General features: G+C 41.9%; 1 protein-coding gene across 2 annotated transcripts; it reads right to left on the reverse strand.

Annotated features, from left to right (window-relative positions):
• Positions 1–12,385: 12,385 nt before the first annotated feature.
• LOC136866100 (uncharacterized) lies at positions 12,386–33,877 on the reverse strand. 2 transcript variants are annotated; one of them, XM_068226421.1, is made up of 4 exons: positions 33,106–33,877; positions 27,080–27,115; positions 24,831–24,957; positions 12,386–14,757 (listed from the first exon to the last, which is right to left on the reverse strand). In XM_068226421.1, the coding sequence occupies exons 1-4, from the start codon at positions 33,748–33,750 to the stop codon at positions 14,669–14,671; spliced, it is 897 nt and encodes a 298-aa protein (XP_068082522.1). In that variant the 5' UTR covers positions 33,751–33,877; the 3' UTR covers positions 12,386–14,668. The 2 variants fall into 2 exon arrangements, with proteins under 2 accessions (XP_068082522.1, XP_066998879.2); XM_067142778.2 differs by lacking the exon at positions 27,080–27,115.
• Positions 33,878–72,089: the final 38,212 nt, after the last annotated feature.

Consider the following 72,089-nt stretch of genomic DNA (forward strand, 5'->3'; position numbering starts at 1 on the left):
AAAAAGAAACTACACCATATTTGGCAAATTAACAAGGAACTAACCTATGTAAGCCATAACTATCGAAAGTTTACAAACTAGCCTATCGCTGAGAGTAGTCATTTTCATGAACTAATAAAGGACACTGAATTATCTAACTAACGTGTCACCGAATACTTATACGTGTGAAGAACAATGTGACATATTCAGATGTACCTTCGTAGTTATTATCTACTGTTCTTCTAAAGGCGATCCTTAACTTAGCACAAAAGGTAACTGTCATTATATCGTATAATAGGATCGCACCGAGAGAATCATAAATCCTCCACCACAATAACACGCAGTTACCCACATAGGGCAGATGCCGCCCACCCTCAACGGAGGGTCTGCCTTACAATGGCTGCACTCTGCTAGAAATAGCCACACGAAATTAAAAACCGAGAGAATTAACAACTCTAATGGAAGTTATATATTATTTTTGACACGTCAAGATAATTATTAAAAGAATGACGTGCATCCCTCTTGCATCCAATGAAAATGTGTTCTCCAACGTATGAAGAATCCAGGTAATGTGTTGTTATTTATTCTGGTGGTGTGTTCTTATAGAAGAATAACCGAGCACTTAACCAGCACTAGCACTTCCCAGCTGTACAGCACACGTAATCTAACCAACTTGTAGCACGCACTGTGATAGAATGAAAACAAAGTAATGTTGTACTAACAGCTTTCAGAGGAAATATTTACAAATAGTGTATACAAGTGGTGAAATGAGGCCTTATTAAAACAAACCCTAATGGTGTGTGGTACTATTAATGGAAGGTTATCGGGTGAGGTTCATCAACTGCTTAACATAACAGTTACAATAAGCTTTTTGAGTTGATCAAGTAGTTTAGTGTGGTATCACATTAAATCTTTATTTACGACCTGTTTACGTCGCATATAAATCAGAGCTCCCAGTAATCACCACGGCTTGATCGCCTTTCTTTCATTATTTCAGCCCCATCAACATCTCACGGCTTTTCTTGCCTCCCACATAATATATCCTTGGTTCGAAACCCTTTTACATTCCTGAACTTGCCTTCCCCAAAGCTTGAAGATCCTGCTCTGTATTCAACAGTGAATATAACTCTACTGTACATTCCTCGCAGCTGAACAATTCATGCTTCCTGCATAGAAAAACATCCTGATCTAATGCTGTCTCTAATCTACTCTATAAATTTCGCGACGTTGACGGCGCGCAGCCCATTTGACACAGTGACGATTCTACCCAACATCTCTATCAAAATCAACACAATAGGGAATAAAACACTCTATAAAACAAAGGAAACACACACCGATAACTAGCCCGTTTTACCCTTTGTTCCCATCACATTAAAACATATACACTTACGTCGGAGCTTGAACATGCATTGCAGCCCTGAACGTATTTAATCTTATAAAAACTGAGTAAAACAAGTGCCGAATTGGCTTACATTTAACTGATAATTACTTGACTTGAGGATCCCTAAACTAGTGTATCAAAATATTACCCTTGCATGCATATAGAGATAAGGACTCAACGTTACAGCCATCTTTCCATCAGCGACGAATCACATGACCGCTATGTTATGGATGCTTAGCCCATCGTAACAGCAGTCATCACGGGCTTGAAGGTCTTCGCCTCGAGTCCTGGTAACGCCATCGTTGTCATCTTCTTGTTCCTGGAATCATCTGGAGTGATGATACATTTGAGTACATCTGTATCACCCCTTGGCGTGATCGTACACAAGATCTCGACCTTAGTGATAGGCTACCATTTACTATAATCTACGCATAAATGTTAGTCCCGATTTATACGTCGCTAATTTATGGCAACTAGCCCGATAGAAATCAGTCTTTCTCATCGGTAATATCTGTACGGCACGCACACGTTATCATCGCGATCCACGAACGCGTTTTAAATGTTTATGGCACAGGACAGCGTTATTAGTTCTTGTGAGCTGACTCACAACGATCGACTAATAATCTCACAAAGCTCTCAAATGACTGTAGCTAGTAAGTTTGTGAAATGTCATGCCGCACTTGGCGTTTCGTAATAGTGAATAAAAATCAAGTTAGAACCAACTATAACTTATTACTGAGATTCACAAAGCGCTGAAAATTAATACGTTTCTGTAACACATAAAGATTACAAATGAGACAACTGCCACTGCGAATCGGAATCAATACGACTGACTGAATGAACACTGAGTGAATGCGAATGAGAGTGCGAATGAGTGCGCTTTCCTCTCCAAGCAAACTTTTATAGCCTTGAAAAGACGCCGCTCTTGATGTAAAGTCCCGGCTAACAGAGACTCCTTCTTTGTAACGGCCCATGCAGTGTCAACGGCCTCGCCTATGAATATGCACTTCTTTCAATTGGAGTAAATACTATTATCGACTCTTGGCATGTGATAATTCCGTTCTTAATTATGTGTCGAGTCCGATCTATGGAATTTAGCTTAGTGGCGGATATATCGACTTAAATTCAAATGTTTCCAGCCCTGGGAAAGCGAGGTTTGTCAACCTGAAACAACTGTTCTGTGGTTCCCCATGTTTAAATTACTTCTATTATGTAAAAAGTACGTGCCAATTATGAGCTTTCAGTAGGGTATGAAATGAACGCTAAAAGCGATGGCATACTGATAGAAAACGTGTGTGCATTTGTGAAGCGGAACTAGTAGTCCATCTAGTAGGCGTCGCGTTTTGTCATAGGTTAAGTGCTGTGCTGTTAATACAGCTGCATTTCGTAGGTGGGTTCGAATTCCACTTGAGCCTGTCAATTTTATTCGCTTTTTGTACTTCGAGAATCATCCACAGAACCAATTTATCCGAATGCCCTCACGTCGTGGGTTATTTATTTAAGTAATTAAATAATTATTTATTATTTATTTTGATACTGTTCTGGGCCATTTGGGCTGCTTATGCAGATGTTTTATAAGCATGGCTGGACGAGGATAGAATGGTTGGGGGTTTGTATCCGCTTGACTGAGCAACAGCCTGCTAGCACAGTAAGTATTCGAATAGATGGCCTTCTGCAGTAATGCACGTTTCAGCACGCCGTTGAACTGCCATTCAGACTCTTTGTAACATTGTAGGTGTTACAAATTCATAGGCTTCCGTAATAAGGTTTCGAAGACTTTCAGGATTTTCCGGCTGCTAAGCGTACACTACATCCTTCAAATAGCATCATAGGAAGGAGTCCAGTGGCGTCAAATCGGGCGAATTAGCAGGCCAGGTGACAGGTCTTCCCCTTCCAATCCATCGACCGGGATGTGTAAAATTCAGGTAGTTGCGAACATCTGCTGACATGTGAGGGGAAGCTCCATCGTGTTGATACCACATGGTTACACGCTCATTCAGGGGCACATCCTCTAGCAGCAATGGTAGTTGGTCTTGAAGAAACTGTAGGTACCAGGCTCCTGTCAAATGATCCTCAAATAAGTACGGTCCAGTTAGGTGATCACACAGTGTACCACACTAGATATTTACTCTCCCATCGTGCCTGAAATGCTGCCTGCCTTACCCAGTGGGGATTTTCAACACTCCAGTAGTGCATATTATAACGATTCGTAGAGCCAATATTATGAAATCGTGCCTCGTCCGATAAAATGTGAGATAAAAACGCTGGATCATTTGCCACTTGCGTCAGTATCCACGCACAGAAATCAACACGAGTTTCGAAATCTCCTCCGTGGAGTTCTTGAAGTAGTTGCAGGTGATACAGATGAAAAAACTGGAATGCAATATCCTTACAACAGACGACTGGCTGATGTTGGCATGTAGTGCTACTGCCCGGGTACTCGTGCGAGGATTCTCCCGGAAAGTGTCCAAAACCATCTCAGCAGTTTCACCGGACGTAACTGGTGTCCCTCTAACAGAACCTGTCCGGGAAAGTGACGAAGTTATACGCAAACGTCGCTTCACCCTCTTAAACGTATTTGCGTTTGGTTGTTGTCTGTGTGGAAATCTTTCCTGGTACAGGCGCTGTGCTTTCTGTGCGTTCTGTCTTGCTTTACCGTAGATGAGAAGCATGTCAACATACTCATCCGTTGAACACATAGCGAAGAAATGACTAGGACTGCTAGGCTACACCAATTGTCAGGCCACTACACTTTCAACATGCACGTTATTGGTCGAATGTGGCACGAATGGTCTCTTATTTAATCCTCAAAGTTTAAAATGTGAATAAAACATTTTTCGTTTCTGAGATTTGAACCCACCTACCAACGCAACATACGTCAACACGTCTGTGGTTAATCCACTACACCGCGGTGACTGTTGCCGCCAGGTTATTAGAAAGCTTACTTGGTGTAAAACTACGTCCCACTTCACAAAAAAGCACGTTTTCTATCAATATGCCATCGCTTTTAGTGATAATTTCATAATCAGTCGAAAGCTCATAATTGGCGCGTACATTTTACATAACTGTATGACAGTTTGTTGTATTGTGTAAATACCTGTCGCATACATGTTTTTGCAAAAGTCGTGCAGTGATGACGCAGTAAGTGCTTTAAAGGTGACTGTAGCTAGGTATACGGCAAAGGAAAATCGACCATCACCCCAGTGACGTTCGTTGGGATGCCTAAAAGCAGAAACATCATGCGCGGCTGACTCACCCAGTATATCACGAAGTTTGTATACCGTAGATCTTCGAAATATATTTGGGTATCTCTGTAGCACTTGGGTGAAATTAGTATGAGGAAGATATCTTACTTGGTGGGGCCACCCATTACGCCATTTGCGTATAATGAAAACTATTGATGACGGTTATATTGACAGCGAACGGTCTCTTAGAAAACGAAGGATGTAATTCCCCAGACAGATCTTACAATAAATCGGTGCAAGCAGCTATGTAGCAATGAAGATAATTACCAGTGATCTTGCGAACCTGAATGATTCAGTAACTACAAAGGAGTCTTTCCTAAGTACTTCATAATTTTGATGATGTAGCACTTATAGGCCACTTGTAAATCCTAGCATGCTTCAGGAAATAGTTTCTCCCTGTATATAGCTTTTAAACTTCGGAATATCAAATATTTTTAGAGGAACATTTCTGCGGGATATACCTTAACATATTTAACGTCAATGTAGATTAGGGCGAAAATTAAGAAACTTGACAAAGAAAACTTTGGGCAGCCGACAAGGGAAAGACAATCTACCATAAAGTCTCTGGAAAATCACGAAACCGTCCACGCTCAAGATCATATTGTCCCGAATGTCCTATTAAGTATCCTTGCGTGGAGTAGTGGTAGTGTGTCCCCTCTGGATCCAAAGGTCGCAGATTCGAACCTGGTAAAGATAGTTGAGTTTTCAACGATGAAAGGAAGACTATTGGGCATGTCATATCGTGTAATGTCAGTATATATAAGTTCACTGGTAATACATTCGATATCAACATTAACTGAAATGTTAACTATTGGTTACCTAATAGAGTTCTAGTATTTCTGTCATCTGCCAGAGTAAAACAACGTCGAAAGTGTTAAGCAGGCAGCCTAAACTATGTCATATCGAAATATCTGCATACGGTAGCTCAGACAGTAGTAGTAGTAGTAGTAGAAGCATCATCGTTGTGCCTGAAAAGACTGGTGTGTGATGGCGTTGTCGAGAAAATACCAACCCTCAACACACATATTATCAAGAATGAAAATTCTCTTATTTTAGTCATATTGTACTGAACCATAGATAAGAGAACCATGCCGGCCAGTGTTCGAGGCTGAAATTTTCCTGGCGAAGCGACGATATATCAAATAATCGTCATCATAATCACCATCAAAGGACTACGCTCTTTATATTTGAAACATTTCAAAAATTGATGGCCCGTTTTCGTCTTTGATCAGTATATTAAAGATTTTAAGAAAAATATGGTCTACGTATATATATGTATGTGTCCATCAGCCAATCACAACTTCTTACCGTCTAAAAAAATCGGCAACTCTTGGTCATACTTTATTCAGTTGAAAGAAGAGGGCTTTAAAAGCTTTAACACGGGCTTCATTATATTGTAGAAATATTGTTGATTGAAGGGAGAGGGCTTTAAAAGCTTTAACACGGGCTTCATTATATTGTAGAACTATTGTTGTTAGAAGGGAGAGGGCTTTAAAAGCTTTAACACGGGCTTCATTATATTGTAGAACTATTGTTGATTGAAGGGAGAGGGCTTCAAAAGCTTTAACACGGGCTTCATTATATTGTAGAAATATTGTTGGTGATGGATAGATGATCTGAGTGAGTTAACGGGAAGTAATTACAGATTTTACCCCGCAGGTGGCTGCAGAGTCTGGGTTCTCCGGTATCTCTGCAGGAGCTGGAGGTCACGGTATAGGTCTTGGAGGAGGAGGTGGCGGAGATGGTGACCGCGTCGAGTTCCAGATGCATGGGCAGCATGGACCACACTCCTACAAGTGGGGCTATGACACCGGTAAAGGGTGCGTATTCATTTTTTTAAATTTAAATTCGGCCAGCTATGGATGATGCCATTTCAATTGTTCTTTCTTTGTCCTATATTCCCGCATTCGTTTTCGGTGAGTTTCCTTTCTCTCTTCAGTCTACTTCTTGCATGTTTTCACTTTGGGCTTTTCCTGGAAACCACGGAGTCCTGAAAGTTTCTTTCGAAGACAGTCACGTTTCAGAATGTCATCACAAGTTGTCTCCACTTCTTGTAAGTCCTTTACCATCCCGATGAATCAGGCTGCTTGGTCTTCTTATCCAGAAAAAGGGCAACAATCCGACTGGACAGTGCTTATGACCTCATTTGTGTGAGGTGACGATAGAAAGCTATCCTCCTTTTCGAATAATGTACGTTATTTTTCACGTGTTAATATAGCTCATGTTTGTACCTTTTTCTGCATTCAACATTTCCTTTGACCAGAACCAAGACTTTCCTGGGATTTCTGGGATTCTAATTTATTTAACAAACCTTTACTATATATATATTTATTATTAGCAGAATACCAGTTGAATAAGTCTTCATTTATGGTCGTTTAATGTGTCCCATATGATGCCATATTAAGCTTTGACTGAATCGACTTCTAATATAAGGAAATGCATGGAAATTGCTATCCAGTAACACAATACAATCCTCCATTTCATAGTTAAACTCTCCTCACTATCTACCGTATTCCTGGAACAATAATATCAGGGGACATTTCACAATAAGTACATGTCCAGCAACACAAGTGGAGGGTTCCGCAACAGATTTCAACTAGTGGTGAGAAGGCATTTTCCAGACTTCTGTTCTGCTCTTTAATAATAATAATAATAATAATAATAATAATAATAATAATAATAATAATAATAATAATAATAATAACAGAGTGATTCTGAAGCTATGGTAGGCTAAATGATTTTGGAATGGAACGGAGAGTCAGAGCAATGCCAAAAGGATAATAGAGAACTCTTCAGACCATAAAATATGTTATGTAGTACACAGCTTACAATAAATAAAGATTCTGGATGGATTTTATTCGTTAACTGGGCCACAACTTCACATTATAAATTCTTTGAGCGATTATTATTATTATTATTATTATTATTATTATTATTATTATTATTATTATTATTATTATTATTATTAGTCCGACTCGTTGGCTGAATGGTCAGCGTACTGGCCTTCGGTTCAGAGGGTCCCGGGTTCGATTCCCGGCCGGGTCGGGGATTTTAACCTTAATTGGTTAATTCCATTGGCTCGGGGGCTGGGTGTTTGTGCTGTCCCCAACATCCCTGCAACTCACACACCACACATAACACTATCCTCCACCACAATAACACGCAGTTACCTACACACGGCAGATGCCGCCCACCCTCATCGGAGGGTCTGCCTGACAAGGGCTGCACTCGGCTAGAAATAACCACACGAAATTATTATTATTATTATTATTATTATTATTATTATTATTATTATTATTATTATTATTATTATCAATTTTATAATTACATATGCCATGCTGAGAAATTCTCGATCTGTTTATCTATTGAGACTGAAGGTGGTAGACATCAACAGTATGATGTGTTGTGTTTATGTTTCAGGCATAACCGCCAATTCAGGTATGAAGAGAGAGATACCCACGGTCATGTGAAGGGTCACTACGGTTTCTACGATAAGAGTGGAAAACTACAGGTTGTCAACTACTCAGCGGACCCTCACAATGGTTTCCACGCGGAGGGTAATTTTGGCAAGCATAGTATAGCATAAATTTTAAGATCAAAGCAGCTCCACAGCGGGGCATTTCGAACGTTTAAAACTGAGGAGATTTCGCTGTCTGATATTTCACCGACTGATCACTGAATTTCTTATGTTTTAATCCATCGTAATTTCAATATTCAGTACTAATTATTCTGATATTTTAATACACTCATATTCATGAATTAAGGATAATCGGAGCTTTTGGCTTCACACAACATGGCACTGTACTAAACTAGTGCTGATAGCACAGCACATGTTGAAAACACAAGAAACACACACTCATACCCCGTTTATTTCAGAACAGGAGCAAAGAAAGTAAAATCGCACACATAATACAGATTCTAAGTTCCTGTCCCACTGTGTTTTAGCATGTACACAGGTTGCAATATGGTATGTGATGACAATACTTATTGGCACATGCATTACGGCGGATTGGCATCAGATTGTCGAGCAGCTGTTGGGGTATGGCCTCCCATTCTTGCAACAGTGCCCATCGGAGCTCTGGAAGAGTCCTTGGAGGTGGAAAACGTGCACCGACACGTCGACCAAGAGCCTCCCAGGTGTGCTCGATGGAATATAGGGACCGTGCGTATAGCGAGTGCTGCCATCTGGTGGCTTAATCTGAAGTAACTGGTAGGAGCGCTAGGAGCATTTTTCACCATCGAGTTAAGTCTTACTAGCTGTAAGTCTTTGACTTTTCGCATTGCTTACTGAGGTAGCCTACGTTTTGATTAGGTTCTTTCAGCATATTCTCTAAACATGAACGAAACTCATAGAACCAGTAAACGCAGTAAATGTCACATGAACTGTTCCGTGTACGGTTGTAATTACACCTACTAAAACAGCCCACCAGGAACGAATTATGTTTCGTTTTCCAGCCGCAGCTGCCCGTAAGATCAGGAGGGAAGCATGGATAACATCTTTAAAACGTTCAACACTTGATGGAAAACCGTGGGTTCCTGCCAGGAATTCAGATTGAAAGTTCTTCTTCCACCATATATATGTGATGGCTATCATTAAGCTCTCTTCCTTTCCTCAAAGTAGATTTCCTAAAATACTTAGAACTCCACATAATTTTCTGAAAACCTACAAGAATAACAGCATTCGACATAGCTGATTAATTCAAATTATACGTATTCACAACATATTTCAATAAGTAAACAACAACAGCTGATGTTATTCTGGTGTTTCTCCTACCGATGAATAATCGTCTCTTCCGCTAGGGGCGCTGCGGTCGAAAATTTGTTGTTACGCGCGGTCCCTATAGGTCGGAAGAAGAGGCAAGTATCTGGTACCTATTTTACCCCAGATGATTATATGACAAAACTCACTGTTGGAATTATACCTGGACTCGTCAGTGAAGAGAACCTGGGACCACTGTTCCACTGTATACTGTATTCTCTATATCAGGCGTTACTTGCTCCTCTTAGGGCACTAGTCAGTGGAAGGCTTCCGGGCGAATAATCCATGCCTGTTGAGTCGTTAGTACACAGTGTGTGTGGAAACAACTGTTCCAGTGGAGCGGCAAGGTCCTGAGCAAGGCCTTCTCTGTCTGCGTCTTCGGGCACTTATGGTGATATATCAGTTCCCTCTTGCTGTTGTTCACTGTGGACGTCCGATGCTGTAGCGCCGGGATGCGTTTCCTGTCTGATGGAATCGTCGTTCTAAATTTGAGATGACACATGAAGCTCCTGTGACATGTCTTCCTGTGTTTGTCCAGCCTCTAGACGCCCTATTTATTATCCTGCCCTTCATTAAATCATCAATACGTGTTTACTGAACCATTTACGACCTACAAGCACCAGTAGAACGCCCGAAAACAACCGCACACTTCCTCTTGGCACCGAACTCTTGGACAATGGATTCGCACCTGTGAGTCATTGGTGTGCTTACAGCGCCAATACGCCCCTGATCGAGGTCACAGTCACCGCAAATTGCTTTGTATGGCATCCGGGCGTGATTATAAGCCGCAACATGAACGCCAAAGTTTTGTTTGTGCACGGCTCAGCATTATCCTTAATTTACGAGCACAAGTGTATTTGTGGTTAGAAATACATTAGAGTTACAAAAACATTTTTATAATTCGTACCCAGAGAATTGTAACTCTGAAGTGAGCAGTACTCTGTGGGCTAATGAATTATAAGATAGGCCTATGTCAGGGGTATGGGGGGGGGGTCTTTTAGCAAGGTCGGCCCACTTCATCATCCTTTTGGATAAACGTTCAAAATCATCTTCGCATAAATTTAAAAACCATCGTTTATCATCCAGAGATGATTCCTTTAATGTTATATGTATAGAAGGGACTCGCTTCGAAAAGGAGGAATATCGTTTTGGTGGTTATATTTTCTTGATTAATAACGGGTAATCATATCCCTAAAACGAAGCTCTTACTACACATTACTTTCTCGCAACCACTATATTTTCCATCTGCGAACACTTCTGAGAAGTAAAGAGTGATTTGGTTTTATTCTGATTAACGCTCAGTTTAACAGCGTCCATAATACTGAAACACAATTATAAATGAAGAAGCTTGTGTCTCGCTGTTGGAATAATGAAGGAAGAAATTAATGCCATTGCCAATTTATAGTTTTTTTGTTACAATGAAAACTGTCAATTGTATATAGCATATCATAAGGGTGCTATATGATGTACTTTAGCGATACATTTAAATTTCTTTTATTTTTTTAACTAAATTTAAAATGTTGCGAAGTCTTTTTTCGTATTTCTAGAAAACTCAGGCTCATAATATTTCTATTACTCGTCAACAAAAAGTAATCAACGAGAACTAGAAATTTTATTTATCAGATCTCTCATTACTTGACTGGTAAACTAAGTTTTAAGTGGCAGGTATGTTCATTTTCTCGAATTTTCAGGTCGATTGAATACTTGTAAGTAGAGTAAACTCGTATCCTCATATTCCTTGAGGTGGCGCAGCTCTTTTCAAGCACACCCCCAATGGAAACTGCTGCGTGTGCCACTTTAATCACATGCCAGCCTTCCTGCCATTTTTAAATTTCTGGAAGAACCAGGAATCGAACCCGAGCCTCGGAGGACTAACCGTTACGCTAAGGAGGTGGAGTAAATCCTGTAGGTAGGGGTAATCAGGAGCCTAATCCTTGCGAGCCTCATAAGTTCGTTTCATCTACCGTACCAAGCTATTACAGAGAGAATAGTGCATCGTGAGGTAAAAATCTTCAATCTTAGTTTTGAAATGTAGCAGATGTAGAATTTAAAACTGAATTACGGACGCCAATAAACATATTATTTTTGTAAGTTACTCGGGAGTTGTGTCAGAGTATAAGAAATCTAGCATTTGTAGTATACGAGGATTCTTCCTATCTGAAAATCTTATTTCGATAAGAATAGGTAGGCTATAGTATATGGTTGTTTCTTCGTTTGTATTGTTAAAACAAGAAAAGTGTACCTCGAGGTACGCAAGGCTGCTTAAGTGAAAGTTCACAACTTATAAGAAAGGACTGTTAAGTAATGTAAATTCTTTCTTGTGTAGAGGAACAATAGCTGGTCACTTTCTTTCAGCGAGGACATCTCGCACCAACAATAATAGCACATGGCTACTTTCTTCTCTCGCTGACACAGTCTGGAACCACTGGGTGGCCTTTGTTGCGTGAACCTCTATTTTCTTTTCACTTTGTTTTTCCACCGAAGAGAAGGCTACTTCCGCACAAAAAAGCCAAGAGGAAGCAGCAATTTCTGAACTTTACGATATTGTCTGAGTTAGTGTTTTGCTTAGTACAGGGGTAGCATAGTTTCCGGAATACAGAGCACTTGAAACGCTGTTTGGTCGTGCTATTTCTGACCACTTCCGTTTGACGAGAAGAGATTGTAACAGCATTATATTGGTATCCTGTTGATGACACCACTTTAGATTGTACTATCCCACGATTATGCTTCGTTATTTATATTCCTTAAGTCATTTAAAGTGTTTGATTAAAGGTACCCGTACTAGACAAATAATTTTCTTATTCGAAACGGGGTGGTGACTACTGATACGCACTATTTGCAATACATATTTAAAAATCGTTGCGTAGTTCACATATGCGTCAATATTACTCACGATGAGTTTCTTTCTTTCTTTCTTTCTTTCTTTCTTTCTTTCTTTCTTTCTTTCTATCTATCTATCTATCTATCTATCTATCTATCTATCTATATATCTATCTATCTATCTATCTATCCCCCCTCCTCCCCTCTCTCCATCACGACAGACTTCAAAATTTCCTCTTTTCATATTGCCACAGGTCCTTCTGTTCGTATGTCTTTCATCGTGGCCTTCAGCTCCATCCAAGGTCTACAAATTGTTCTTAGACAGAAAATATAGTCCGAAATTCTCAAGCAGTTGGCGAAAATGTTATCTTCTACGCTGTAAACGTCTTAGATTATTGCTCATCTACTTCGCTCTGCATAATCTAAACTTCGCGGGTCGACGATAATTCTGTTGTAGGCCTACATTCATATACATTAAATGGAATGTTCCAAAATACTTGCCATACCTAGATAAGTTATAAAATACTTCGTTAATAATCTTGTCTCCTTAATTCAACGAATCTCTCAGAAACTGGTGCTTTGGTGTAAGATATAGTGCTGTACGTTAAGCAAACAACTGAAACATAACTTTAGTGTTCGGGGCGTAGAGTATACAGAGTAGTATGCAGCGTGGGCGCCATAGGTCAAGTACTCCTTGTTTAAGCAATTCATTCTCTCAGATTGCTTCATACCGACCCAAACATCCTTGGCTGAAAGAAGTCCTCCTCTATCCGTAGGTCATCTTGTGTGAACTCTCAGTGGTGTTAAACAAATGATTCGTCAAATCACTACTGCAAATAGCATCGGAAGCTGCACAATATTTACAGACGGAGAAAGTTGGCGACATCCAACAGTCCAATGTCCTGATTACTAGGCGACCATTAACACGTTGGTGAACGGTTAAAATAATGTTCATTCGCCTCGAACTTTCTCCAACCCCTCATGCCTGTACTGCGATTAAAGTAGAACAAGCAGCTTGCCTTAAATATCTATTATTCAGACTTATCGTAGATTATTTCCCATTCGCTTTGCTATATTAAAATTGCACGGCTGAAATTAGTATGCTTCCTAGGACAGCTTCCTCCCACATTTAAGCCTGACTCTCTGTACGCACACTCGCTTTCTCGTAGTACATTGTACTGTTACATTTCCGAATAAATCCTTTTCGCTGTCCGGCTCCATGGCTAAATTGTTAGCGTGCTGCTCTTTGGTCACAAAGATCTTGGGTTCGATTCCTGGTGGGCTCGGGAATTTTAACCATCATTGGTTAATTTCGCTGGCACGAGGCCTGGGTGTATGTGTTGTCTTCTTCATCATTTCATCCTCATCACGATGCGCAGGTCGCCTACGGGAGTCAATTCAAAAGACCTGCACCTGGCGAGCCGAACATGTCCTCGGACACACCCGGCATTGAAAGCCACATGCCATTTCATTTTCTCCTTTTCGCTAAAGTTAGATTAACAGCAAATTATTGAAAACGTATTCAATATATACTTATCCTAAAGTTTAATTAATCTGTTTATCAAATCTTTCGTCATTATCAACCAGTCTGTTGTATAAATTAACGTAATAACTGCTCTTCAAATAAAATACAGCTTGCTATCTCTTCTCAAGTAGTTTGACACTGGTATATTTAAATAAGTGGGAAAATAATTGCACGTTTCCTAAAAGAAAATTAGTCTGCTCGAACTAATACAGGAACTTTTCCTCTAGTACAAATAGGCCCTATCATCCATGTGAATAACATTGCAGATTGGGACGTTAATCATTGGAATATAATCTATTATTTCCTAGCAATTTCCTTAGCTAAGGATAGAGCTAACATGTTCTTTAGTCACCCGCACATAGGGTCTACTTCCTTTTTCCGAAGATTTGTGAGATGATTCTGTTTCTTTGAAAAATAACCGAGTCAGTATGGTGGAGTAAGCAAATCACCGTGTAGTACGAGTTTCTTGGTACAAAAGTAGCGAGTTCACCATTAACCAGTCGCAGATAGAACACGGGAAAAGAATACTGTACACCCCGCTGATGGGCTTCTTACAGAGCATTTGAGTACTAATTTATTATGTGTATAATATATTCTGCTTTGTATCTGTATTTATGATTTTATACATTCAAATAAAACTATTCTACAGTTCAAAAATACATCTCGAGAGTAGAATTGTAAGATAACACTTTTGTATTCCACATGTTCATACTCTTCCGATGATGAATTCTAAATGGATCCTTTAAAACTGTCAAGCAGTTTATTTCTCTTACTTTTATATATTAGTATTTCATAGATGTTGATTTCATATTTTTATATTTATATAAATGTATCTAGTCTATGGCTTGTTGTGTTGTTAAGTTTGTAGACTTTTGTACGATTCATATGCATTTATAATATTTTCCAATAAACACAGTATTATAATAATGAAGTCTTAGAAGTCCCTTCTTCCCTACTGCTCATGTCTCCTGCATTCCTAGAGTTGTGAAGTCCAGTTGAATACAGGTAGCAAGTTTCACAGCAAATTCACAGTTGTCTTCTTCCACTCCTGAAATGAATCAGAACAGTTGGTGAGTTTAACTCTTTCTTAGGGTTATCATTAATTTTTAAATTCATTTAGCTTTAATTTCATACCCTGAAGGGGTACGGCGGGTTTCTAGAGGGTTACGTCCTATTTCAGGTCAAGGAGATGTGTAGAGGTGATATGAAGAGCGGAGAAGGGTGAAGTGGAGAGTGGTGGTGGTGATTATTGTTTTAAGAGGAAGTACAACTAGGCAACCATCCTCTATATAACACTAATCAGAGAGAAAAATGGAAGGGGCCCGACACTTCGAAAAATGAAGGTATCGGCCAAAGAAAGACAAGGGCCACGAAGGGCGTGAAAATGAAAGACTCCCTAGCCCTCGCAAACCTAATAGCGTCGGGGTCGGAAAAGAACAAGAGTTGACCAAGGGGGGTCGGATAGGATAGATGAAAGTGAGGAGCCTGGCACAAGTAAGTGGAAACAATGTCAGGACTCAGCTGAGGGCCCCCGTGGTGAAGTGGAGAGCCCGTAGCCTATAAAAGGAACTGTACAGGCATTCATTTTAGTGAGGAGAATAGAAAACCGCGGAAAACCATTCTGAAGTCAGCCGAAGGCGAAATCAGCCCAAAGCAGAACTATAAGGCCATGGTAAAGCCTACTTTGCTCGGGCCATCATTACTGGCGACTACTATACAGAGTGTTCGGAAATACGTGAACCGGATATATGAACGTCAGAGGGTTGGTCATAATGATAAATAATTTGAAAAAAATAATATCGATATCTCGCGCCACTGCCATTTTATGAGCTGCTGAAGTTACCCAATCAGATCGCTTCGCAGGCGAACTCGAATGGGCTTTACGAGGAGGTGTTGCAAAATCTGCAGGTGGCTTAAGACCAGAGTCATGCCGGTGTCACCTTGCTATGGCGCGCTCCAGTCATTTCGGAGGTCCGTGTTCAACTTTCTGCCATGGTGATTTTCTTTTTCTTCGATTGGTGCTTTTAAACCGGTCTTAAACCACATGCAGGCTTAGCAACATCGCTTCACAAAGCCTACCTGAATTCTCCCGCGAAGCGATATGATTGGGTAACTTCAGCAGCTGATAAAATGGCGACGGCGCGAGATATCGACATTTTTTTTTAAATGTATCAGTATGACCAACCCTCCAACGCTAATATATTCGGTTCACGTTGTTTCCGAACACCTTGCAGACGTCCAAGATCTGAGAATACATTTTTATGTAAAGTGTTATGAATAGCTTTCTACTCACTGGGATTCTCCCTTTCCAATAATTCTCCTCTATCCTGTCCTCTCTGATGAATACTAGGGCTTAAATTACATCAAATATTTATATATTTCTGATCTTTCGCTCACGTGCGCGTGAGTGTGTGCGTAATGGCCAATAGAAAGCATATGGAGAATCATGAGGACATAGCGCGCTGTCTTTTGAGACATAAGAAATGCATGATTAGTTCATGTGTGTTATGAGTGCCACGTAAACAGCCTGTTCGCAACAAGCCGCTACTCCATACCGACAGTGACGTTGTCACATTTATATTCTCCTCCAATCGCCGATATTGTCATTACGTAACTTTTATTTGTTTTGCGTCGTACCAACACGGACAGGCTTCATGGCGGCAATGGGATAGGACAGGGCTAGGACTGGGAAGAAAATAACTGTACCCTTAATTGAGTTATAGCCCCGGCATTAACTGGTTTGGAAATGGGAAACTACAGAAACTCATCTTCACAGCTGCTGATAGTGGAGTTCGAACCTATAATCTCCAAATGCAAGGTAAGTGTCGCGTAACGAACTCCCTCGGTGTCTTTAAGTAACGTAGAAATCAGTAAGCCGGGCTGAGTGGCTCAGACGGTTGAGGCGCTGGCCTTCTGACCCCAACTTGGCAGGTTCGATCCTGTCACAGTTCGGGGGTATTTGAAGGTACTCAGATATGACAGCCTCGTGTCGGTAGATTAGCTGAGATGTAAAAGAACTCCTGCGGGACAAAATTCCGGCACCTCGGCGTCTCCGAAAACCGTAAAAAGTAGTTAGTGGGACGTAAAGCAGTAACATTATCTATATATTAAAAAGTTTACTAAAACAGCTTTGGCAAATCCGTTCGTACGTTCTACTGGACCGATTTGCTTCCTTCCTGTTTTATTCTCTCCGGGATTACCCACCGGTAAATCACGAGATATTGACAGGTCTCTAAGTTTAGCCAACTTTGAGTAAACATAAAATCAAATCATTAAATGATCACTCCAATAGTTGCAGGCGAAGGCTTACCCTAACCCGCAATACATTCTGTACTTAGCAGGTTGCTAAGCGACTAATACTTCCATTAATATTCTGATATATGTGATAGTAATGTCATTGCAAGCAGCCATGTTTGATTACTGCCTGTCAATTATTAATTTGAAACAATTAAGTTTATTCAAGTGGTCAACATATTCAATACAATACATTCGCGAGAATGCTTATAACTTAAGCATGGCACCCCCGGAGGTCCGGGTTCGATTCCCGGCTCTGCCACGAAATTTGAAAAGTGGTACGAGGCTGGAACGGGGTCCACTCAGTCTCAGGAGGTCAACTGAGTAGAGGTGGGTTCGATTCCCACCTCAACCATCCTCGAAGTGGTTTTCCGTGGTTTAGCACTTCTCCTCCAGGCAAATGCCGGGATGGTACCTAACTTAAGGCCACGGCCGCTTCCTTTCCTCTTCCTTGCCTGTCCCATCCAATCTTCCCATCCCTCCACAAGGCCCCTGTTCAGCATAGCAGGTGAGGCCGCCTGGGCGAGGTACTGGTCATCCTCCCCAGTTGTATCCTCGACCCAGAGTCTGAAGCTCCAGGACACTGCCCTTGAGGCGGTAGAGGTGGGATCCCTCGCTGAGTCCGAGGGAAAAACCGACCCTGGAGGGTAAGCAGATTACGAACGAACTATTTTCCATATGTTAATGTTATAAAATGATTTCTTTTGCTTATTGAGTTGTATGTACGTATATATGAAGTTTAAATATATCACGGTATTGGTCTGTAGGTGTAAGTGATTGTACTTTTTTCTTTTTGGCCATTGATGTTATTCTTGTTCTGTTTTCATTACGGTTTTATACGTGTATACATTCACGGAATCTCTTTTGTTAATTTTGCATTATTGTTGACTTTCTTTCCAGAATAAATTATGATTTATTAAAATTTATCACTGTATTGCCTACCTTTACCCCATTGAAATTTAAAAGTCTTTGATATATAGAACAAAAACTACCCTTATTCAGAATGTGTGTATATATCGGGTGGTCCACCAGGCCCTTGCGATCCAGTTTTATGCATCCTTTCACATCGGTCCCTCTCCCCAAACCAGGGTTATATAACGAGATGTGTGTTTACGGGCTAGAAGACAGCAGGAATCGTAAGCGCCACTATTAATTCATTATGGGTACCTCGAATGAACATGTAATACGAGTACAGATACACAGAACACGTACTTCAAAACAGGAAGTGGGCGCACAGACCGGGAGCACAGTACTGTATAGGCTGGGAAGTGAGCGCCTTAGGTCAAGTGCCGCAGTAGCTCACATGGCAAGTGGGCGAGGAGATATACAATATGATAGTGGACAGTTCTCAAGGTAGGAGGTTCGAATCCGAGGTTGGATTTTTTTAACAGCCAGTTGCCTGGGATGTGGTAAGTTTGCATACTTGATAGTTTCCAAGGACTGATCTGTTTATTTGACTCTGTAAAAGATCGTATGGTTCGCCTCTGTGGTGTAGTGGTTAGCGTGATTAGCTGCCATCCCCGGAGTTTCGGGTTCGATTCCCGGCTCTGCCACGAAATTTCAAAAGTGGTTCGAGGGCTGGAACGGAATCCACTCAGCCTCGGGAGGTCAACTGAGTAGAGGTGGGGTCGATTCCCACCTCAGCCATCCTGGAAGTGGTTTTCCGTGGTTTCCCACTTCTCCTCCAGGAAAAGGCCGGGATAGTACCTAACTTAAGGCCACGGACGCTTCCTTCCCTCTTCCTTGTCTATACCTTCCAATCTCCCCCCCCCCGCAAGGCCCCTGTTCAGCATAGCAGGCGAGGCCGCCTGGACGAGGTACTGGTCATCCTCCCCAGTTGTATCGTGACAGAACCGGGAATAGAACCCGGACCTCTGGGGTGGCAGCTAATCACACTAACCACTACACCACAGAGGCGACCTATTGTCAATATGATCAATGAAAGTAACACATTTCAACTAGCCCATACCAGAAGACATGGTGCATTCTAAACACTAGATCACCGAGCTCGATAACTGCAGTCGCGTAAGTGCGGCCAGTATCCAGTATTCGGGAGATAGTAGGTTCGAACCCCACTGTCGACAGCCCTGAAAATGGTTTTCCGTGGTTTCCCATTTTCACACCTGACAAATGCTGGGGCTGTACCTTAATTAAGGCCACGGTCGCTTCCTTCCCACTCCTAGCCCTTTCCTGTCCCATCGTCGCCATAAGACCTATCTGTGTCGGTGCGATGTAAAGCAAAAAAAAAAAAACACTAGATCTCGGCAACAAAGGCGTTATTCAGAATATTTCATATTTCGATGTTTTAAGTGAATAATAGCCGTGTCATGACAACTTCGCGAAGAAAAACAGAAATGTTTTGAGGCAAATTCAACTGAGTCATGTCTGTATATGGGCTTAATTTCTTAAATCATAGTGCAGCGACTTCCTATTCATCACGAAGTTTTCAGAGGAGGCGAATTTTCACGCGAAATGTGATGTCAATAAATAAAATCGGCACTACTATTTTAGGTGAAGCCCTATTCTTACGATCCCTCCATACAGTAGGGATCTGACGGTATAGTAATGTGGCGTGGAATCTAGAACCATCGTAGCACTGGCCCGTCATTTTTCGAAGGAAATATTGACAGCGAAAAGTATCTGGAAATGCTGGGTGACTGGCTGATGCCGACATTGTACTGTATATTATCAGAGAACGACCTGCTTGATTCGTGCAAGACGGTGCCCGACCGCACTACGCCAGGGATGTGTGAGACTGACCGAATGACACGTTTGCTGAAACACTGGATTCGTCGCAGACGACCGGTTGAATGGGTCTCACGATCACCGTCTTTGAATCGATGGGCTTTTCATTCTGGCGGTATCCAAAGTCTGGAGTAAACAGTGTGAAGATTTGCGATTCGGCCTGCTTACACACCAGGATTGAGGACGAATGCCATGCCATAAACCAGGATTATGGCCCCCCGTGAGCTTAACAACTTGAAATTCCGCTTACAGACCTGCCTGGAATGGGACAGAGCATACAATATATTGAACACGTTATGTGATATCGCCTGTGGCGTGGGATTTTCCGGAAACATCGAACAAATCTGTGAGGAGGGAATATGTCCAGAAGACGTCAGAACCTGCTGTCTTCATGTTCCCTTCTGCAAGATCTTGGTCCATTTACTTTCACGGCTACCACAGAGGTTGGTTGTGTTCCTTTAAGGACTAGATTTAAAAAGTACCATCGATGAATATCGTATCCATTTGATATATTCTGAATTTCGCTAAGTTTTAAAACCCACAATGTGATTCTCTCTATCGTTCACAAACATAAAATATCAACAATGTTCGCAACTATTTCGAGTGATTTGAGCGCATCATGAAATTCCTATGAACTGCTAGGATTTTAATCAGAGCAGTACCATATGAAAATGAAATGTCGTATGGCTTTTAGTGCCGGGATATCCCAGGACGGGTTCGGCTCGCCAGGTGCAGGTCTTTCTATTTGACACCCGTGGGTGACCTGCGCGTCGTGATGAGGATGAAATGATGATGAAGACAACACATACACCCAGCCCCCGTGCCATTGGAATTAACCAATTAAGGTTAAAATCCCCGAGCCGGCCGGGAATCGAACCAGTACGCTGACCGTTCAGCCAACGAGTCGGACAGTACCATATGATGTCAATGTAGGTACGCCTCCTTGCATCAGCAATACTAATGGGCCACTCACACGAATCCTCGATGGCTTTTCTTTCGACATAGTTACATAACTTCTGTCTGTTAAGGGGAGACGTTGGTAGAAAGCAGGAAATAATCAGAATTTCTGTTATTGGTTTTCTTGAAGTTATATATCAAGGAAAATATAATCCCTACGTTTGGTATTGAAGTTCGAACTGAAAATGGCATTTAGATATTAAAGAATCACGCACTGTAGTATGTCACGCCAATTATTTAGCCTTCGTTGTAATGAAAGATGTCTTTTTACGAAGTAATGTGATGAATGGGAATAATTTTATGCATGCAAATATTCAAAAGAAATTATCGAAAAGATACCAGAAAGTTCAAACAATTACAGGAAATCAACAACAACAAATTTAGAAAAGAGTTACTGCACTTTGATGTCTCAGTACTTTTATAGATTATCAACATATTTGAAATTTTAAATTTGTTGTCATAACTTATTCAAAATGTGTACCGAAAGACAGTGGCGTATAAAAAAAGTTTATACAGTCGAACTTCGATATCTCTAACCTCCATTAATCGAATTTTCAGTATCGATTTCACGAATCAAACATTTCCTCCCTTGAAGCAAAAAATACTCTTACTCGAATTTTGTGCAACATTAACTGTGAAATACGGTATTGGTGGTTTGTAGGAACAGATAAGACGTAAAGAAAGGCTTACAGTGATGCTGGGAGCTAATATGACGGGAAACGAAAAACTAAAACTTCTAATGATCGGAAAATCGACGAAGCCTCGTTGTTTCTCGGGTGTGAATTAATTACCGGCCACGTACGAAAGCAACCCCCAAAGTCGCAGATGAAAAGCTTCATTTACGAATTGACGGGAAGTTTCAACGTGAAGGGAGGGAAGGTTAACAGTAACAAACAGAAGAGACTAAAGGATTTGTTTCCAACGGTGTTAACCGAGGTATGTTTCTTGTTCCATTACTGTATGTATTGTACCCTGTCTTTAAAAAAAGTTACTATAAGGGTTATAATTAAGGTGATGCCGTAAAATAGAGTTCGTCTGTATATTTTTAAATAGGTACTGTTAAAAATAATGTATTCATTACAAGCCTGTAGATACATATGATTCAATTATGAGCTGCTCATGCTCAAAAACGGTATTCTCTATATTTCGAAGTTTCGATAACTCGAAATAAAATTTGGCTCCCAATGTGATTCGAGATATCGAGGGTCCCTGTAAATCATTAACTTAAAATAAAATTACCGCCGGGGCTCTTAAACATTCACAGCAACTTTTAGGTCATATTTTAAATTAGTGTCCCAAGTTTCATTTGGATTTGATGCAAATTGTGGAAGATATGTGCAATCAAACATATGACTGTAAATCTGTTTGCGTCTCCCCTTAAACCAGGGTCTCTCAAACGCTCAAAATCTCACGCGTGCATATCAAGGCGCAGAGACTCCGTGCACTGTGCATCGTTCCGAATTCGGCTGAACTCGGCTTGACTCGGATGGTGTAGTGAGCTGAGAGCGACGAAGCGTTCGGTGATAGACGGCTTGTTTATCAGTGAAATTGATAAGCGCAAGACAACAATATAATAATAATGGAGCAACCTCTTTCAAAGAAAGCAAAGACTTCCGAAAGTCAATTTCAATCGAACTGGGAACTTTCGTATTTCTTTGTCAGTCGTGACGATAAAGCCAAATGCTTAATCCGTGGGAAAATAATTATGTGATAAGTTAATCAAAAAATATTTTCCAATACAAAGGCTTAGCTCAAATTCTACGAGAATTTGTCGAAGGAAGATTTTCCTAAGCTGCATCGAGAAGCAGCTAACATTATTTCTATATTTGGTTCCACATGCATATGTGAAAGGTATTTTTTCCTGCTTTGACTTGTACGAAAACTAAATTGCGTGCGAGTAGGCCTATTTCTGATTGTAATTTAAAGAAGGCTCTCAAATTGCTGTCAGCCAGTCCGTTGTTCCAGGCATAACTGGTATCATTGCAAAGATAAAAGAAAAGAAGAGCTAGAGAAGATAAATTGTCTGCTCAAACCAAATTGAGAGAAGAGTGTTTTAACACCGGTAACGTTGTCCCATACAACAGTGTCCCCGCTCACCGCACATAAACATTTCGCAGTGAGTGGAGGATCAGCGGAGAAGGTGGAGAAGGCGAAGACAGGCCGAACGTGTGAGACAGGTGTAAGGGAAGTGGAGTGGGAGTTTGCACTCTGGTCAACCTAGTGAAGTCGTCTCCTGCACCTTGCGCCCGTGCACTGCACGGCGCATGCTCCCTGAGAGGCCCTGCCTTAAACTTACGTTTGCTGTTTTTTCTCGTGATTGTGTTTTATGAAATTCTCCGTCACATCTTTCCTTTTCCCCGCTTTAAATTCCGTCCGCTAAACGTTTCTGGAATTTGGATGTGACGCCTGATATTACGTAAAGATAAATACCACATTCACCGAGTATTATATTTTTAATCACCACAGTGTTCGTTTTTCTGCTAATACCACACGCTTACTAACTCGGAATAATTAATGTATTGTAATGTGGTGCGACTCAAGCAGGTCAACAAACTTCACCGGAGAGGGAGGGGGACGTTTATGTATCCTCCAACATATAGACAAGTTCCTCATATAGGTGAACGCATACAGCTTGTCTCCCTTACCACCTCCCAGAGAGACCGAATTCGTTAGAAGTCCCACCAGCAGAACAACTGTCTCCATCCTACGCATGCTGTGAAAATGATTCCAGGACGTGACTAGAGAAGTTATCTTTGTAAATTAGAATACTGGATTGTAAGCTCATGACCATTTATTCAGATCGAACCCAGTGGAAAACTCATGTGAATAACAAACTAAATGAACATTTCAACAATATATATGAAAAATGGTGAACATATACACGTATTTTATGGATATGTTAACCCAAAAGAATAAATAAAACGCAAAACGACACGCAGCTTAAATACCGGCGTATTTTTCACATTTATTCTGGGTAGCTTCGAGACGTCTGGCATCATGCTTTTGTCTTTCCTAGAGAGGTTTTCAATATTTGGAGTCAGGTTCTGTAGGCTGATCGCTTGAGGACAGCTTTTGAAGTGAACGTCTGATATGGAAGAATATACTTCAGTCCGGAAGATAGCCGTTCACATAGGTACGTGATTCTAAAGATTTTGGCAACCAGTCTGTGTAAGCACGAAAACCCTTCTCTAGAAAAGTTTTGGTAGAATTTGATGAGATTTTTGTAAGAGATGGTATTTTTTCATGGATTGACCGGCCACTTTGTAGAGTTGCGGACCTTTGCACTCGGTCGGCGGAGATGGAGGGCCTGCGAATGTTGTGAGAAAGGCCATATTTAGCCGCAGAGGCAAACGCACAGTGAGAAGGACATGGCCCTATGCTTGCCCTATACAGAGTGAGGGCCACGTTACCCAGTATCAGCCAGTTTTGCAGGCATACTTTAAATAGCACTGCCGCATCATATTCTTCTTGGAAACTTGGAAACAAACAATGTTTTAAACTTAGATTCTTCTACACAATATGCAAACTACAATATACACCAATATACCCCTGCACTCTGCCACATTATTTCCATCTGACTGGCTCTTACGCCATAACTGCAGCCTCTGCTGGCTGTTGATTGATCAGGAATAATTTGGTTTATAACCAAACCCTTCCAGAACATGCCTGGAATGAGACTGAAAACACTCACTATGACTACTAACCACCGACAGTATTTCAAACCCTGATAATCCGACAACGGAAGGTTTGGGTAACATGCTTATTCGACATATTCTCATGTAGATAGTGCGATTCTAAAAGGAAAACAGATTGGAATGGTTTTTTTTTCTTTCTTGTGCTATATATTTTAAGAAATTGCAGTGTCGGAAATTTGTGCCACAGGAGCTCTTAAACGTGATGGAAGCTAATACAGAGTTATTGCATTAAAACGCCCTTAAATACCACCAACTTCAGTAGGGATTGAACCCTCTATCTTGGAGGCAGATGAAAAACTAATACCTGAATGTGCCACTGGGGAAAGAAAGAAAGAAAAAATATGAATTAGAGTGATGATATTATGATACAGATATGTGAAACGAAATTCATGAACATCCAATCAAGTCAACGGTAATTAATATACTGTACCGGACATGAGTTGCTGGAAGCAAGCCTTGATCATGTCAGCTGCTGCTGTCCGTTCTTGCTGACCATTGACGAAACCCTGCAGCATCCTTTGTGTTCTCTGCTCGTCAGGAAATCCTTTCTCGTTCACCTGTTGAATGAAGAAAGGAATGGAATTCTGCCTAAAATCGTTACAAAACTTTAATTTTAAATAGAGCTGTGTGCGAAGAATGATGATGAGACTGAGGAAATAATACCAAATGGTTATGGCTGTGAACATAAGAGAATCAAATATCCTCGAAATATGATTAGAACCATCTTAATAGAAATATACTGTATCTTACGTTCTCCGATCTATGAATAAAAAATGATACCGTTTTAGAGAAAAATATCCCTCCTTGAAAGTGTGTGACGATGGCATTCAGAACAACTGGAACCACCGGACAAATGCACCTTTGGATGCCTTCTTTTTCTTTGTGTCTACTAAACATACTGTCGCGCCAACTGCAGCTATGCCGGAAATATGGTCAGTTTAACGATAAACTGTACAATGGACTAGTTCGCATTCAGTTGCATGCCATCGTTCTCCAATACTTTCCTTCACCACTTTTTATTAATATGACAAGCAAATATACCCGTGCTTCGCTACGGTATTCTACATTGTATACGGATATCGAAGTAGTGAATAAGATTTTTTTATTGCATGTCTCTTAGCGTTATCCGAGAAACAGCCTAAGAAGGTCCACATACGTTGTTTCCAATGTAAAGTGCGAGTTGCGAAGTTGTGATGATAACGGCAGGTCCAATTGCCTACTGCCATTCACAATCGAGTTGGGAATTTTCATAACAAGCCCCATTGCCTACTTCGCGGTCACAATCGATTTGGGCAGTTTTCGTACAATGGCAGGACCCATTTCCTACTTCCAGGCAGATTACAGTTGAGAATTTTTTATTATAATGGCAGACACCTTCCCTACCGCCAGTCAAAATTGACTTGTGCTGATCATTATAATGAAAGGCCCCTTTTTCTAATGCTAGTCAGCGTACTGCCAGTCACACCGAGTTGGTGAGTTACCATTATAATAGCTGGCCACTATGCCTAACGTTAGTCATTTTATATGGTAAATTTTTTTATAATGATGGGCATCCTTGCCTACGGCCAAACACAATCGGGTAAAGGAATTTTGAAAAAATGCATGCTCCCTTGCCTTCTGCCAGTCAAATCGAGAAGGAAATTATTCATTACAATGGTACACAGGATTTGGAGAAAGCCCTCATTCCTCATGCTAGTCAAAGTCGATGTAGGGCGTACTGATTACAATAGCAGACGCCCTGCTGCGGAGAGTCACTATCAATTTGTAAAATATTAATTACAATGGCAGACACACCCTTTCTAGATCGCTACAAATTGAGTTCAGTGAATAAATACAGATTGGCATACGAAGGTATATGCATTTTTACAATATTGCAGACCATCATTTACAGATTAACTACGGCCACTATGCCTAACGTTAGTCATATTTTATATGGTAAATTTGTTTATAATGATGTATACGATTAAATAATATGGCTGTACGCTTGCATTCGAGAGATAGGGTGTTCGAACCCCACTGTCGGCAGCCCTGAAGATGGTTTTCTGTGGCGCCTCATGACGTCAGCCAGCGAGTAGAAATTGGAGGCCCGATTCCGCAGCTGCCGTTGTTACAGCTACACGAATATCACGATGTAGTCAACTGGAGTGGTAGGGAGAGATGATGCTAGGGTGTACAGAAATAGGGAAACTTTCAAATATGCCCGTTCTCAGGGTGGAGAGTTAGTTCGAAATCAGAACTACGTTAATAGGACTAAACCAAACCCTATCATGACTACACAGTGCACACTGAATCTGAGGACTTCCAACGAATAGGTACTTCTTTAGTATCCACCTGAGCACGCTTAACTAATATGTCAGTGGTACTCAATAGTTTCCAAGCGTCAGAGTATACAATATCGGGATAAAGAGTGCCATGAAGTTTAGTCGATCATCACCTAACTGTGTATATTTACATAGTTTGCTGATGATTTGACTTGATGATGATTTGAAATTTTTCTCCAGGCTGTCGTTTCCCTGTTGGCGAGTGAATAAGTTCACTTGGCTACTAATAAAATAATACCTCAGGTTCACATTCCGAGTGAAATAAACACCATCATAAATATCTATAAGAAGATAATTATAGTAACTTATTCGTAAGTTTGTAAAACGTGATGTGCTTAGTATCTGGTAGCAAACTTACCATTTCCATGTGCGTGAAGATGCAGTGCACGGTACACTGTAACAAGATAAACGTAAAATAAGTTGATATCATGTTGTACAAGAGGAGGAAGCAAACAAAGAAGTGCACATGATTGAGTTCCTGCAAAATAAATACGACAACATTACGTTACCACCTCAGAGAGGCAGCCCCAACAACCGTTAATACGCCCACAAGGGGCAGCCCCAACCGCCGTTAATACAACCACAAGGAGCAGCCCCAACCGCCGTGAATACGCCCACAAGGGGCAGCCCCAACCGCCGTTAATACGCCCACAAGGGGCAGCCCCAACCGCCGTTAATACGCCCACAAGGGGCAGCCCCAACCACCGTTAATACATCCACAAGGGGCAGCCCCAACCGCCGTTAATACGCCCACAAGGGGCAGCCCCAACCGCCGTTAATACGCCCACAAGGGGCAGCCCCAACCGCCGTTAATACGCCCAAAATGGGCAGCCCCAACCGCCGTTAATACGCCCACAAGGGGCAGCCCCAACCGCCGTTAATACGCCCACAAGGGGCAGCCCCAACTGCCGTTAATACGCCCACAAGGGGCAGCCCCAACCGCCGTTAATACACCCACAAGGGGCAGCCCCAACCGTCGTTAATACATCCACAAAGGGCAGCCCCAACCGCCGTTAATACATCCACAAAGGGTAGCCCCAACCGCCGTTAATACGCCCACAAGGGGCAGCCCCAACCGCCGTTAATACGCCCACAAGGGGCAGCCCCAACCGCCATTAATACGCCCACAAGGGGCAGGCCCAACCGCCGTTAATACGCCCACAAGCGGCAGCCCCAACCGCCGTTAATACGCCCACAAGGGGCAGCCCCAACCGTCGTTAATACATCCACAAAGGGCAGCTCCAACCGCCGTTAATACATCCACAAAGGGCAGCCCCAACCGCCGTTAATACGCCCACAAGGGGCAGCCCCAACCGCCGTTAATACGCCCACAAGGGGCAGCCCCAACCGCCGTGAATACACCCACAAGGGGCAACACCAACCGTCGTTAATACATCCACAAAGGGCAGTCCCAACCGCCGTTAATACATCCACAAAGAGCAGCCCCAACCGCCGTTAATACGCCCACAAGGGGCAGCCCCAACCGCCGTTAATACGCCCACAAGGGGCAGAACCAACCGCCGTTAATACGCCCACAAGGGGCAGCCCCAACCGCCGTTAATACGCCCACAAGGGGCAGCCCCAACCGCCGTTAATACATCCACAAAGGGCAGCCCCAACCGCCGTTAATACATCCACAAAGGGCAGCCCCAACCGCCGTTAATACATCCACAAGGGGCAGCCCCAACTTTCGTTAATACATCCACAAGGGGCAGCCCCAACCGCCGTTAATACATCCACAAGGGGCAGCCCCAACCGCCGTTAATACATCCACAAGGGGCAGCCCCAACCGTCGTTAATACATCCACAAAGGGAAGCCCCAACCGCCGTTAACACATCCACAAGGGGCAGCCCCAACCGCCGTTAATACATCCACAAGCGGCAGCCCCAACCGCCGTTAATACATCCACAAGGGGCAGCCCCAAACCGTCGTTAATACATCCACAAGGGGCAGCCCCAACCGCCGTTAATACATCCACAAGGGGCAGCCTCAACCGCCGTTAATACATCCACAAGAGGCAGCCCCAACCGCCGTTAATACATCCAAAAAGGGCAGCCCCAACCGCCGTTAATACATCCACAAGGGGCAGCCCCAACCGTCGTTAATACATCCACAAGGGGCAGCCCCAACCGTCGTTAATACATCCACAAGGGGCAGCCCCAACCGTCGTTAATACATCCACAAAGGGCAGCCCCAACCGTCGTTAATACATCCACAAGGGGCAGCCCCAACCGTCGTTAATACATCCACAAGGGGCAGCCCCAACCGCCGTTAATACATCCACAAGGGGCAGCCCCAACCGCCGTTAATACATCCACAAGGGGCAGCCCCAACCGTCGTTAATAAACCCACAAGGGGCAGCCCCAACCGTCGTTAATACATCCTCAAGGGGCAGCCCCAACCGTCGTTAATAAACCCACAAGGGGCAGCCCCAACCGTCGTTAATACATCCACAAGGGGCAGCCCCAACCGCCGTTGACACATCCACAAGGGGCAGCCCCAACCGTCGTTAATAAACCCACAAAGGGCAGCTCCAACCGTCGTTAATACATCCACAAGGGGCAGCCCCAACCGTCGTAAATACATCCACAAGGGGCAGCCCCAACCGTCGTTAATAAACCCACAAGGGGCAGCTCCAACCGTCGTAAATACATCCACCAGGGGCAGCCCCAACCGCCGTTAATACATCCATAAGGGCCAGCCTTGTACGCTCCAGTGTACATGAAAACTGCCTGTCGTACCCAATGGAGATTATCCACACTCCAGTAGTGCATACTATTTCGATTAACGGTTCCATTGTTGTGGAACCGTACTTCGTCCGTAAATATGGTCGCTAAAAGGGCAGGATCAGTGTCCACATGCTGTAGGATCAATTGCTTGTACGAGATGGTATCGCTTTATTAACGATTACACTGTATATTCTAGCACGGGAATTACATATTACTGGATCATGACTGCAATATATCAAGTTGACAGATCACTGGAGGCTGGATGAAATTTCTTAAAACTTAAGAACTCAGCCGAATTTCTTGTAGATGCATACTCTCCGGAATTTTGTCAAGTTCTAGCTCTTAATCAATCACCACTGACCTGGATTACCTAATATTTGATTTTAAAGAAATTGTAAATCTATCTTACATCTCCTTTAGTAAATTATTTTAATCTCTACTTCTTCTTTCTATAAATGATCATTTGCTGGGGCTGGGAAGAAACCCGGGACCTTCTGAGCCGAAGGCCTTAACGCTGACCATTCAGCCAAGGAGTTGGATTCAAAAGAGAAACGTTTTTTTCTATTGTAAATATGTTTGGAAGCAGCTTACCGTTAAAACTGGCAACATAGCACACTGTCCTCTCGTGCTTGTCCTGGTGAGGTCATATTTCCGAGTGTTGCCCGAATTGATGCTCCCGTTGGGTTGGTGGAAGTACGTTCACAAAATATGGACTGCACCCCCACCATCATATGGCGTTGTCAAATTTTGACGCCCCTCAGGAACCCAAACCATCCATTTCCGAACGTAGGTTCCCTCTTGAAATATGATGTTTGCCGTCTAGCTCTACATAATAAGCGTTCTCGATGTTGTTTTTATTCACCATATCTATAAACTGTATATAACATATTAAACAGTATTTGATAAATTTAATATATCTAACATTCTGTTATGGTGTCCACCATTTTCTGTAAGTCCTTGTGGGGAGAAGCGAGACAGATTGGTCCCGCCTAAGCCCTCGACGTCACTACGTACTGTAGGTACTGGCTCCGCCCCGCATGCGGCCAACCAGTCAGGACGAAGAGAGGAGTGCAAGGCCAGTCCCTCTCTGACATCTCTGGAAGTCTCTGACCACTACTATAAACATCGATTGGATAGAAGATCGGGAATGTTCCACGCGAATCCGCCTTATGGGTCGTTCTCGGATCATAAGGCCTCCCTACACCTGGTGGTCCACCCGCCCCTTGCTATCTGGTTGTATGCAACCCGCCGCGCGTTCACTACAATTCTGAAATACATCGGTCCTTCTCCTTAAACCGGATTAATGTAACGAGATGTGTGGTTACGGGCTAGAAAATAGTAGGAATCGTTAATTCATTATGGGTACACCGAATGAACTCGTAACACGAGCACAGATACGAAGAACACGTCCCTTATAACAGGAGAGGTGCACATACAGGCAGGAACAGGTATTGTATAGGCTGAGTACTATGCGCTGCATGTCAAGCCTAGCAACAGCTCACTTGGCAGGACAGCGGTCGAAGATATAATAGTGGACAGTGCTCGAGAGTACAGGGGATTTTTTTATCGCCACTTGCCTGGGTCGTGGCAAGGCTGCATACTTAATAGTTTCCACAGATTGATTTGTTTATTCGTAGAGGCGCGCGGCTGTAAGCTTGCATCCGGGAGATAGTGGGTTCGAATCCCACTGTCGGCAGCCCTGAAGATGGTTTTCCGTGGTTTCCCATTCTCGCACCAGGCAAATGCTGGGGCTGTACCTTAATTAAGGGCACGGCCGCTTCCTTCTAACTCCTAGGCCTATCCTATCCCATCGTCACCATAAGACCTATATGTGTCAGTGCGACGTAAAGCCCCTAGAAAAAAAAAGATTTGTTTATTTGGCTCTGAGTAGGGCCGTTGGTATCGTGGTATGTTATGCAGCTGGGTTGGAAGAGGCTAGGAAACAAGGGACAGGATTTCAGTTACTTACATCGTTTAACGCAGCGCCTACTCGAATTGACGACCTCCGTGGTCGATACAGAGCTGCGCGCGATGTTGTAAGACCATCTGGCACGTTGCAACATCTCTGGCTTAACAGATCGGCTTGCCTCGCTGATGAGCTGTCTAAGGTGAAGAGGATTGGCCGGCTCCTGTGCATATACCAGTTGTTTTACATGATCCCACAGCAAAAATCTAGGGATATAAGATCGGGTGATCTCCCGATCCAGGTCCTTCCTATCCATTCATCAGAATGCATTGTATGAATATGGTTTCGGACGACAACCGCAGCGTGCGGTGAAGCTCACATTGACACCACACACTGAAGCAGTCAAGGAGTGGTACATGTTCCAACAACGGTGGTATTTCATCTTGGAGAAACCACATACTGTATAGCGTTCTCCTGTCAGGTGACCCTCAAAGAAATGGATACTAATGAGGTGATCACGCACGACGCCACACTGTAGGCTACCTGAAAACTGCCTGTCGTACCCAATGGAGATTATCCACACTCCAGTAGTGCATACTATTTCGATTAACGGTTCCATTGTTGTGGAACCGTGCTTCGTCCGTAAATATGGTCGCTAAAAGGGCAGGATCACTGTCCACATGCTGTAAGATCCATTGACAGAACGCCACCCGAGCTTCGAAATTATGACCATGGAGCTCCTGGTGTAAGTGCGGATGGTACGGGTGAAACTGGTGGGTATGCAATATTCGCATAACAAACGCCCCGTGCAATGGCCCGTGTGCTATTTTGGGGGTTATGCTGGATAGCGTCCAACACAACCACTTGATTGTGAGCAGGCATCATGGAATGATCTCGAAGAGGCCGTGTCCTTCCCAGGAACGCAGTATCCCGTAGACGTCTTTCCACAGTCAGAAAAGTCACATCTGTCGGTTGTCGTCTATCCGGTAGCGTTCTTGATAAAGGTCTTGTGCCTGGTATGCATGCATTCTGTCTAGCTTCTCCATAGATGAGTAACATATCCACGTGCTCGTCGCTGGAATACATCACGAGGCAGTGAATAAGCTTTGTGTTGTGACTTTCCTCGAAGGAAGAGAGTTCGCGGAGCTACATGCCTACCTGTCACTGCATGTTGTTATCGTTCCAACGCGGCAATGATAATCCACTTTGTGCTACTGAATACAGGGGCTGCCTAGCCGACACCGTAAAGGTGTACTAGGTCCATTTGGAAGGACGTGGATTCGATTCCATGCAACGAAGTCGAAAAGATAGAAGTGAGACTTTCACTTCTAGGGCCCGGGGGGGGGGGGTTCACTAAGCCTACTTTAACAATAAGTACCATGAGGCAAATGAGGCTATCCATAGAGCTAACCACCTAAATTCACTTTGTGCCCTCTCTAGAGATATATTCACTGTTGCGTGTTTCTTGAGTGTTTAATAGTGTATCATACTGTATTAAGACAAACACAAAATCCCAATCTACGTGCCGGGGGAATTAACCACGCTCTGTTGGGAATCGAACCCGAGACATTCTGAACCGGAGGCCACTACGCATACCATTGTTGAGCCAAGCAGCCGCACTCTCTCACGTCCACGTTTTATACATTTTATTGAATTTAGAAGTGAAATGCTAAGTACTACTTTTGTTAAACTACACCGATATATTACAAGCAGTGTTAATAGAACAATTTAGTGCTGTACATTCTTACCGCTGGCAGTGTGTCGCTCATAATGTTGTATGTCTCCCTGGCGATGCGCCTTGGTGGTAGATCTTGTAGAAACTGGTCTCTCAAGCCTTGGATCTGACTGGTGCTGCTCACGGTGGCATAGTTTCTTCTGTAGGATTTGCTGTTGCGGGCGTTGCTGGCTTGGTCATTTGAGCCCGCTTGCTGGCGTTCATCATCCGAGTTCTTTCGATGTGATCTGTGGTACGGATCAGGGCGGTACCCAAATATTTGCTCTTTCATATTTCCGCCTTCTCTCCTCGTATGTCTCAATCGAGTTGCATCCTCAAACAACCCACGAGAAGATTCTCTGTCATGAGATCGCTCAATACTCAATACGGCTCCTGTGGAATTTTTGAAATTGCCACTAAATTCTTGGGTTAAATCATAGCTACCTGAATCGTCTTGGAAAGGAATTTCCTGATTTGTAGTTGACCTTGAGCCTAAGGAGCGTTTGAAATCTCTATGGCTTTTATTATACGTACTTCGTTCTTTGGAATCAGACTGTGAAGTATCCTGCTTGATCTGGGTGGAATTCGTAAATGCCTTCGTCTTGCTATTTTCGAAGTCCTTGTCAGAACCACGGTCATGGTGAGTAAAATTTTTGTAGAGGTAAATAGATGCATTCATCGGAGTATTAGTAAAGGAACTAAAAGTGCGGTTATCTCGGAAATACCTCCCAGAGGAGTTTCTTTTATCATCTCTCGTTGAAGTATTATCATAGCTCAAACCAAGGAAGTGATATTTGTTTGGTTTTGAGCCTTCCCTCTCACTTCTAGAATAATAGTTTTCATCTTCACCATCGGGCCGATTTCTGTGCCTATAGGCTAAGTCTCTTCTTGGTTCAGAGCATTGTTCCAAGGATTTCATCAGTCTATTTCTCAATACAGCATTGGAGGGCCATATCTTCAGTTCAGGAGCCTGTTAAAAGAAACAGTTGTCAATTATTCATCAAAATTAGCAGTGCTTAATTTCCGGGGGAGCTAAAGGGAGCGGCGCTCCCTCACTTCCTGAAATAATAAGAAATATAATATATTCCATTGGATTAATTTATTACACAAAATACATGTATTATAACAGCCATGAATTAAGACATGACTGTATATAATACGTCGGTATTTACGTACAACTGTTGGAAATGCTATCTGTAAACATAATAAAGTCCCTTCAGCCAATGTCTGGCTTACGCTATTGCGCTTGGCTTCAGTCACTCAATGTTCTCCTTTTGCCGATTGTTGCTCTTTTATTTTTTCTGTGTAAATTGAGGAAGTTTTGTAAGAATGAATAAAAAATGACATATTCATTCAGTAAAAATGCGTTATAGCTAAAAGGTTGACAGTATCTGACGATCTACAATCGCATTGTGTCTAAATATAATGATAGTTATATGGACCGAAAGGCGTTAAGCTGCTAGTTCCGTTTATCTCTGTGTTAAAAACGAACATTCAGCTTTATATTCATGTTGTTCTGTATCACACAAAGTTTTCTGATACAAATCGGAAGTTGATCGTAAGAAAAAGGGATCTAGGTTGTAACACAGTCATGGTTGTTGGTCTTCTAGGTGTAGAAAATTCGCACAATATGAAAATTTCAGAAGAACGGGTGGACTTCCAAGTTATATCGTACGGAAATTCGAAAGAGAAATAGTGGAAATCATTGCGTAAAGAATATACCAGCATAGAAACAATTTTGCTCATAAAGCAACGGAAAATATTTTACGTGAATCTGAAAAGAACTCGTTACAAAAAGTGACTGCCAAATCTACTGCTTAAAACAAAGAAAGTACAAAGAAAGTTTTTAGAACCGCACGCAAAATAGCAAAGAAGAATCAATCTTGCTCCGATTTTGAGTCAAAAAATGACCTTCAGGAAGTGAATAGACTGGACATGGGACCAGTATTGCATTTGACTATGGCATGTTCAAATATTATTCTTCATGTAGCAAGAGAGAGACGAAGAAAATAATCAAGATAATCTTGGAATTAGATTCCAAATTGTTAATTATCATAGATGAATCTCCATCGATCAGTAGAATTTCCACTTTGATCCTCTATTTAACGCTGAGTATAGAAGAATGTAGTATGCAAGAACCTGCGATTTTATTTCTTGATTTAATCAGCTTGGCTGATGTGAATGCGAAGCGACTATCTGAAAACAAACGGTGTTACATGTGGGTTTCTGAAAAACAATCTTATTTCAGTTGGATGCGATGGAGCTGCTGCTTTATTTGGGGCAAAGTTTGGCGTGTAGAAACTCATGAGAATTTTTCCAATGTTTTATTTCGAAACTATGCAAATCACAGGCTTTAACTTTCAGTGGGAGGTGCTGCAGATGAAGTGGCGGAAGTTTACCGCTCCAAGATTCACGGACAAACTGTATGTTCTTCATCATTCTTTCCCAAAACTGTCTGGAAATTTTCGAGCTTGTGCTAATATACTGGATATGCAGCCGATAAGGAAAGGAAGAATACAAAGCACACGTAGAGTTGTTTCTAGTTATTGCATTGTTTCAGCAGTGAAGCATTAGTCCATCTTTTTGAAAATGCTTCGGATGATACATTCCACAGGGAGACCAAAAAGAAGATGATTTTACGTAGTTTCACATTTTCACACCAGATCGATGTTGGGGATGTACCTTAATTAAGGTTACGGCCTACCTTCCCAGTCCTAGCCTTTTCCCATCTTTGCGTCCTCGAAAACATTCGATATGTTAGTGCGACGTTAAACCACTAGCAAAAAAAAATACCACAGCATCGCGATAAAGTCTGTGGACATTTTAAAGAGATTTCACTGTACAGGGGTGATTCTACGAGAGTGAACAGTGCCCCTATAACAGTTCTATGAAATCCTACACAAATCAATTGAAAAAATATTAAACAGTGCTAGTTATCAAGAACTTATTAATACATCCGCTAAATACCCTCATATCCATATGAAGAGGTCTGCAAATATTTTTTACAATCCAGTTTATGTGATTACACTGATGAGGATTTTCCCTTATATTAACAATTAGGTGCTTACATTAATTCCCATGAGGAAGTCCCACCCAATCAACGCAGTAATTAAAACTGAGAAGACTTTTCCTCTTTGTAAAACTCACAACCTGACTTTTCAACTCATTTTCCATCATACCATTTGTAACGGTTCAAATCCCTTTACAAGATGATAGCTGTATTTTTATTATTTTATTATTTTATCTGTATTATTATCATTATCATTATTATTATGTCCGTATTATTATTATTTTATCTGTGAGATTACTATTATTTTGTTATAATTATTATTCAATTCGATTATGCATTGCTTGTTGCTTGCGTATTTGTAATTGAGTGTATGCATATATACGTATATGTAGACTAGCAAATGTACCCGTGCTTCGCTACGGTATTCTACAGTGTATACAGATATCGAAGTAAATTACTGTACATGTAGTGATAAGATTTCTTTAAAAATTGCATGTCTCTTAGCGTTATCCAGAAACAGCAGGGGGAGGTTCCCATACATTGTTTGCAATGTAAAGTGCGAGTTGCGGAGTTGTGATGATAACGGTAGGCTCACTTGCCTACTGCCAATAACAATCGAGTAAGTAAATTTTCATTATAATGAGAGGCCCCATTACCTACTGCGCGGTTACAATCGATTTGGTGAGTTTTCGTTACAATGGCAGGCGCCCTTTCCTACTTCCAGACAGATTACACTGGAGAAGTTTCTACTATAATAGCAGGCACCTTCCCTACTGCCAGTCAAAATTGAATTGCGCTTGTTATCATTATAATGACAGACCCCTTCTCTTAATGACAGTCACACCGAGTTGGTGAGTTTCCATTATAATAGCAAGGCCACTACTGTATGCCTAATGCCAGTCACATTTTAGATGGGTAAATTTGTTTATAATGGCGAGCACACTTGCCTACTCCCAAACACAATCGGTTAGGGGATTTTGGAACATCACAGCATGCTCCCTTGACTTCTGCCAGTCAAATCATGAAGGGTATTAGTAATGAAAATGGTAGTCCCTCCTTACTAATGCTAGTTACAAGGGAGTTGGAGAAGGATCCCATTTCTAGTGCCAGTCAAAGTCGATGTGGAGAGTAATAATTACACTAGCAGACGCCCTCCTGCTGAGAGTCACTATCGATGTGAAATATTGATTGTAATGGCAAACACACCCTTTCTACATAGCTACAAATCGACTTCAATGAATATATATAGATCGACATACGAAGTATATGCATGTTTACAATATTGCAAACCTTCATTACAGATTAACTGCTGCTAAACGATACATCATATCGACAAACGGATTGTGCCATAAGATGCCTCATTTAGAGGTCTAAATGGCTAGTCTTAAGATATTTTCTCCTGTATAATCCATTGATGGGTAAAATTGAGTTAGAAACGTTGAATAGGGTGAAAGTTTGGTATGGTTGTCTCACAGTGCATTACTTTTGTGTATGAATCTGACAGGTACAAACATAGAATTTGACTCACGTATGGATACTGGGTGGGCCAATATTCGTGTAGAATTAGATGATTCTATCTTTCATATAAGTGATTCGAACTACGAATTATACGTGCAAAAAGAGCAAAATGCAGCTATAATAGAGAAATTGAGACAAATGTAACATATGAGGAATAGAGATACGACGAAACGTCATAGGACCAAAGATGTAGATCACTCCAAATTGAACTGAGATTGGGCCACCCGTTTTCTGATACGACTGACCGTTTAGCCGCAAAATACCCCGAAACGAAGGTGTGCACCGTCATTAAAATTGCCTCCATATTTCGTTATTCTTCGGGAATAAAAAATGAAATATTTAAAGGTCTTGGAAGTTTTCCGTCGGTCACAGGCTAAATCGTATACTTTTGTATAATTTCAATTTTCTGGTTCGTCTGGCAGATTGTGCCGCAATCTTGATTTTGAGTGAGTGGGGGGGGGGGGGGTTAAAATCAGGACTTTCAGGAAACTATAGCTAAAAAAATATGCAGATGGTCATTATTACACCTTAAACGGATAGCTGTACGAAAACTTCGCCATAATAGTCAATGCACAGATACACGCTCATTACGATTTTATTTATATAGATAGATAAGGAATCTGCTCCACGTAAAACAACTTTTGGGCTATGTCCGCAGGACTTAGGCTGCAAAACCGACCGTTCGTGATATCTCCCTTATTATTCCTCCTGTCGAAAAAATGCACATGAGAAAAATGGATTTCCATCAAGATTGGTCGATTTCCAGTCAGGCTGGTCTTGTATATATTGTGGGAGAGTAAAATCACTGTTTCGGTTCCCTATAAACCCCAAGTCCATTCCGGGAATTTGACATGGTATGGATATAAAAACTTGCCTTTGGACAGGGGGATGCTAAATATGAAGTGTGGTTGAAATATCTCCAGTAGTTTTCAAGTTATAAGATATAGGCTTTGCACGCACCCGCTCTTGAGTTAAGTCCGGTGGAACTTGTACCGAAAAATGGTCCGTTAATGACATCTCGTATCGAAATGATGCACATGAGAAAAAAAGGTTTAGAAATTGGTTTATATTAAAGCAGGTAGATTTCTATTAAGTTTGGTTGTGTTTATTTTATGGGAGTGATAAATCACGGTTTCGGTTTCGTATTAACCCCCAGTCAATTCAGGGCTTTAGAAACAACATTGGCCCTAAAACTTACCCAAGGACAGGTGGATTCTAAATATGAAGTTTGGTAGAAATATATCCAGTAGTTTTCAAGTTATAGACAATCAGGCAAACTGCCAAAGAAAGAGACAAACAGACACCAAAGCTAAAAATTATGCGGATGGCCATTATTAAAAGTGAAACGGATAACTGTACGGAAATTTTGCCAAAATAGTCAATGTACGGACACTCGTTCGTTACGATTTTATTTATATAGATGACAGGCATACTTTCTCTTATTGCCAGTCACAACGCACTTTCGCAGGTTTCATTATAATGGCCGGCCCACTTGTTATCGGTAGCCACAGCCCTCTTTCCTATATTCAGTCATAGTGTAGTTGGCGAGTTTTAATTATAAGGGTAGTCCCGCTTGCCTACTGCAAGTCGGAATCGAGTTGAGGAGTTTTAATTATAAAGGCAGTTCCCCTTGCCTAATAGGAGTCACAATCGAGTTGAGGAGTTTTAATGATAGTGGCAGTCCCCCTTGCCTACTACCAGTCACAATCAAAATGGGTAGTTTTCATCCTCATTGCCGGTAGAATTTATCAGTCCCAGTCACAGTCGAGTTCGCAGTTGACATTATAACGGCGGATCTCCTTTCCTATTTCCAGTCATAGTCGAATTGGGGAGTTTTTTTATAATAGCAGGCCCCCTTACCTACTGAAATTCACAATCGAGTTGAGGAGTTTTAATTATAAAGGCAGTTCCCCTTGCCTACTGCGAGTCACAATCGAGTTGAGGAGTTTTAATGATAGTGGCAGTCCCCCTTGCCTACTACCAGTCACAATCAAAATGGGTAGTTTTCATCATCATTGCTGGTAGAGTTTATCAGTCCCAGTCACAGTCGAGTTCGCAGTTGATATTATAACGGCGGATATCCTTTCCTATTTCCAGTCACAGTCGAATTCGGAAGGTTTTTTTATAATAGCAGGCCCCCTTACCAACTGCAATTCACAATCGAGTTAGGGAGTTTTCATTTTAAAGGCAGGCCCACTTGCCTACGGCGATTCGCAGTCAATTTGGAGAATTCCCATTTTAACTTTAAGTCTTCTTCCATATACCCAATCAGTGTCGATTCTGCCAGTTTTCATTACGATGGCATGTCCCCATTTCTACTTGCAGATAATCAATAGTGTGCGAGGAAAAATTAAGTAACGCTGATGACCTTCCCATAATTCGGAGTCTATTCAGTTTATGGGATCAATTTCATATAATATTTCATCAGTACACGTACTGAAGCGAAGGAAGAACAGAGTCATTGAAGAACTTCTTGATAAACAATATTTCGTGTTTTATTTTTTGGTGCACATATAAACAGGGACTTGCTGCTGCTGACTCGGGAACATGCGACGTACAGTTGCCCGTGGGAGAAGCAGAGCGATCTGAGGTCAAGTCCAGCAATACTCAACGTCTGGCCTTGGGATTTATTAATAGTCATCGCAAAGCAGAGGCTGACTGGAAACTGCAGACGCTTGAACTGAAACGGGTAGTTGGTTGGGATTAATGGTATCCGCGGGATGAGAACTGACTGTCCTTCACCGCATCCAGTCATGATAGTTGCCTCTATCACGTGTTTGTGGAGGGCATTCACCTGAAGCCTTGTCCCATTGCACAAATTAGGTGGGCTGAGATTGCGCATGAGTATGATTGGTGCGCCGATCTTTGAGGTAATTTTGTGCGATGGAAGCCCCGGAGCCGTTACAGAATTCAGGAACTCAGGAGGATAGTGAACTGCGTCGTCAGAGTTGATTACTTGATCGACAGACGTATAAACTGTCTCTTCACCGTGGAACATTGTGAGGATAGTCGAATTAATGTACGCCGCTTCTTCATTAGTTGGAGTTAAGATTGCTCTGCAGCAGAGCCATGAGGTGGGTTTGCTCCTAATATTTTCTATGTCCGGGTACACCGACGAAATGAGAGCTTCAACGTTAGTACCAATATACTATTCATCAGAAAGAGTAATGATCCCGTTACTATCTCCGAGTGAGCCGTTTCCAATCGACAACAAACTTTCAGTAAAGGTATGTATGTTTTCATCACCTCCTAGATGTACCCTCATATTCTGTGTCAGGGACAGTTTTTTTGATATTTGGCCAAAGTGATGATCTTCTTAGTGAAGCGTTCACTTCATCTGCTCTGCTCCCTCTTGGAACAACCGGTAACGTTTGACGAAAATCCCCAGAAAAGAGGATAGGGACACCTCCAAAGAAGTTATCACTGTTTCGGATGTCCCGCAGCGTTCGGTCAACTGCTTCAATCGCCTTTCTGTGAGCCATAGTGCATTCATCCCAAATTATAAGACTGCAGTCTTGCAGAACCTTGGACATATTACTTTGTTTTGTGATATTACATATTGGTGACTCTGTGCAGTCTAGATGTATAGGCACTTTAAACATCCAGTGAGCAGTTTTACCACCGGGTAAAAGAGTGGCTGCGATCCCCGAAGAGGCTACTGCTACAGCAATCTTACTATCCTCTCTGATCTTAGACAACAGTAAGTTAATCAGGAATGTTTTTCCAGTTCTTCCCGGAGCGTCTAAGAAACACATTCTACTTTCCTCATTTCTAACACAGTTTAATACTTCTCTATATACTACAGTCTGCTCATCTGTAAGTTTTGGTTCATTTAGTAGAACAGAAGACCTTAACGCTTCTTTATCGTAATTTGTTTCTCTGAGATAGTCAGCATTTAACGTTTGTAAGATCTGAGGGGAAGGAAGGCCGTAAATGTTCAAAGGTTGACCGCCAATCGATAGAACGTATTCCTCAAGGTCTTGAAGACATCTGTCTTCCACATGGGCGATCATTTTATCAGCAGTACTGTCGTTACAGTGAGAAAGTTGTCGTAAGAAATCTTCTGCTAGGCTCTCCTTATATTTATTCCACAGATTCAACGGATCAGAGAGACTGCAAAATACTAACAATATACCAAAAAGCCGGCGAAGTTTTTCTGGGCTTTGTGAAACGATCGCTTCCCTCAGTGTTTCTTTCCATTGAGAGTCATCCAGGAGTAGCCCACGGGCTTTGCTGCACTCCGATATGTCGGATGAAGTATGCCATTGACGGTGCGAAGGTCAGTGAAGGAGGTTGGTCCCCTGACAGTGAACAGGAGCATGCGTAAATAGAAGCACTCGGAATTATTAGGACGGACTGCATACACTCGGCTAATTACGTGCTGCTTTCTAACGGCCTGAAATGCCACCACAGGTACTCCTTTCTTTCTTCTTACAAAGGTACCCTGCTGTTTGTTATACGTGTAGTAAGAGGGAACGTCTTTATACAACAGTGTCTTAGCAAAATCATCTGTCTGACATAAATTGAAGAATGCCATTAAGGTGGTGTTACGTGGATTTTCTACTATGTCTTTAGCCGTTTCTGCAGTAAACACAATTCTTTGAAAATTTTCTAGATGAACATCTAAATGCATTACTGGGGGATACCTTTCATGGATAGGAAATGAAAGAATTCGCCAAACTGCTTCTGAACTGGATATGTACCTTCCGCTCTGATACTGGCACACTTCATCATTTTTGTCTTGCAAACCTAAGACTGCTTGATCGCTTCCTTTGTTGATGCACTTACAGATGTATTTTATGGACTTAACACTGTTGCAGTATTCAACATTGATGTGTGTTTTGAATACCCTAGACAAAACAGGAGAGTATGGCACTATCCATCTATTATCCACTTCCATATTCTGTCCATTTAGCACAAGGCGTGCGGTGAAGCCACCCTTAGAAGGATTCCTGCGCTTGTAAGATGGATACCCATCGCTCCCTGTGACAGTTTCATTGACGAATTCTCGTGGGTATCGTTTTGAGCATCGTCCACCTTTCATACATGGTGAGCCTACGTTGAAAGATCCGCATGGCCCATGGACCATGTGACATTTGACTATGTTAAAAAGCTCTGGATCGTTATCTGGATCTGGAAGTTCAGCGCTAATGACCTTATCAATATCGACAGATCGTATCTTGTCCTCAAGCCATAATAATAAGTGGGCGTGAGGCAAGCCACGCTTTTGCCATTCAACAGAGTACATAAAACAAAGAGCTGGCCCAAATATTGTTCTTTGGTTAGTAAGTCCATGAGGCATATAATTTCATGTGAAATACACGTGTAATAATGTCGTGACGATCATTCGCTGACTGACCATTGTATACGGCATTGCCAATTTCTTCCCATTTTGGATTGGTTGTAATTGTAATGAATAGATCTGGGCACGAGTATTTTCGCACGTAACAGAATGCATCCTGAGATCGCTCGTGTATATATCGGGGTCCTCCAGTGAAAGTGGACGGTAAAATGACTAACCGTCCCAAATCTGCTATGTTACCCTCGTCCTGCCTCAGGGCGTCCTTAAGGTGGATGTAGCTCTCTGCCCTTAGTTAACTTTGGTGTGTTCTGATATAGACTAACCTTTCAGTCTCTATCTTTGCATACATGTCTACCCAGAACTGATTGGACAGCTGACGGTAACAAATTAAGTAGTTTATCTCTCTTCGTCTTATCATAATACGATAAGAATAAAACTGGAGAGAAGATATTTTCTTGAGAGGGGTCTTTAGTTCTCCGGTTCGTGGGTCTACGTGGTGCAGTAAGAAGTGGTAGCCATCATCTCCACGAGGGAACATCAGGGGATATTGGAGAGCGTCGTATATTCGGTGGGTTTCAGATATTCGTCTCAGGCCCTGGTCTCTTGTCCGAAGTACGATGTCTCGCTTATCACATTCCTGCCCAACCAATAAGACAGCTATCTCGTTTGTTGTTGGCTGATTATAACAGCCTCTGTGCTCACCAGCAGGAACTCGGTCGGCGTGGATCACAATCTTGTGGGTGTCACCGTCCGGCATTGTCTCTAGAGTTGTCTTCAGTTCCTTGACATACGGGTTCACATCATGTAACATGCTCTGCAAATCATTAACTAAATGGCTTTTAAAATTCGGTATTATTGCTGTTCTTTGATCTACCTGTGCCTTGTGGTCTGCAATGAAATAAATTTGAAGATATTTAGAATTTTCATTGTTTGCAGGGAGTAGTGAAAACACAAACAATGAAGTAGTGAACCTAGTGTCCTTGAATTCTGAATGTTGGCATATAATTTTCCCTTCCACTACTTTTGCAGCTCCGAAGCTTGTCATTTGGAATGCGCTGTTGTAGGCTCGCACAAACTGAAGAAAGTGGCGAGAGTCAGTATGTGTCCCATTTAGCAGGGAAATAAGAAGTTGCGGTAGAGGAGTTAGAGGATTTAATTTAATTTTTCCGGAAGAGCAGCACATTCCTTCTGACTCTTGCTTCCATTTGAGAGCAGTACAGAAAGGACGCACTTTACTCAAAGTTCCTATATGGGCTCTTGAATGGTAGTCGATAAGAGGGTTATAAGCATATGCACTTCGCTGCTTTTCTTGCCAAGGAATCATATTAGGACACCTCCCGGTCTAGCTCGAGCGGTCGAGGAGAGAGGTTGCGTAGTGAAGTGCGTGCTGTAAACATGGTCGCCATTGAACAGTACCGGGCCGCTATTGGGAAATGGCAGGCAAGGCAGAAGAAGGAGACCAGGAGTGGATTGGTGCTAAGTACGGACGGATTGAAAATGAGTGAAGCGGTGCTGGTGGTGACAGTGATAGCAGTGCTACTGGTTATTGGGGGGGGGGGGGGTGGAAGTAAACCCAGGCCCAAATACCAGTGGAAAATATAGTACGGAGGATTTGGCCGCACTCAGGGTGGTTGTAAGTGAAGTTATGCAGGAAAAGTGTCAATGGGATAAGGTGCAGGAAATAAAGGACATGATGGAGGAGCAGAGAAAGGAGATAGGGAACATGAAGAAATGGCTTGAAACGAAGACAGAGGAATCGAGCAGGAGAGTGGTCAATAATGAGAAAGAAATCGAGTTATTGAGAGGGGAAGTGAAACATCTGAAAGAGGAGGTGATGAAGATGAAGAAAGAAGCGGAGGGGTACAGGCAGGAGAGATTGAAAAAAGCCATATTTATATATGGAGTTGAGGAAGGGGCGAGAGAGAGCAAGATTGAGCTGATATATAAGGTGGTGGAAGTTATACGTGATGCAATGAAGATTAACTTTAGTGAGTTAGACATAGATGATGTAGAGAGAGTTGGTAAAATCAAAGGCCGGAGGCCAATTAGGGTTAAATTGTTCTCAACCTTAATGGCAGAATCTGTGTTAAGTAACAGCAAGAATTTACAAGGACTGAAAATAGGGGTGAAAGGAGACATAGGAAGAGAAGGAAGTGAAAATATGAAGATCTTGAATAGGCACCTTTGGAGAGCGAGGAACCAGGGGCTAAAGGCCCGAATAAGAGGTCTGAGGTTGGAGGTGACAAACGGGCGATGGGTTAGAGTACATTCAGTGACGAAGCTAAAGGAAATGGACGAAAACGAGAGGGTTGAGGGTGGTGAGAGGACAAGGCAAGATGGGAAGAAGAAAGAAGAAAAGAAGAGGAGGAGGGACGTGGCAGGAGAGCAGAGCATCTCGGAAGAAAATGGGCAGTGCAGCCGGGAGACAGAAGATCAAGATAGTGAAGTGGACGGTGAGAGTGAGCAGCAAGTAACTGGGAGAGTAGAGTGTAGAGGTGCAGTGAGCAAGAAAGGACAAAGGAAGGTGGATTCAGAAGTCCAAAATAGTGAGGGGGTGAGTGGGGGTGAGCAGCAAGAAGGGGTGAGAGCAGGGTGCAGTGGTGTAGTGAACAAGAAAGGTCAAGAGGAGACAGATCGACAAGAAGGTAAAAAAATTATGAGTAAAGTCAGAAGTAAGAGCTTAAAAGACATATGGGGAAAAGTACGTAAAGGGATGGAGGATACAGAGGGAGAGAGGTCGATAAATACTAGAAGTAAGAATAGAGGGGGGGACCTAGAAGGGAGGGAGGGAAAGCTATAACTATATTGGAAGATAGGATGTGTGAATATTGAGGGATTAAGGAACAAATTAGGAAACAAGAAAGTTCGGGAAGAAATTGAAAGTTTTGATGTTGTGGCACTCTTGGAGACGTGGTTGGAAACAGGGAGGGAGATTTCATGGAAGGGGTTTGAGATAAAATATAAATATAGAAGAAAAGAGAGGAATAAGGGACGAGCACCAGGAGGGATGATAGTTCTAATTAGGGAAGAAATTAGTGAAAGAGTAGAGGATATAGAGACCGATATGATGGAAACCATATGGCTGAGATTGAATTTGGGAGGGAGTGAGGGAAGGAGGAAGAAAATAAATCTAGCTTTTGTTTACTGCCACCCTAGTAATTCAGCATATGCAAATACATATTTTTTTGAAGAGTTATTGGTGGATATTGGTAGGATAAGGGGAATGTATCCAGGTGAGGAGGATATGTTGTTATTTGGGGATTGGAACGCGAGAATAGGAGAACAGAGCCCAGTTTATAGTAGGGAGGATGGAATGTGTTTGTTGGAAAGTAGAAGGAGTGAGGACAAAATTACAAATAGTTATGGAGAGAAGCTCCTAGAGATGTGTGCTGTGGGAAATTTGTATATTCTGAATGGGTGGATAGAGGGTGACAGGACGGGGAAATTGACATATGTTACGGAGAAAGGGGGTAGTGTGATAGATATGGTTTTAAGTTCGGAAGGGATGATTGAGGAAGTTGTAAGTATGGAAATAGGAGAATGGATTGAATCACACCATTTCCCGGTGAGGGTTATGCTGAAAAGGGAGGAAGAGAAGTGTACAATGAAGGAAGATGAGACAAATGACAAACGAGGGAGTGGTTATAATAAGTATAAATGGACAGAGAAGGTGGGCCGGGATTGGAATAGGGTAGTAAAGGAGGAGCTACATCTTCTGAAATATGGGTGGGAAGGGGCGTTAGAAGAGAATAATACTGATAAAGCCTTGGAATTGTTGCTACATCCAATAAAGATGATAGCGCAGAAGGTGAAAGCTAGAAAAGGAAATAAGAAAGAGGGAGAAGAATGGTTTAATAGGGAGTGTGAAGGATTGCGGAGGAAGGTGATGGACGCGTTAGGAGAATATAGAAGGAAAGGTGGGAGCCAAGAAAGGGAGTTTTTCTGTAGATTGAGGAAGGAGTATAAAAAGAAAATCTCTGAGACAAAAAAGACGTGGTTAGAGGAACAAATGGAAGCCATAAATAATGACTGTAAGACAAACAATTTTGAGAGAGTTTGGGATAAGATTAATAGAATTATTAAGGGTGGAAGGAATATAGAGAGAATGAGTATTGAGGAAGTGCAATGGGTCAGGCACTTTGATGAATTACTAGGAAAAAAGGGGGGTGATAGATGGAGAGGTTCGGGAGAAGTAGTAATTTGGAGGAATAGGGGAGTGGCAATTTATGACCTGGATAAAGAAATCACAAGAGAGGAAATCCGGAGAGTGATAAGCAGAGCCAGAGCGAAGTCGGCCGGGGGGTGTAATGGTATAAATAACAAGTTTTGGAAGGAAATTAGTAAAAATGAGATAATGATAGAGGGCATGGTTAAACTATTCAATAGGATATTTGAGGGAGGAAATTACCCTAAGGAATGGGAAACAGGAATTATATGCCCTATATACAAGGGGAAGGGTAGTAGGAACAATGTGAACAGTTATAGAGGTATATCTCTGTTGGATTCTTTGAGTAAAATATATACTGGGGTGCTAGCGAACAGAATAAGCGGGTGGGCGGAAGAAAATGAAATTTTGACAGATTACCAAGGTGGATTTAGGAAAAAGAAAAGAACAGTGGATAATATAATGATAGTAAAGACTATTTTAGAAAAGTATAAGAATATGGCTAGAAGCACGGTTTATGTAGCAGCAATAGATTTTGAGAAAGCTTTTGACAAGGTGAATAGAGAGGCCCTACTAGAGAAATTAGGTAGGTTAGGGATTTCGGAGAAGATGTTGAGGGCAGTGGAAGGAATATATAGGGACGTTAGGTTTTGTGTAAAATTGGGAGAAGGGAGATTGAGTGGACCATTAGAGTCCAAGGTGGGTTTAAAACAAGGATGCAAGTTATCGCCAATACTGTTTATTTTATTTATTAACGATATTTTAGAGGGGTTTGGGGCAGAAAATTGGGCTGTACCAGTAATTAATGGTATGGAAGTACCAGGACTGATATTTGCGGATGATGTGTTATTGATGACGCTTACTTCAGGGGCGATGAATAGGGCCTTAGAGTCAGTGACACTATTTGCGAGGAAATGGGGATTGAAAATTAATGGAAATAAGTCTAAAATATTGGTAGTACAGGTGGACAAAAGAAGAAAGATAGAAGGAAATTGGGTAATTCAGGGAGAAAGATTGGAACAGGTAAGGAAGTTGGAATATCTAGGAGTTATTTTTAATGATAAAGGAACTTGGAGTGACCAGATCAAAAGAGTGAAATATAGAGGATTGGCAGCCTTAGCCTCAGTCAGAAATTTGCTACTCAAGTACCCGGGGATCAGTTATAAAACACTGAGACTCGTGTTCAGGTCGGTAATCGTTGGGAGGGTATTATACGGAGCAGAAGTTTGGGGGCTGGATGAGAAAAGAGAGGAACTAAGAAGGATTGTTAGTAGTTTTGCTAAGTTAGTGATGGGCTTACCGAGGTGTACAGCAAATGTAGGGGCGGAATTAATGTGTGGGGAGGATTTGGAATCAGAGGGTGTGAAAAGAATAGTTAGATACTGGATGAATTTAAAAAGACAGGAAGGTGGGAGAGTTTTACAGGCAGCATATGTACAGCAATTTAAGAGCATGTATAAGGGTGGATGGTTAGAAAAAATAAAGGGATATTTGGAGAGGATAGGATTAGGACACCTGTGGGGGGAGGTTTGGTCAAGGACAGAAGTGAGAGGGATGAATATACTGGAAAGGAGAATTAGAGATATCCATAGGCAGAAATTATTGGGGGAAAGCAGACTAAGAAATTCGCTGACTGTTTTGACGAAAATAGAGGAGATAGCAGGGTTGAATATTAGATACGTCGATAGGTCAAAACGATATGGGATGATGTGGTGGCTTTTAGGTTTACCAAGGAATACAGGCTGGTTACAGGGGAGGGATAAGACAAGGTGTGTACTTTGTGGAGATGTAAATGATGAGTTTCACTTGCTAAGAGACTGTGAGGTAACGAGGGGGTTAAGACATGGATTATTGAGTGCCGAGCATCGGGAAATATTGGGGAGAGGGGATGAGAACGCAATACTGAGATGGATTATTAAACAATGGGAAAAAGGGGGTGAATTGAACAGGTATTTTTGTGCGACAAAAAAGGCCTGCGAGAGTAAAATGAAGGAGAGTGAGTTAGAGGGTGGGCAGGGGAATAGGGGGGTGGAATAGTTATCTGTATAAGGGAAGGGGATAGTATGTTAAAATTCTAATGGATTAGGGAATATAGGGACTGAGTACTTAGTTAGGTGGAGTTGGGTAAGAGGACAGGATTGCATGGTCTGTTTGTTTTAAAGTTAGCTGGAATGCAAGTGCTGAAATGCTGAGTGTTGTTGTTTGATTATGGATCAGGTGTAGGTCAGTAACAAGAATGTGACGCAAGTACAGAGCATAATAAGGACACTGGATGAACACTGAGTGAGTGAACTGCTTCAGCTAATGACTGCTAATTATTCTTATTATTATTATCATCCTTATTATTATTATTATTACTATTATTATTATTATCCATTTTATTATTATTATTATTATTATTTATTATTCATTTTATCATTATTATTATTATTATTATTATTATTATTATTATTATTATTATTATTATTATTATTATTATTATTATTATTATTATTATTATTGCATGTGAACATGTATAGGGGCGAAGTCGCCTGTTATGTTCAATAAAATGTATGTATGTATGTATATTAGGACACCTAGATTCAACTGACGTTGAATATAATTCTGTAACATCAGCATGTCTCACTCTATCTTCATCTAACCGTCTGCGATATTCATCGGTGGTCTCTGATGTGCGTCTTTCTGCTGCACGTTGTCTTTTCTCCTTCTGGTGAGTATTTTGCATTTCATTTAACGACGCGTAGCTACTTCTTCGTTGTGTTAATGCCTGAGAATATTCCTCCGCAGTTAGGTTTTCGCGTATGAGGGAATGGTGCTCTCTGTTGTGTTCCATTCGAGCCCTCCGCTGATCCTCTGATTCTGTTTGTCTTACACGCACCTGTCTAAATCTTTGCGAGCTGAGTCTGGCCTCGCGCTCAGAAGCAGTCTCCGAATCACGGTCAGTGGTCTTCCTCAGTCTGTCTGCATTGAGTCTGGCCTCGCGCTCGCGCTCAGAAGCAGTCTAAGGTACGATTTGGAACATCACCGCCGTGGCCACGCACTGCCGCTGCCAGAGGCGGCCCGACACTGGCGGCGCCGCCTGAGCAGTTGTGGTGTATTCGTTCCTCTCTTCCTCGGTAGCGCAGTTGGTGTGATTCACCCGTTCAGTACACAAATCATGTTCGAAATGCAAACAAAAAGAAGACTATTGCAGGAAGAAGAAGACGATGACAACTTGATGCTTCTAGCTTTATTGCTCCGCAAAAGGAAAAGAAAAGTGACGAACGATATCTACAAAAACCGAGAGGATGAAGGGTGCTTTAAAATATTGATTGAAAGACATCTAAAAAGAGATGAAGATCTGTTTAGACAATACTGCAGACTCAACTACGACCAATTCGAGATGGTATTGACGTTAGTTGCTGAGGATTTGAAGCCTTGTACACAGCGGAAGTGCATCAATGCCCAACAAAAACTTTTCCTAACCCTGCGGTAAGTAATAGTTATTCCGTTCAGGAAAACAGTTGAAAATAAGTGTGAATGTCTCTAAAGTTGTAATAATCAAGTAAGAATGAAATTCACATTTTATTGCATTTGTTTCTGTAACTACATTCCATTTTATATCACATGTATCCACATTGATTTAATAACCAAAAGAGTGTACAATTTCAATGATTAGGTATTTCGAAATAGTAAACAAGAGATAAAATTTTTACGACATTTCATCACTAAGTGTATAACTCCAATAGCTGTTATTAATATGCACATTTGGAGCCTGAGAATCTTTGTCCGTAATAGCATGAAGATGTACAGGCACAGATTCATGGTAGGTATTGTTGCCGTGTGACGATGTTGTGCTCTGAGGAGAGGAGAGTTGCATAAAATCCTCGGAGACTGATGTTCACTGAGAGTTTATTCCGGCGTGCTGAAGTTCAAACTTCGTTAGAATATTAAATATTTCAGTTTTTGCCTGTATTATCGATGTTGGAGAAAGAGTACTTAACACTGCTTTAACATGTTCCCCGAAACTTTCTATCGGAGAGCTGTATCTTGTGGAATTCAAGTTCTCCATTTCTTTCTGCCGCTGCTCCTCCCTTCTTTTCATGAGATTGATGAGTTCACTGTGTTGACCATCGTCACTGTTTGTTTTCCTTTTGAGATATCTGCGTATATTTGTTATTTCACTGGAAATGCTCGGTATAGGTTGGTCTTCAGTACTCGGTGTTTGGGTGTCTGAAATACACTGCGTGGGTATTTCTGAACCGAGGGATGGTGTCACATCATTACTGCTCTCTTGTGATGGCTCATGTATGTTAGAAATGCTTATTCGCTCTCTTTGTACCGCATTTAAAAATATCAGTCGGTCGCAAAGATGCCATTTTGGTACTTTGCTAGCTGCTGAGCCCGTTACCTTCTTTTCTTTATTTTTACATCTGAAATAAGAGTCCCTCAGAGACTTCCAACGTTTCTTGCATTCATCATCTAAAATTAAAAGAAAAAATTAATGGATCTGATTTCAATGTAATTATGTACTCCTAAATTATACATAAGTTACTGTACACACAGTAAATTCATTGAATTTGTTTTAGGTTTATGGCAACGGGAGAGTCCTTCAAATCACTGGCATTTACATATCGCATTTCACCATCCTATGTCAGCGTCATCGTGAAGCAAACATGACCGATAATGAGTACAAAACTCATTCCAATGTTCATGCCTAATCTGACAGTGAGAGACTTCAAACGTATAGCAGACGATTTCTGGTATCAGTGGGACTTTCCAAATTGCATAGCCGCAATTGATGGTAAGCATGTTCGTATTAAGTGTCCCAATAACAGCCAGTCGCTATTCTTCAATTATAAACAATATTTTTCCATTGTTCTTCTGGCTCTTGTAAGTGCAGATTACAAATTTATAGCAGTGGATATAGGTTCCTATGGAAGAGAAGGCGACAGTGGCATTTTCAAGAAATCTGCCATGGGAAAGAAGATTGCGGCCAGGCAGTTCAATATCCCTGAAGAAAGTGCCTTACCAGGTAGTGATGCAATAGCCCCATGTGTTGTTGTAGGCGAGGAAGCCTTCGCTTTAGATACATTTATGATGAAACCTTATTCCAGAGAGGACGCCAAACGGTGTTTAAAGAAGGCAGTTTTCAATTATCGCTTAAGTCGAGCAAGGAGGGTATCTGAAAACGCATTTGCAATCCTTTCCCAAGTTTTTAGTGTATTTTACACACCCATTTCCTGCTCGCTCCAAACATGTGATTATCTCATATCAGTCGCATGCTGTTTGCACAATTTATTACGGGAAGGGTACCTAGAAAAACTATGTAAACCGCATTACGTCATATCTGATACAGCTAACCTCCCATCAGATAATATGATACATTTTCATCGAAGGGGTGGATATGCAAACGCTAGTGGCTTCGAAGTGAGAAACAAATTCAAGAGCTATTTCTCAAGTCCACTTGGGCAAGTACCTTGGCAACATGACATCGTTAACAGAACTGGCAACTAGTAAGTTTCTGCCAATGATTGTGTTCAAAGTATGCTTTGTTCCCAGTGTACGAAACGGAATGTGCCAATGAGTGTGTACAATAGTAACATATGTATATGTATAATGGAATAAATGTTCAACTTACCGGGTTTGTTTGATTTGTCTCCAATCTCCTTCCAAATATTGTCTCGCAGTACTGCGTCTTTATAACCTGCCACCTTTGCATCGTACAGAAGTGGATATCTTGATACAAGCTCCACGAGTTTTTCGTCATCTGACGGTGAAAAAGACATTATGAATGCTTGTTCGGCGGCGCGCGACCGAGCTGCCAGACTGCTACTGGCGCGGCTGGGCAGCCCCGCTCCAAACGCGGCGCAGCGGCGGAGGAGTTCCAAATGCATCCCGGAAGGATACATGTGAAGCGGTAGTGAACTTCCGCCGCCATGGCAGCGGCAGCGCGCGGCCACGGCGGCGAGGTTCCAAATCGTACCTTTAGACGCCCTGGATGTGGCCTGGCGTGCTCTCTGTGAGCTAAGCCTGGCCTCGAGCTCAGAAGCAGTCTCGGAATAACGGTCAGTGGTCTTCCTCAGTCTGTCTGCATTGAGTCTGGCCTCGCGGTGTGAAGCAGTCTGGGAAGCCCTCAGTATTTTCACTTTTTTAGCTTTTGATAAGGACCGTCCAATGTTAATTCGCTTCCTAGCAGGCATGGTGAAAAGAACAGTCACAAAAGTGTCAAAACCCAATCAGTAACTCTGTAATGGGCAGCAAAGTGGATGTGGTGGTGATTGTTTTTTGGTGGTGGCGGTGGTGCTGGTGATTATTGTTTTAAGAGGAAGTACAACAGGGGAACTATCCTCTATTAACACTAATCAGAAAAAACTGAAAGAGATCCGATACTTCGAAGAATAAAGTTATTAGCAAAATAAGGGCAAGGGCTCGAAAATAACAAAAGCAGAAACCCCTCCCCGAGCAGAAACTGGAAAGGCAGGGTAATAGTCAACGAAAGAGAGGTGGTTGTGATTATTGTTTCGAGAGGAAGTAAATATACGCAACAATCTTCTGTTAACACTAATCAGAACGAAATAATTAGAGATGCGATACCTTCGAAGAATGAAGATATCGGAAAAGGAAGGGAAAGTTCAGGTTGAAAATAGCAATCAGCAACAAAATGGAAATGGCCGTATTGGCGATTGTTTGAAAAGGAAAGACAACTCCTCAACAATCCTGCCTTATCACTAATCAGAACGGAATTGAAAGAGATCCGATACTTCGAAGAATGAAGATATCGGCAAAAGGAAATGAAAGGCCGCAAAATGCTTCGAAATAACAACCACAAACCCCGCCCAGAAAAGAATTTCAGACACAAGGGTTCCTAATGAAATTTCAGTAGCCGAAAATTTCGAAAGTGAAAATAAATTAACGTCCCGTCGCAACGCTTCTGAAACAGGAAACAATATTTCAGATAGGCTATTTATAAACGCAACTACGCACATGTACACTCACATAGATATGTTACCAATCTCGATTAGAAAGTAACAATGTAATACAGAGAAGAGCTAAGCACCACCAGGGTGAATTCCATTAAGCAGTCAAGTTCCTTTTGCTCGGAGCAACGCTTAACGACATGGATGATATAGACAGCTAAAACATACTCGTTACAGCGCCCCTCGCTGAAGCTCACCGAAGTAACTGTTGCCTGTAACTGTCATGGCGGCAGACACTTCATAGGTTTGACATTTGTATCGTAATATTACGCTGTATTGTTGGTTCCATGAGACGATATGACTATTTTTCTTTGGCAAAATGGTTCATTTATTTAGAGAAAGATACCTCTGGCTTTTAACAGCATACCTTAAGTTTAATTCTCCTATCATTTATTAAATTTGTGATTGCTTCAAAAGGAAAGACAACTCCTCAACAATCCTGCCTTATCACTAATCAGAACGAAATTGAAAGAGATCCGATACTTCGAAAAATGAAGATATCGGCAAAAGAAAGGGAAAGGCCGCAAAATGCTTCGAAATAACAACCTCAAACCCTAAGTCGTCTTCTTATTTGTTTACCTAAGAGTCCCTGCGCCTAAATTCCTCCTCTGTTTCCGCTTTCTTATATCCGTAACTCGTACCGTCACAATTTATGAAATTTGTTTCTTGCTGAAGTTCGTAAGGTGGTATGATTTTGTTGCTTATGGCTGTAATTTTTAATAGTGGGTATGAAACAGGAAAAACATAACCCCATTTGTTGGGACTCAAGTCTCCTCGCCCTTGCTCTCGCTTGGTAAACTCTTGCTGTCATCCGACTCCAGTGTTATGTTTGTGATATCTAGGGAATTGGCTCAGTTTTAAGATTGAAACCGCCTGTGGGTGGGGGTGGGGGGTGGGGTGGTAGAATACATTCACATTATCCCCTGCGTGTCGTAAGAGATGACTGAAATTCCCCCAGGGGCCCTTAACTTAGCAGGGTGGGGTCACGACGACGAACCCATAGATGAGTCTCGTAATTGCTTGCACTTACCTGTGCCACGCTCCTCACTTTTTCTATCCTATCCGACCTTCCCTGGTCAATTCTTGTTCTTTGCAGACCCCGACGGCATTAGAGCATTCGAGGCCTCATTTGCACGCCCTTCGTGGTCCTTGTCTTCTTTGTCCGATAACTTAATTTCGGAAGTGTCGGATTCCTTCAATTTTTGCCACTGATTAGTGTTAATATAGGATGGTTGCCCAGTTGTACATCCTCTTGAAACAAAGAGCAGCACCAGCACCACTCTCTTCTCTCATGCGACTTCAGTGTTCTTATGTTTGCGAGATCTGGGGAGTTGGCCCAGTTTTACGATCTATGCCGTTCCTGAGGCCAACCGAATGTGGAGGAATGTATTCAACAATTACGTCTTTCTGCGGGCAATCAATCAATCAATCAATCAATCAATCAATTAATCAATCAATCAATCAATCAATCAATCAATCAATCAATCAATCAATCAATCATTCATTCATTCATTCAATCAATCAATCAATCAGTCAATCAATCAATAAATCAATCAATTTATCAATTATTTGCATTTAGGTCTGTCGTTCACGTGGCACATTCCCCATCAGTTGTTTACCTAGGTTCAACTTAGACCTTTTCAAAGAAGTTGGGAATTTATGGAACGTTTTCGTTGATAATTTATTCCAATACTCTACTCATGTCAGTGAACATTTGTTCCAATGTGTCCTCCTGAATTCCAACTTCATGTTCGTATATTATGACGTTTTCCAGTTTTAAAAGGTATGCTCAAACTCTGGCATCCCACGTTTCCCTCCACTGAGAGCTCGAAACATACGACATAGCCGAGCATTTAGTCTCCTTACTCCCAAGTCTTCCCAGCCCATAGTTTGAACTATTTTCGTAACAATACTCCTTTGTCGGAAATAACCCAGAACGAATCTTGCTGCTTTCCTTTGCTTGTTTCGCAGTTTTCATATCAAGTAGTTCTGGTGTGAGTCGCATTCATTGGAGTCATACTCTAATAATTGTGCTCTTAGGAGACATTTACGCGCCCTCTCATTTATATCCTTACTACAATCCCTAAATACTCCAATAACCATGTAAAAAGATCTGTCCAGGTTTCGGGATTAGCACTCACATACATACGGAGCAATTAAGGAAGAAAGTAATACAGTTAAGAATGTGGAAATTAATAGAAAATAGGATTATAACTGAGGACAGTCGGGTAGGACAAATATATAAATATATGAATACCAAGTGGATGCTCTGGAAAATGAAATGTCCCTCAATAAATTGTGACGGTACGAGTTACGGATATAAGAAAGCGGTAACAGAGGAGAAGGGGGCTGGACTTTAAAAAATTCAAGACTATTACTTTTCAACTCAGCGACCCCGAAAACTATGAATTCGACACTATTCTCGATTATTATTGTAACTACCCCACCCCCCTGACCCTCTCCTTTAAGGGCGCTAGGGATGGCTTACCCCCCACAGTGATCGTCTCCCGATAGTAAGTAATACGTGTACCAAGTTTGGTTGAAATTGCTCCAGTGGTTTAGGAGGAGATGTGTCATTTACACACACACACACACACACACACACACACACACACACACACACACACACACACTCTTCTATTTCTATATATAGTAAGATTTTTACACTCGTACTTCACCCCATTTCCATCCCCGCCCAAAGGAGTCCTATGAGTGCCTTACACAACAGTATATTTTTTCCAGATATTAAGTCTTATTTGTACCAATTTTGGTTGGCAGCTATGCCCAAACGTACATGCATAATCTCACTGCTCTAGAATCCTGGAGCTGACGTTGCCATGGTTACGGCAGTTCATTTCTTTATCTGATTCCTAGAGCAGGGGTAGCGTGGTGCCAATATCTCCGTAACGGTTGGTTTTAGGGCCTTAAAACATGGTTTTCGGGCCCACAGGGCTTACCGAGTTTTGTTCTTTGCGTCACGAGGATTAAATTGAGCTTTGTCTCGTCCTTATACGACAAATTCGATATTTTGCCTATAATAGTATAAGAGAAAATGGAGGAAAACCGTTTTTTCTATAAAGCCCCGTCTTTTCAAAGATTTTAAAATGATATGCATATCGAAACCTTCCCCGGGGTCAGTATACTGTAAATATGAAGTTTGGTTGAGATCTATCCAGCCGTTTCGACGTGATGGTGGAACAGACAAACAGACACGAACAACTTTATTTATAAGAAGATTAACATTAAATACCTGTACTGTGAGAGTTTCGATGTATCAGATGTGGATGTGACGTTGTTATATTTTGCACTACTGGCGATTCTGCCAAGTCATTGTTACGTCATGGCTACGTCATCGTGAGCTTTTAGCAATTCGCTCAGAGACTTAGCCGCCCCAGGGGATTTCACCATTGCATGCAACGGTTTGAGGCGTTGTGGGAGTATGTCATTGTTATTTCTGGAGATTACATAGTTGTGTCAACCAACGTCTATAAAAGGTGGTTGCATATTGTAGCGTCAGTCATTAGTTAAACGGAAGCTGAACAGTGAAGAAGTCTACTAGATGAAGAGGCCTCAGTCGGTCAGTCAACGAGTGTGAACGAGAGATGGAGAAGACTCAGTGAGCCATTAATCATTGGTCATTGAGAGAGTGAGGCCAAATTAGTTGGTCACTTAGTTGAAGACACGGACGCAAGGGCTTACCGTGGAGTCAGAGAGGGCAACCCTGGACCTGCCAAGAGGTAATACCATATTGACATACAAAGAAGTCAGATGATATGGAGAAGAAGCAGTCACAAGGATGTATCACCAAGTTAGGCGTGACACATCTACAGTAAACACCAGATCAAAGGAATACGTCGTAATTACACTCAAAGTGTTGAAGGTACAGTCAAGTGAATCAGTGAGGGAAATATTTCGTATAAATTGTTAAATGTCCGGTCAAGAAGAATTCAAATTCATGCCTAGTTTCTTTCAGTTGCAATGTCATAATTTCATATTCTTATCTGTTTTATCGACGTGTTATCAATTTTAGCTTCCTCTCATTATCTTCACCTTTTTTTCGCAAGTTGTTTTACGTCGCACCGAGACAGGTGGGTTTTATGGCGACTATGCGATAGGATAGGGCTGGGAGTGAGAAGGAACCGGCCGTGGCCTTGATTAAGGCCTGGTGTGAAAATAGGAAACCACGGAAAACCATCTTCAGGGCTGCCGACAGTGGGGTTCGAATTCACTATCTCCCGAATTTATTGTTCATAATGTAATAATTTGGTAAGAACAAATATAAATATTCGAGTGACTAACATCCTTTGTATATGGTTGCTACCTCATAAATCCTAGCATATGTGGTATCAATCACATGCGTCATAATGAACACAATAACTAAAAACCATCCCTGCGGCACAGGTCGCTACCCTTCAGCAAAGATGCACAGTAGCAGCGTTTCCCGATTACTCCTACAGGAACAGTTTGCGGTAAAGATTGGTCTCTCGTGACTTCGCTTCGGCGCTATACAGTTTCCACGTGCCTTCGCTTTTAATCTGTACACCAGAGATTCGTGCCCTGATAACGCACCGTGTCCGCCTTAGATTCGATAAGGTGTGTCGTCCCGGGAAGACCGCTGTGTTGTCATCTGTGCGATGTGCTAGTTTACTTCCTCCCACATATTAGGTCCAGTGCAAGTTTGCAACTCTCGATATCAAGTGTGTATGACGGGACATATTTGCAATAAAGTAAGTGACAACATGTATGTATGCAGTTTCAGCTCGCTCAGGTACACAAAACGTGTGATTATAAAAGTATACATTATATACGGTTTGAGTCACGCAGCTGTCAGCTTGCATTCGGGATATATACACGTATATATATTCGGCAGCTCTGAAGATGGTGTTCCGTGGTTTCCCATTTTCACATTTTCACACCAGGCGGATGCTGGGACTGTACCTTAATTAAGGACACTGCCGCTTCCTCCCCACTCTTAGCCCTTTCCTATCCCATCGCCGCCATAAGAACTATCTGTGCCTATGCGACGTAAAGCAGATTTAAAAATAAAAAGAATAAAATACAAAAATCATTAGCCTATATAATACTCAGAGTACAAACAATTCGCTCTGAAGTAGTTCAAATGGAGCAGAAATGATCCCGTTTTCATGCTTAAATGTAAACACTGGAAATAATGGCATTGGTTTGTATGGAGTACGCTATTTGTTTATTTGCCGAATGAATATTTCCAGATCGCTGCGTTACGTACACTAAACTATTCTGAAAAAACTGCGAAGAAACAGCAAAAACATATCCCATCACAGTCGGATGAAGTAAAATAGGCGAGCGTACTTAAGAGGTCGGTTGTCAAGGGTACAGCACCAGTGCTGTCATTTGGATGCCATTGTCATATTCCAGCGAGCCTTCCTCTTCGTCTGGCACAGACGACCCGTCGTATGTTCCGCCGAAATTGACCCAACTCGATCCTCATGCAAGTAATGAATTCGTCCACATGCCTGTATAACGAATTTCGCGATCAGGTATTTCAGTGCTGGAGCAAACGCGTTCAAGTGCTTCCTGCAGCAACGCGTTGTTGCTGGCACGAACAATCGCCGTTCTATAAATACCTGGAATGGTTGTCAGAATGTTCTCAATAAACCGCGAAAGGAAAATTTAGTGGCTTCATTCTTTCAGAAGAGCACCTTAAAACCTTCACTGGTCAGACTTGGGAAAATATTTTCTCCGCTATTTGTTGGTGTAGATGCGGAACTTGTCTTGCCGAAGTGCCATCTAGGGACTGTTAGTTCTATATTCCTATTCAAACTGCGCACTGGAAATTCCAATGTCATTAATTCACTCATATTTGTACTAGAGCGAGGCCAACAAGTCTCGGAAATGTCGGCGTCATTTTTGAACGCATTTGAAAAAGATGTTCTACCCTCCAATTTCGGAGTACGGCACGTTCTCGAGAAGACCTAATTACAAACGAAACTTACATTATGGAGGGAATGTTGTTTAGCACAAATAATAACCGTTTGACGTTGATCTTTGATGACACTTACGTTGGATTCATAGATTTATTTTCGTTAAATACGGAACATTCCTAATTTTTAACATAGGCGTGAAAAGACAAAACATCTTACTGTCATCTTAAGATTTTAATATTTTAGTTATAATATAGACCACAGCAATCAAATGATGAAAAGTTAATCACTTAAAAATCACTTACAATTATTGTTCTTCCTTATTTCCACATTTTTCTGATTAAAAAGTAAACGCGTGTCTCCATCCTGACGTGGTGCATCTCTTTTAAGGCACACCTTCATTGGGTGTATCCTGAATGTACCATTTTTATAACATACCGGCACTCCTGCTAATTTTAAATTTTTGGCAGTAAGTTACTGGGAATCGAACCTGGGATACACAACCTACACGTCCTTTTTGGAAGAACAGTTTCACTATTAGCATTGATTTCACTCTGTTTAGTGAAAGTCCGTTTTTTTTCGTCAGCAGTGGCGTTCTTCAGGAAAGGAAACTGTTCGCACAAATCTTCAGTGAATACGCACTTTATTTTAGGCATTTTGAAAAAAAAATGCACATTAACTATATTCCCATGATGTTATGTGACCTGTGACTACCATCTCATTACACCACAAAACAACGCTAACGTTTGCATGTCTGCACTACGAATCTCGAACAGAAAAGTAAAATGTCTCGACACTCGACGTAGTGTTGGTAACCTCGATACATTCTGCCAACCTCTGAATATAAACAGAGTTTACAAATGGAGGATTTATTATGTTCAAAACGGTGTCTATAATATACAGTAATAACGATTATTTCACATTCATGGTGGACAAAATTGAAAAAAATCCACTTGCTTAACAAATTGCGAGACATTTTGGCGTCGCGACGAAGTTTTTTGGGACAAGGGGATAGAGTTTCGAAAAAAAAAAGGATAACCCGTATTTCCCCAGACGTATACGAAACTTACACTTACGTTCGACATGAGAAAAGCTTTTAATTTTACTCAGGCCAGAAGAAGGAACCTTTGTGCAAACCTTTTTACGGTTTGTACCACGACGAGTCATGCAGTAAATGTGCTCTTATAATGGCGCGAGGTCTTTCGAGTTGACGCCGTATAGGCGACCTGCACGTCTGTGAGGATGGGGTTCTACCTAGGATGAGTTCTAACATTGCAGACGGCACAAAAACCCAGTCCTCGAGCCAGAGGAATTAGTTAATAAAGTTAAAATTCCCGACCTTGCCGGGAATCGATCCCTGGACCCCTAAGGGTAAGAATTATTCAGCATTTAAAAAAACACGTTTTCCTTTGCGAAAATCAAATGATCACAAATATATCTCCCGGTCATGGCCATCCATCAACAGCTGGTAGTTTTGCTAATTTCATATGACAACCAGCCAGAAGACATGGCCTGCCGGTTGCTAGGTAACACTGTCTGACCATCCATCACCGCCTGCACGCTCACTTCCGTCACATTTTGTCGCGTCACGTTACACACATTTTCGGATGACCCCCAGCCCTAAGACATATTTTTGTCAAGAAGTTCTACAAAAAAATGTCTGCGGCAGCATATATCTAACGTTAACAAATAGACCACTCCACGGTTTCCCATTTTCCCACCAGGCAAATGCTGGGGCTGTACCCTAAGTGAGGTGACAGTCGCTTCCTTCTCACTCCTCTACCTTTCCTATCCCATAAGACTTGGTACTGCTAGGGTTAAAAACTACGACAAAAAATATTCCCTTTCTTCTTTATTTCGTTATGTTTTTATCTCTCTTTTTTCACTCTTTCTTCTGTGTCGGTGCGACGTAAAGCAAATTGTAAAAGCTCACAGTCCAAAAGGGGGGAGGGTCACGGAAAATGTCTCAATTTAACCCTCGTGAAAATGAAGTTTTAGGTATTTCGAACGAGCAATACTTGGTAGAAAACATAAACTAATTTCTTATTAGGCGCTTTTTCAACAATAATGAATGAGCACAAACAAAAGCTTACATAAATCCACATAAAAGGTGTGTTTTAATAATGAAAAATAAGAGATTTCACATTTTTGTATATGCGAATTAAATGGACGGAAGCTAGAGGAATACAAATTGTGTCTCTAAAATCTTAAGGTAAAAAATATAATCGCCCAGTTTTTTCGTAGAATGATACCAAACTGAGCTTTAAAGAAAGCAAATTGCTTCAAATGTGGCACTTATTGTTAGTATAATACGTAATAAAATAGAAGCTGAAATTCTTAGATCTTTACTGTAGTACAAAATTTAAATCTTTGGGGAATTTTTAATTCACATTCACAAAGAAAGTGTTCGTAGGAACAGTCGATCGTTTGATGAAAATATTCGCCACAGTTTCGAGGTTCGGTTTATCTTTTGTTTCTTGATTATGGAGATGCATAACTTCATAGTCGTTCAATTTTACTTGCATCAGGGCACTGCACAGGTAAGTTTTAAATCTCTTCCAGAAGGGAAAAGGACGTTCTGATGTACTGTACATGTAAAAATGGGTATAGTTAAAGCGATCTTTAACAAACTTAACTACTTCTGGAATCAATTACCCATTCTGAAGGTTTGGATGAATTGCATCTAATTAATAATAGAAGATATCCATATAACTCACTTATGATTGAGAATAAAATAAATACAAGTTTCTTAGTAGGCTCCTCAGCCCCAACCCCCACCCTTTGGTAATGTAGGGACAAAAATACCTTGGTACTGCTAGGATTAAGAAATATGACAAACAATCTCCCCTTTCTTCTTTATTTCGTTATGTTGTTATCTCTCTTTTTTCATTCTTTCTTCTCTCTGTTTGTAGGTGCGGCTGGACGCCCCCACACAAATTTTGCGGGGTGCTCGAGCACGCAGCACCCACGGAGTCGGCGCCCCTGGTTACAGTAACGATTTAAGTGAAGTAAGTCGAAGAAAAACTGGCCGCTTGTGTGGCTTTCTAGCTTACGTTGGCTAAACTATGAGCATGACGAATATAAGAACAAGTGTGAGGACTCCTCGAGTTGTAGCGCGCCCCGGCAGGCAGCACTAGAGTGGGCAAACTCCACAGAACCCATCAGGAGTCTTAGGAATGGTGCCAGAGGAAACGTATTACTCCGTAACTGATAAGTATATCCATTGTTTAAAAAAACAATGAGAAATTACAATTATAAAATACCACGGCAGGGTACAATGGGAAAAAGTCATTCACGAAAAAAGAGCTACGGCCTTCATCACACGTTGTAAACATACAGATAAATAACGCATAACTCTCAGAATATTAAAACAAACACCCATGAACTGGCCCATTCGCTGCTGCACTCCCGTCTTCAAACTTCTTTCTTCTATTCCTGATGGTGTCTAGGTTCTTTATCCTTTTGGAAGTTTCACGGGACTTAATCTCACTTGAAAGGTATTTCGGCAAATTAGGGAAAATGTGAAGCACTGCTCCTGGACGTAATTTCCATCTCACACGAGAGATATCCATTTTTTCACCTTTCATTATAAAATTATCTGATTTCACTATCAAATTATCACAGAAACGAATATGACAAATTCTGCTATTATGCGTTAACTCAGCATCCTTCCAATCCATAGCCCTGGTCCATTTTTCAAATTGTGGTGAAAACAATCATAATCATCAACTTCTCCACCATACTCTGACTTACAGCCAGGCACAAAACAGTGCGGCATGCTGAACTATTAAATTAATCAAGCGGCATAAGATACACACAATGAACTAAGTTTAGGAACTGAAAGCAAAGAAAAATCAACTTATTCACTGAAATATCTCGCACAGTAACGTCTCCCGCCTTTTCTATACCCGGCTTGCTGAAACTACTGGAGCACGTATTGGATTTAATCGCTTGCTGTGCTGGCAGTGGCGGGACCACAAACTTCCATGCTATAATGGCTGAGTCCTCGCATTTGATCTTATATTCGTCATGCTATGAGGGTAAGAATTGTTCAGCATAAAAAGTTCTACAAAAAATGTCCGCGACAGCATATATCTAACAAGTAGCCCACTATAGGCGTTTTTATGTTACAGTAACGATTTAAGTGAAACAAGTCGAAAAAACAACGGTCGTCCGTGTTGGGCATTCCAGAGAATCCCAACGACTCGGGGCCTGTGTATGGATGAGTGTGTGTGCCGCCTTCAGCATTAGAATTCATCACAGGTAGGGCCCCTCATCACAGCCGTGCAGGTCGCCTATACGACGTCAACTTGAAAGACCTGCACCTGACCAGACCTTTTCGGAGGCTACACGCCATTATTATTATTATTATTATTATTATTATTATTATTATTATTATTATTATTATTATTATAGCGCGTACAAGACTAGTCAGCACCTCGCAACACATGGCATTACCTAGAAGTTCACTGCTAGGGAGGATGGCACTACGAAAGGTTGCTTGAGAAAGGTTAAGCCCAGTTAACAGACGAAAGGGTGAACACTGTCCTTATTATGATCGAAGCAACCCTAAACTCAAGGCCTAAACGCAGTTTGCGGAAGAATTAGGAATCGAGCCTTTGACATTTGTCCATTTCCTCTGCGGCGAAAGATTGACAACCATCGCAAATGGGCGCGAGTTTAACAAGGGAACTATCGATACTGTCATATCGAAACCGACAATAAAATTTCGCAGGGAGGATAAGGGGACCTTAAGAAAGCAATGTATAAAAAATCAGCTGCCATTTCGAGCTGCTAGGTCCTCAAATCGATACGAAAATGTGTAATCAGATGGCACGCGTTAGCATATATTTAGACGTGGGCAGCCCTGGTCGGTTCGCCCGGAAGGACGTGGGTTCGAATCCCCGTTAGGAAGTCGTAAAATTTAGGAAACGAGATTTCCACTTCCGGAGGTGCATATGGCTCTGAGGTTCACTCAGCCTACACCAAAAATGAGTACCAGGTTAATTCCTGGGGGCAAAGGCGGCCTGACATAGAGCTAACCCCTGTACCCCATCACGTGCCAAGGTTAACAATGGTGGAAGCCTTTACCTTCCACTCCTCCAAGGGCCTTCATGGCCTGTATGGAGGTGACTTTGCTTTGCTTTTTGGGCAGCCCTGGTGACCAGCTGAAGCGAGCGCGTTACCTTGAACTTTCTGTGCGAGGCAGTTAACACATATTTCTTTTAGAGAACTTTCATGAATTCGGTTAATGTTCTACAGTATGCATTACGTTATTTCCGTGAAAAAGGTTTCTCTTATTCCCATGAAATAACTTCGGAAGAAAGGGAGATGGGTCAACAAGTGATCGAACTAATTGACAATCATCCCATCTCAAAATCGTGTCTGGAGAGAAACAGTGGCAGCTGAAGTAATAGTGGAAGCAGCGACACCTCATGTGCATTACTGAAAGAGAAGGTACAAGAGGTGTTGCGGATTCGAGTTTGAGCCCCGAGCCCCGTCAGTCAGTGAAGTGACACCGCAGTCATCAGACAAAGTACCAGTTCAAACTACGCTTCCAGTCCATAGAAGAAAGTGAAACATGCAATAGATCTTGCATAGAAGAAGAAAGTTGTACATTAAGGCGAGGCACGCACTTGCGATTTCTGGTCGCGGCGACAGAAAAAATCGCTGTCGCAGTATTTTATTCTTATGCGCGCACTGCGACTGATAAATTCTTTGCAGTTGCACGATGGATAATGTACTAATTTGTCGAATTTTGCTTACCAAAAATTTTGCTAAATCAGAAATTAATTAAATAACTGTTGAATTTTCATCCTGAAATTTTGCTCAAATGGGGGCGATGGCCTTCTTCAGAACATTTAGGAGTTTTCTTTTGGAGAATATGTTTTTCAAATAATATTAAAGCATGACTGTTGATCTCTTCAATTATTTTAGTATGTTACCGGTATGTTGCACGTAATTAGTTTCATTAATTTGTCATTGTAGCAGTCGTAGTAATTTCTTGGAGTACCCCCAAGATCACAATTATTATTGTTGGATACTTTTATTGCTTTTAATATTTAATACGCTAATAATTAACTCATCCATTGTCGTAATTTTGTTTTATTTCGTTGTACCAAAAAAATGTATGTGGGAACCGGTACTTATAACAAATAAAATAACTTTATCATAATATACTTTGACTGGGAAGGTCATTACGCCCATTATCTTTGAAACACTTCAAGAATCTAGCATTACACAACTGCGACCACCATGGTAAATGTAAATTCATTAAACTGAACTGAAATATGGTGTCAAACACACCTTTAGTTTTCTTTTCTAACCCGGAAAATTCATTCCAATGTCGCCAGACATGTAAACATACTTCACCGCGAAGTTATTATTTTATGTAGGATCACTAATTTTCTTTGAGTTATATATTTTAAAGAGCATGTGTTTTCCAATATCAATCTGTCGATATCGGGTACATTATTTATATCGTCGTCATCACCATTTGATTCGTTGTCAATTATTTCTGGCGCTATTCTAAAATTCATGCAGTCAGACAGTGAAGATAATTGCTTGAAATGCGACCGAATGGTCGCTTGTGCGCGCAGATTTATTGCTTTCCATGTGACTCGCTCCAAGAGCGCGACAGTCGCGTCGCCAAGAAAAAAAGGTCCGACTGCATCTTTTTAAACGCTGCGATTTTACGGTCGAATGTATGTACATTCGTATTTGTAGCAATGCGTTTCGTGTTTGTGGCTAAACAATCGCGCGATTATAAGTGCAAGTGTGCGCCTAGCTTTATGGTTAAGTAGGATGGAATAAGAAGCGGCTTTCGCAAAAATAGTTGTATGGTGACGTCATTACGACAACTGTACATGTGGAAAAATCAATTAGGATCTACATCAGTAAGTCCCGGTGAACGTAGCAAACTGACGTATACATTATTTTCTCGCTTTGCAGAAGCAAGAAGGTTGAAGCGGAATATATGCGATGAAAACGTGCGACTGTGGGCCTTGGAACTTTCAAGAGAGATTTCAATGGGACAAAGTAATTTCAGTGCATCTACTGGTTGGTTGAGTCGCTTCAAGAAAAAGTACAGAATCAAAAGTAAAAAAATCACGAAATTTTTATTCCGTAAGTATCTGCAAGAAGAGGAAGAAGATACAGTCGCGAAGAGATTTGTAGGAGCAGTTACAGAGCGATTTTTAGACTACTCCCCTTCTTTAACACACAATACAGATCAGTTTCATGGGCGAAATGAAAGCGGAAAGGCTCTATCGTTTGTTGATGAGAAACGTACAGAAACAGTTGTTCAATCAATTAGTGTGCTCACTCATTCGTACATACTTATGCCTACAGTTAGTATGGCCGGTACTCTCGGCGAATTGATCCACGCCAGTGGTAAAGACGAAACCTCCATCTTAGACAGATGTGCCAAACTCATCGCAGCAAACCAACTATCGCAAAACCGCTACAACAAGAAGTGCGTTTCGAAGAATGCCAAAATATGCCATTACAAAACTGTTGTCAGACCCCAGTTCTTACATGCTGCGGGGGACCTTACTGGTGGACAGGAAAGACACAATGGACGACCTGGAAAAGGTCAAAAGACGTATCCTCCGGAAAATTCATGGGCCAAGGGTGCTCCCGGGTCGAACCTACCAACTGAAAGCGAACTCTGAACTGCGCCAACAGTTGGGAACGGCTAACACCAGCATGCGAGGCAGGCGGCTGAAGTTTTACGGGCACCATCTAAGAATGGACAACGGCAAGCTTACGAAGAAGATCTTCTTACTCATCAAAAGCTAAAAGATTGGAAGCATGTGGCTCAATGAAGTAAAAAGAGTCTTAGCTTCCGTTGGAATTTCTGATACTGATGTCTCAGACCGCCTTAATATTTGTAAATGGGTAAATTCGTGGTCCCCTCTACCAAAGGTTGTTAAATCTCGCAAACCAAATTCACAGGAAAGAAGAGGAGAAACTTTTTTTTTGCTAGTTGCTTTACGTCGCACCGACACAGATAGGTCTTACGGCGACGATGGGACAGGGAAGGGCTGGGAGTGGCAAGGAAGCGGCCGTGGCCTTAAAATGAAAATGGGAAACCACGGAAAACCATCTTCAGGGCTGCCGACAGTTGGTTCGAACTTACTATCTCCCGAATACTGGAAAGATACTAGCAGGACTCAAGAGGTATTGGGAACGAAGGCGAGCATCCAAAAAGAACTAGTCATAAGCCCTCCCTAGTGGGCTTAAATCAGTAATAATAATAATAATAATAATAATAATAATAATAATAATAATAATAATAATAATAAATGGCCGGTACTCTTTTCCCGAAATTATTCATTGTACTACGGAAAGCAAGTGAAACTTCCGGGCCGAGAGTTTCCAAATAAGTGTTTCACGCCAAAAATATAATTATAACAGCCACAAAATCAGGGGAAAATGAGAAAAGAATTAAAGTATTGGCTAAAAGAAGTAATAATAATAATCGTATGGCCTCAGCTACCGTGTGCAGACATTTCAATTTGACGCCATCTGGCTGTCTGCTCGTCAATTTCGACATTCCGTTTTACTCTAGGCCTACTAGATGGCAGACCGAGTAAACCGGAACTCTCTTGGGCGTCTATGGCTGAGATTTTAATGAATTTTGTCGAGTAAACACCAAATGTGTCACCAGAGATCTTTTACATGCCGACATCGTACGACATGGAGTGTCGAATGGACTTTTTTCCGCCCTTCAAAAATCTGACTACCTCTGCCGGGTTTGAACCCGCTATCTTGGGATCCGGAGGTCGACACTCTACCACTGATCCACAGATTATTCTTCCCATTCGCTGAAGATAAATGTTTGCTACTATTAAATTCCAGGACTACTTACACTGATAAAAGCTGTCTTTAAGAAATTTCTCCAGATTCCTTCCGGCACCACAGGGAAAATATAGCCCTTGAATTAGTTTATTCTTCCGGCAATGAAAGGCTTTGTATCGCCGTTTCACAGACATTGTGCCAGCTTATGAAGACTTTCAGTTCGACGTTTATTAGAGTAGCTGCATACTGAAAATGCAATCCTTCATTCATTTTCAATTTTCTTCATCACGGTTTAAGGACAGGATTAAATATTCGTGGTTTGAAACCAATTGCACAACGGAGAGACTTCCGGAGTTCGAAGTGCCTGCGAAATATTCCCTATTCCCTTCAAACAAGTAAGGAAAACTGTGAAGCACAATGCAGCCTAAAAGTGCATATTCGTTGTGTATGGCGCCAAAAATATTCGTGTTTTTAGCATGCGATTAACGCACCTCATTTACGTTTCACCGGGCGAGTTGGCCGTGCGGTTAGGGCCACGCATCTGTGAGCTTACAACAAGGAGAGTGTGGGTTCGAACCCCATTTCCACATTTTCACCCCAGGCAAATGCTGGAGCTGTTCCTTAATTAAGGCCACAGCCACTTCCTTCCCATTCCTAAGCCTTTCCTATATCATCGTCCCCATAAGACATATCTGTGTCTGTGTGACATAAAACAAATTGTAAACAAATAGAAAAGTTACGTTTCACATTCGTTCCCCAACAGTAAAGAGATCTTGGCGCGCGGTAACCTGCCAGTTCGTTCGCTTTATCTCCCCAGCACAACTGCAATTCCACACAGTTGTGCGCCGCGCCAGCCAACAAGATCCGAGGGTTGTCCAGTAGCTGCGTTATCACACGGATGTTGAATCAAGATTTCGACACCTTCCAGATCGAAATGGCAGTTAAATTTTTGTACGTCACTATTTTATGGTCTCCTCATCCTCACAGAGAAATGTGGAGTAAAGAACGTATCGAGAAGCTTCTTGAAGGCAGAGATGGAAAATTTAGAACTGTATTACTGTGCACTCCCGATGAGATCGGCCCGGGGTGAAGAGGGTGTTGGGGATTCCTAGAGAATGCCATTCCTACGCTTTTAGTGAATGTCACGCCTACTGTAGACGACCAAGGATTGAAGAAATGAAATGTAACTTGTGCTCCTGTACACTCCACGTATTAGGTTACTCCAGATATTCCTCTACAGTCCGTGCGCCTTTTTTGCTTACGCTGGCTAAACCCGTTAAAGGTAGGCCTACATCTACACTATGCGGATAAGAATTGTTCAGCATAATAAGTTCTACCAAAAAAAAAAAATCCGCAACATAACTCACTATAACTGTTTTTATGTTAAATTTGCAGTAAAACACGTCACATTTAAACTTTTGAAATGAATTAGTTAAACCATATCAAAATAAAAGAGACAAAGACAATGTCACCTTCGTACAGGCCATGAAGGCCCTTGGAGGCCCATTGCTAACCGCGGCACGTGATGGGGTAGAGTGGTTAGCTCTACGTCCGGCCGCTTTGCCCCCAGGAATTAACCTGGTACTCATTTTTGGTGTAGGCTGAGTGAACCTCAGGGCCATATGCATCTCCGGAAGTGGAAATCTCGTTTCTTAAATTTTACGACTTCCTGACGGGGATTCGAACCCACGTCCTTCCGGGCGAACCGAGCACGCCATTACCGCCTCGGCCAGGCAACCCCTACCATATCAAAATAAATTGTTTATTTCCCTCAAGTAACTAGTGCAGATTAAAATGTAACTTATAGAATGTTATTTTCATTTATACTTTCGGAGATATCGCAATCTCCATTCTAAAATATGGAAATGTAAATGATCAGCTTCAGAGCGAGGGCTGGAACGGGGTCCACTCAGCCTCGGGAGGTCAACTGAGTAGAGGTGGGTTCGATTCCCACCTCAGCCATTCTGGAAGTGGTTTTCCGTGGTTTCCCACTTCTCCTCCAGGCAAATGCCGGGATGGTACCTAACTTAAGGCCACGGCCACTTCCTTCTCTCTTCCTTGTCTATCCCTTCCAATCTTCCCACCCCCCGTCAGGCCTCTGTTCAGCATAGCAGGTGAGGCCGCCTGGGCGGGGTACTGGTCGCACTCCCCAGTTGTATCCCCGACCCAATGTCTCACACTCCAGGACACTGCCCTTGGGGCGGTAGAAGTGGGATCCCTCGCTGAGTCGGAGGGAAAAAACCAACCCCGGAGGGTAAACAGATTAAGAAAGAAAGAAATAAAGTATGTTCAACGAATATTGGCCGAAGCCGCTGGACGCTATTTTACAAATAAATGTTCATTTTGGACATACTTAAAGTTGTAAATATTTCTAAAAAGCAAAAATGTCAAAATTTGTGTGTCATTATGGCTCTGCAGTAAAATTAGTAAACCGGGCGAGTTGGCCGTGCGCGTAGAGGCGCGCGGCTGTGAGCTTGCATCCGGGAGATAGTAGGTTCGAATCCCACTATCGGCAGCCCTGAAAATGGTTTTCCGTGGTTTCCCATTTTCACACCAGGCAAATGCTGGGGCTGTACCTTAATTAAGGCCACGGCCGCTTCCTTCCAACTCCTAGGCCTTTCCTATCCCATCGTCGCCATAAGACCTATCTGTGTTGGTGCGACGTAAAACCCCTAGCAAAAAAAAATATAAAATAAAATAAAATTAGTAAGCATTCAATTTATTCTCATCAGATTCAGTATTACCTCCTTGCATTTTTTTTTTTTTTTTTACAAGTGGGTACTTCAGAAAATATTGACTTGTCTAATTCCCTGGTGTACAGAACAGCCTTATACGGTAATATAAAATAATGGCATGTGACCGGACAGACATGCAGGCATTTCGAGTTGACGCCGTATAGAAGAACTGCGCGAATGTGAGAATGGGGTCCAAAAAACCAAACCTTATGGCGCAATAGCCCTTGAAGGGCCTTGGCCTGCCAAGCGACCGCTGAACAGCCCGAAAACCTGTTGATTATGAGGTGACGCGTGGTCAGCACGACGAATCCTCTCAGCATTTAATCTTGGCCCTCGACACCGGGGCCGCTATCTCATCGTTAGATAGCTCCTCAATTGTAATCGCGCAGAGTAGACCTCGAACCAGCCCTCAGATCTAGGTAAAAAGTCCCCTTTTTTGCTAGTGGCTTTACGTCGCACCGACACAGATAGGTCTTATGGCGACTGTGGGATAGGAAAGGCCTAGGAGTTGGAAGGAAGCGGTCGTGGCCTTAATTAAGGTACAGCCCCTGCAGTTGCCTGGTGTGAAAATGGAAAACCACGGAAAAACATCTTCAGGGCTGTCGACAGTGGGATTCAAACCCACTA

This window comes from Anabrus simplex, chromosome 1 (assembly GCF_040414725.1).
Source record: "Anabrus simplex isolate iqAnaSimp1 chromosome 1, ASM4041472v1, whole genome shotgun sequence".
Classification (NCBI taxonomy): Eukaryota; Metazoa; Arthropoda; class Insecta; order Orthoptera; family Tettigoniidae; genus Anabrus; species Anabrus simplex.

What these genes read in the sequence shown, in the direction of transcription:
- LOC136866100 (XM_068226421.1), bottom strand. Translation starts at nt 33,750, where the DNA reads ATGAATGCATCTATTTACCTCTACAAAAATTTTACTCACCATGACCGT. An exon ending in TGAGCGACACACTGCCAGCG is followed by an intron (nt 27,116 to 33,105) that starts GTAAGAATGTAC and finishes ATCTTGTTACAG; the next exon opens with TGTACCGTGCACTGCATCTT. An exon ending in CTTCCAGCAACTCATGTCCG is followed by an intron (nt 14,758 to 24,830) that starts GTACAGTATATT and finishes GATTCATTTCAG; the next exon opens with GAGTGGAAGAAGACAACTGT.